The sequence below is a fragment of the Nyctibius grandis genome, chromosome 17, assembly GCF_013368605.1.
Source record: "Nyctibius grandis isolate bNycGra1 chromosome 17, bNycGra1.pri, whole genome shotgun sequence".
Classification (NCBI taxonomy): Eukaryota; Metazoa; Chordata; class Aves; order Nyctibiiformes; family Nyctibiidae; genus Nyctibius; species Nyctibius grandis.
Window position 1 is genome coordinate 478,689 of NC_090674.1, and position 70,741 is coordinate 549,429.

The 70,741-nt window shown below is 53.1% G+C and overlaps 1 protein-coding gene across 1 annotated transcript; it reads right to left on the reverse strand.

The window, feature by feature from the left end:
- Positions 1-3,941: 3,941 nt before the first annotated feature.
- On the reverse strand, positions 3,942-55,783 carry EPHA8 (EPH receptor A8). Its single transcript, XM_068415072.1, has 17 exons — positions 55,699-55,783; positions 43,227-43,291; positions 33,074-33,737; positions 19,117-19,272; positions 17,706-18,041; positions 15,113-15,237; positions 14,767-14,929; positions 13,485-13,581; positions 12,786-12,853; positions 12,138-12,263; positions 11,277-11,462; positions 10,593-10,654; positions 9,989-10,198; positions 7,456-7,605; positions 6,070-6,260; positions 5,513-5,668; positions 3,942-4,056 (listed from the first exon to the last, which is right to left on the reverse strand). Exons 1-17 carry the CDS (start codon positions 55,781-55,783, stop codon positions 3,942-3,944), a joined length of 2,955 nt encoding a protein of 984 aa, XP_068271173.1.
- Between the last annotated feature and the right edge of the window lie 14,958 nt (positions 55,784-70,741).

The window sequence follows — 70,741 nt, forward strand, 5'->3', positions numbered from 1 at the left end:
CCCTAAGCCCTGTCCACAAGAGGTTTGCTGCTGACCCTGGTCCTCTCTCAGTCATCAGAATCCCTGGATGCCGGCCCTGTCCCCAGCCTGGCCAGACTGGACACCCACTGCCTGCAGTGGGGCTCAGCTCTGGGAACACAGAGCAGTGCACGAGGTCTGGAAATGCAGCTCTGTGTCCTGGTGAGGAGCCCCCGATGACTGGCCCTTGCCAGGACTTTAATTTCATGGTGATTTCTTCCAGAAGGGGAAGAAATATTGTGTTAAAAATGACACAAGCTTGCTTCTTCTTCCTGGGGGTTTTGAGCAGGGTGATGCCCTGGGCATGGTCCTCAGAGTCTTTCACAAAGTGATGCTGTAGTAGCTGTGGAGCAGCTCTGAATATGGGCCCCTACCTAAGCAGAGCAATGCATGCCAGCCTACCTGAGTGCGACTGCCTGGGGGAAAGAGAGAGGCACCAGCATCATCCCACCTTTCATGCATCAAGTGTTTGCTTTAGAACTGAGAAATGTAAGAAAACTTTGTACCTTTTGCACACTGTGGATACTGGCTTTTTTCTGAACTGAAATAAATCAGTGAAATGTGGGTCCTCGGTGAACATGGACTTGTCCCAGCATTCCCAGGCTGTCCCACTGTGCCCAGTGTCAGCAGCGTACATGAGCAAGGTGCGACACAGTTGCTGTGTCCCTATCTGCATGACGGGGCGAGGGTCTGAGCAGAACCTGCACAGCTGTGTGCACTGGACACGCATGCAGAAGGAGCAGGGTGAAGTGACCGTCAGAGGTCCCTTCCAACTATATTTCTTGAAGTCCCTGGCAGATAAAGGCTCCAGCAAACTAGAAAGGTGGAACATGATGCCTAAGGATGTGTTTGGGAGGTGGTGGGGAAAGAGGAAGGTCCGAGACAGGACAGAAGGAGCAACAGGCATCCTGCAGCCCTGATGTGGGAGGTGGTGATGGGAGAGGCAAGCACCAAAACGGGGTGCATAAGGGGGAACATAGAGCGCAGGGCTCGTAGGCTCAACCCTGAGCATGGGGGAGACTGCCCAGGAGCAGCTTTCCCAGCTTGGGGGACAGTGTTTTGGGAAAGGGGGCACCTGAGAGAATGGTGAAAGGGATCTGGGAGGAAGGATGCTCCAGACGGGGCTGGCAGGATAGCTTGACAGAACAGAGACAGCTGGTGCAAGGAGGGCTGGGGTGCCTGGGAGGACAGGGCTGCATGGCACCACGGGGGAGCCCAGCTGGCCTTTCCCCGCAGTGGGGACGTGGAGCAGGACTGCACTGCCTGGGGACGACCACCTCCATCCCTGAAGGGCTGCAAAGGCTGGGGGCATGCAAGCAGGCAGTGACATGGATAGAGCCAATCCCACCCTGTGCTGTGGTGCCATTTTGGTTTTATAAGGCAAGAAAAAATATGCTTCTTTCCTGCAAATGCTGGTGTTTTCTTTGTCCCTGCAACTCGTATGTTGGTAAATCCTTCACTGGAGGGCAGCTGGAACCACAGCTAAATGCCTACAAGATGGGCTTTGCAAGCCCACCTATGAGATACTTCAGCTCAGACTTTGGAGGACAAGGGTTGAGGTTTTACTGGGTTTTCTTTTGCTTTTTTTAACAATTCCTGAATTTCCAGCTTGCAACACAGGGACAATAACAGGCAAGGAGACGGACTGTGGGAAGAAGGTGTTTTATATTCAAGGAGGAGGTGCACACTCTGAACATAAAAGGCAAACCCTGCTCCACCATCCCCACAGCTGGAAGCAGCCCAACGACCACCCACTGCAGGATCTGACCCATGAACCACCTGGAAAGGAGACATCTGGCAGCTCCCAACCTCAGATCCTGCAGCCCGCATTATCAGGGTTGCCCAGCAAACCCCAAGGACACAGGTCTGTGGCACTGGCCTGATCTCTGCTCTCCCCAGTTTGTCCATGAGGGACTCACCCTTCAGGGAGTCCCAAATGTTGGGAAGAGAGGACACAGCCAGCACCCACCATCCTGTGCTGCAGGGCTTGGGCTGACCTCCATCATGACACTGACTGCAGGGTGAGCGTGTGACAGGTCTTAGTGCAGGACGCAGGGTGCAATACAAATTAAACAACACATTGCATCTGTCCCCTATTACAAAGAGCTTCCATAGGAAGAAGTAAAGTGCCCGCCACAGTCAGAGAATCCATCAGGACATAAGCGCCCTGGATGGAAAGCTAAACCAACCCCAGAAAGGCAAGTTTAGCCAGGATTATTGCAGCCAAGAAATGGCTTTAACCCTCCCCCCACCCCCCTTGTGCCCAAACAGCACTGGAGGAACAGACCTCAGGCCACATCCTACCAGTACCTGCATTTGAGTGATGCTGGATTTACTGTGCCAGTGCTTAACAGGATGCTGTGGGCCAGGTTGGTCCCTGGCAGTCAGCGTGGCTCCCCTCCAGCACTTCTCCCTCTCCATCAGCCCCCCCTCCCCAGCCACGCTCCCAGCAGATTTTTTTGCAGTGAGTTCAGCCCCGCAACTGAGGCTTCTGTGCTTTGAGACCATTTTTGTGTACTTAACATCATATTTCAGTAAAACAGTTCCCAAACCCATAGAAAATTGTATTTACACCCAAGAGAAACCTTCCCAGCCCACAGCCTGCCCCCCCTCCCTGGCACATCTGCATCTCTGCAGCCAGCTCAGCCTCTCAGTCCAGCTCCACAAGTCTTTGCAGGCCACTGCTCCACACCAGGCAAGCTCACCGAAAGAGATGCTCCTGTGGAGGAGAGAGGAGAGCTGTGGAGGAGAGGCCAAGCTCCCAGTCACCAGGCTCATCAGCTGGGTAGTGCTGAAGATGCTCTTTGTCCAGAGCCCCTGTCCCCAGCCATAGGACTGTGTGACTGCAGCTGGAAATGCTGCTCAGGACCCCTCCTCTGCAGATGACATGGCAGCCCTGTGCATAGGCAGGTAGTGTGGTAATGGGGCACACTGGATTTCACTAGGGTAATATAAGAACAAAGAAGAGTTTGGCAGAAGTCTCTCTGTCCCTCTGTCATGTGAGATGGAAGCAACCTCTCCCACTCCTCTCTGCTCTGGTACAGCTTTGGGGGAGGCCAGAGGACAGGAGATGCCTGTTCTGCTGGGGGAGAAACCTGAGTTTTTGGCCCTAGAAAATGTGCCTGGGCTGCCCTGGAATGCCTGTTCTGGATCCGGAGAGGAGCAGTGCTGGTGGGTTCAAGAGGTGGAGAGTCTCGTGCAGCACCCTGGGGCTTCTTGAGGCTCCAGATAGCAAACCCTGGCCACCTCTCCTCCATGCTGGGGAAGTCTCCTCTGCATGCAGTCAGCTGTTCCTGGCACTGCCAGCTTGTATTCTGTCCCCTGCCCTCCTAGGCTTGGTAGAAGTGGACCATGAAGTCACCTGCAGGCTGGTGCAGTTCAGGAGATCCAGGCTGGAGTATACAGGAAGGGGGAGATACTGGGACCAGGGTTGTCTCTGCTGTGTGGCAGCCTGTGGGGCCCTCCTCAGTTCAGAGATCCAACAAACTCCCCAGCTGTCAGATTCAAAGGAGCTATCTGCCATGGCAAGCCCAGTCCCACTGCTCCTGGTATTGCTGTTGCATCTGATACCCCTCCATCTGCAAGTGCAGCTGGGGCCATCCCGCTGTGTGAAGGGGTTACTACCTGTCCTGCATAGTTGTGTGGGGCCTCCCGAGTCCCACTGGGACACAGTAGAGGACGGAGAGAGGCATGACATGTCCCTCGCCCACTTGGAAGGCTGCTCCCCCCTTCACATGGGGGAAGGAGGCAGCAGGACCATCAAGGTATCTGGAAAGCCAAGTTTCCACTGACAACAAAATCAAAGAGATACTGGTGGGGCTCCAGCTCCTGGTCTGGTGCCCCTTTTCCTGCTCACCACCCTGCTGCCCCTTTGCCAGGGTAAGTGTTAAGGAATGCCCGATGCGAGTCTGCAAAGCTGGTGATCAGAGATGCCTCCTGGGGCCATTTGTGTTCAGCAGCTGGGAGCGCATGGCCTGGATGCTGCTCAAGATCTTCTTCTGGTGGCCCATCATGGTGATGCCCAGACTCCGAACATCCCTGGAGAACAAAGACACTGTCAGACAACCCATGGGCTGGACCTGTGCCCGGCCCCAGAGAGACACTGCTTCTCCCCGTGTGCTCACCCCATGGACCAGCCCAGGACCCCACGCCTGGCTCCTCTCCGCTGGCCCATCAGCACAAGGCTGCTGCTGCTGAGGGTCCATGGGCACCCTCCCAGGCACAGAGGCTGCCATTCACTTGAGCACATCCTTGTGACAGGGCTGCTGTGACAGCCCAAGGGGGGAGCAGGAGCAGGAGGGGGATCACTCCTGACAGGCTGGTAGGTGACAAGATCGATGCTCTGAAATTGGATTCAGTTTTAGCGAGATGCCCTCAGATAACCCAGTCAGAAGGATGGATGGATGATGAGCCTTCCCCATTCAAAATCTTCCCCAATGTGCATGAGAAACATGGATCAGTATCAGCTCAATCCCACAGCAAAGGCCCCAAGTACAGCCTCTGATCAATGCACATGACAGTGCTCTGCCTGCGTCTCTCCATCTTCCCTTTCACTGGCTCCTGCTTTACCTGCCCCACCTTGACCAATGCATGTCCTGTCACATCTTTCCCAAGTCACGGGAACTACCACCTGGCAGCCTCATGCCTTTGACAGAGAACAAGTCTCCTCAGAGGCAGGAGAGGTTGTTGTCAGCCCTAGTACTACAAGGGATGGGGAATGTAAGTCCAGGGTAGGAGCAGGTATAGTTGTCATACTTTCTGGTACTGCTTGGAGCATCATCCACCTTGGAGAACCCCTGGACAGGTGGCAGAGCAAGCTCCTTACAACAGGAGGAAGAGGATGGGTGGTGGGACACATCTTCCCCAGCTCTCCTTACTTAACCCAGCCTTGGTCATTTGGCTATGACCTTCCACTCACTCCAAGGCCCTGTATGGTGCTTCCTTGCCTAGCTGCACTGAGCAGGGAGCCAGTCCAGTGCACTGGGGTCTGAAGAAGCTCTGAAGTGGCCCCTAGCTCTGTTAATTTCCCAATGATCCCAGAGAAGCTGCGCAGTATGGCCCAGCCACACTGTGATCCAGACATGCCTTTTGCAGGGGAAACAAAAGTCAGAACTACAAGGAGACAGCAACCTCATATGTGACCCTGCTTTGAGTGGGAGGTTGGATTAGGTGACCTCCTCAAGTGCCTTACAACCCACATTATCTGTGACCCTATGGTGACATTGAAGAGCCACTACAGAGCACCAAAGGTGACTTGGTAATCACAGCCGTTCAGTATGACTCCCACATCTCCTCTCAAAGGTCAGCACAGCCTTGGGCATCATCCCAGGTCTCAACGTGAACCTGGTATGGGCCAAGCACAGTTTCCTTAGGGGTATGTCTCTGGCTCGGGGACCAACTAGGTTGAGCAAGCCGAGGCAAGATGGCCACTGCCTGGGGCTAGTGGGGTGGTGCAGGGCAACCTCACCAGTGCTTTTTGTTCTCTGGTACTCACTCGATATTCATGCGCATCACCATTCCCAGGGAGGAGTACCCTGCCATGGCAAAATTGTCTCGGTAGTGTCCCAGTCGGATGGAGTCCAGCCAGTCCTCCACTGTCAGACAGCTGGCCAGGTCAAGGAGACCCTTGTCGAAGGGTGTTTGGGTGAACCTGGGAGCAGGACAGAACGGGTTAGACCAGGAGGTGTTGGTCCTAGGTGGCCAGGCTGTGAGGTTCACCTCAAAGAGCCTGTGACCCTGCAGGTAAGGGCATGACAGAGAGAGCCCTTGCAGGCTGGTAAAGGCAGGCACGCCACTGTGTGGGCACTGCTGTACATACTTGACCAGACCCTGGTGTGGGGATGCCACAGTGGGAGCAAGGCAGCCAAGTGCAGGATGCTTCACACTGCCCACCACAACCTGTGCCCATGGGCCCTATGCATGTCCGTGGTCACAGGGGAAGCCACTGCTGCTAGAGCTGGACAGAAATATCCCTTATTTGCTGCCAGCCACACGTTCTGCCCAGCGTCATCTTCAACCCCTGCTCATCATGGCAGCTCAGGGAGCCCTTACCGGTTCACGGTGGCTGTGCACTTCAAGTTGTCAGGGTTGCGGATGAGCTTGTCCAGGATGCCGACAATCTGTGAGAAGCGTGGCCTCTCGCTGCGGTCCTTCTGCCAGCAATCCAGCATGAGCTGGTGCAGGGCTGTGGGGCAGCCCATGGGGGCAGGCAGGCGGTAGCCTTCCTCCACCGAGTTAATGACCTGGAAGGGAACCACATGTCGAAGTGGAGCTCCACTCCTGCCCCACTCCAAGCACCCCAGACGGTAGCACACAGGGAAGATCCCTGGTGCGTGAGCTGCTGGGGCCATCAGATGGGGAAGCAGGGTGGGTGTACACAAGATTCATGCTAAATGACGTGTGCATTGCCAGCGAGCTGTGTGCGGTCTCTGTGGAGAGCTGGAAGCAGGCTGGATACCATACACGTACAAGAAGTCACTGCTGTGACAGTGGATTTATTAAGTGGTCCAACAGGCCTAAAATGTTGCAGCTTCCCTCCAGCAGACAAGCCATGAGAGCTGCACTCACATTCAGTTGTTCTACAACCAGGGCTTGCCACCGCTCAGCAAGGCTGGAGGAAACCCTGCTCGAAGGAACTGTGCAGAGAAGGTAGTGTAAGCCCCTGCATCCAAGCCCTGTTGTCACCAAAGCCACTTTCTAAAATAACAAAAGCACCAGGGAGGGAGGGGACTCTCAGGACTCCCAGTGCAGGGAGAAGGCAGATAGTTTTATAGTCCCCATAGGTAAAAAAAAAAGGGGTCCTGTGGTTCAGCAGAGTCAAAATATCCATTTTATTGCCTCCTTTTGGAAATTTTGCTCCCAGGTTGTAGTCAGAAATACAACCTACATTTTCCTACAGTTTTTATGCTACTCTTGAGGTAAGAGAGGCTACCCATAACTCTGACAAGTCCAAAGCCTGCTGCCAGGTGGTGCAAGCCTGAGGCTCTCAGCAGCCTCACGTGGGCAGTAGAAGGGATGGACCCCCACCACTGGGTGCAGGAGGGACTGGCAGGTTAATGCAGTGGGGCTGCAGTGATCCTAGGGAAGCCTTGACCTCTTCCAGGGAATGGGAAAGGTGGCACAGCACGTCCTGAAGCTCTGCAGCCAGCAGAAAGCCTTGTACAGAGCAGCAGGGATGAGGAGACCCACAGTGTGCACAATCAGGCACCGACAGGAGTCATGGTGCTGCAAGGGGAAAGGCTGTGTGGTACAATGATGGGCAACACACTGATGTTCCCACTGAGGGGACAAGCACATTGTGCAGACCCTTGTGAGAATGTGAAGAGAGGCAACGGCTGTTCTTTGGGTCCCTTTTCCCCAGCTCCCCCTGCTAGGCTGGCTTGGGTGAGGGCAGGATGAAAGGCAGGCTTGCCACCGTGCTGCCCCACATCCACTCACGTCCCGGTTGGTCATGTTCCAGTATGGGCGCTCGCCGTAGGCCAGCACCTCCCACATGACGATGCCGTAGCTCCACACATCGCTGGCCGAGGAGAACTTGCGGTATGCGATGGCCTCCGGAGCTGTCCAACGAATGGGGATCTTCCCCCCCTGAAAAAGGGAAGAACGGTAGAGGCTCAGAGCATGCAGGGCTCAGGCATCCCTACCTCTCTGGAGCTGAGACAGAGGATTACACAAGCAATATGCTGGGATGGCATCTTCTGGAAAGGACTGAGGAGGCAATCTGCACAAGATAAGTCTAGAGGTGTACCTGAAGGATGACTTCAAGGTATTTCCAGTAGAGCAAGGAGAAACCTGTGCTGTTTTACAAGGTCTTCTTCATCCACAATTCTGGACCTCAGTGTTCAAGAGAGAGGAATTAAAAGTGATGAGGTGGATCCAAGGGCTACCAGAGCACAAAAGCATGGAGCTGACCCTGGGCGCAGGCAGAGAGCTTGACTTGAGCAGACAAGGAGAGCAATGGCATGTGCTCCCTGTCCATTACTGTTTTGGCAGGCAAGCACTGAAGAGGAGGACTTGTTGAATTAAAGGACCATGCTGACAATAATCAGCAATAAATGGGCTAAGAATACTTTTAACCTGGAAGTGTGGTTGCCAGCCATTTGAAGAGGAAAGTTGTGGCACAGAGCAGCTGGGGCAGGCGTGATGTGCTTGGGAACACCTTTCAGGTATCTCAGTCTAGGGAAGTTGCTTCCACACAACTGAGTCTTGCCTACTCTGGTGCACTCCTTGATGGGGACCGAAGATGAATGATGTGTCCTTTGGGAGAGTCCCTTTTGGGAAGGCATCTCCTGAGCAGGTCAAGGTCAATAGAGGAGGAACACAGGATACGATCTTACCGCAAGTTTCTGAACAAGAAAGCATCTTCATTTTCAGGATACCCTGACTGAGACCTCACCAGAGATCTCGTGCTCCTGATCCTGTCACTGCATCCTTGTGGTTCAACTCTATCCAGACTATGCACCTAGTCTTCCTCCAGAGCAACCAGCTCTGGTGGGTTTCACTGTGCCAAGACACTTCATAGCCTCTGCCTGTGACATGCCTGGTGGCTGCTCCATACTCCAGTGACCTCCCTGCTTGCATTCACACTGAGGACATGAGACAGTGTCTCTAGAAACTGGGCAGGATTGGAAAAGGTCAGCAGGTAGGTCAATACACGAGCTCTGGTCACTCAGGTCACCTTCCTGATCCAGTGTGTCACTGACATTCTGCCTCTGGAAATTTTTTTGCAAAGATTAAAAGCACTGGGGGAAAGCTCAGAGACTGGCTTGGTGGGAGGACGGGCAGGCTATATGTGTGTTTGTAGGTCATGAACAAGGAGATGGGCTGCCTAGCTGATCTTGGGACCTTCTTACCCTTCCTCTGAGAGTCCCAAAGCCAAGAGGCAGAAGATGCTGTACTTGAACCAAGTAGCAGGAACCTTGCCCAAAATTAAAGGATCTGAAATATCAAGTTATTCCTTGAGAAACCAAAAGGAACAGCTGAACACAAAGACATGCACAGGACACATTGTGACTCACTTCACCATTTGGCTGAAGCCAAGCCAAGAGCATAAAGACCATGTTCTCCAGGCTGAGCCACTGTGCACTCAGCCCTCAGAGCTGCAACCACGTTGGGCCCTGCTCTGCAGTGCCATGAGCTATCTCAAACTAGCCTGAAGCACTTCCTGCTTCTCTAGTCCCGGTCCTTCTGAAAAGTGATGCTCAAACTCCTCAGCGGCAGCTCTAAACTGGCCTCCATTGAGAAATGTTTATCCACCACATTTGCCAAGCCAGAGGTGTGCCTGGGGAGCACACTAATTCCTTTCATTGCCCGAGAAGTGCAAAAAGAGCACATTCCCTCAATATATTTAATTACCCCCCTGATGACCTCCAGTGGAGGAGCACATCAAGCTCCAGAGCTGTTAGGTTGGCCAGAAAATCTTAAAATGATTTCAGATAAAAGCCTCCTACCTTAAAACAAAATCATCTAGGTTGCAAAGCCAATTCCCACCTTTTCCACCCCCCTGAAAGAGGCAGAGTCACATGGAAAAGCCAGTGTGTGGCCACGCTGCTGAAGAGTGTACCATAACACTGACCGATGGCTCTAGGACAAGTGAAGGAGTGGATGGAGCTACGTGGTCTAGGGAAGGACTCCAATGGGAACATGGGACCGTCCCTGTGCAGTGGGCCATGTATGACCACAAGAGCTGTTGGCTGGGGAGGCTTGATCAGATCCCTGCTCTCCCACCCTGTTTCTCTTTGTTCACTGCACACTTCGGTTCTGGGATGTCCTTGTATGAAGGACAATGCATTAAGGCTCAGAAGCTCTTTGAGTTCATGCTCTTGGTCCAGACATCAGCAGTGAAGTGACTATCTCCACTCCTGCCCTCCCTGCCTTCACTTGAGAGTGTCTAACTTCTCCATCTGTCAGTGGCCTGGGACAATCACCATCAGTAAGGATCACCAAGACTGCAATGCTAGGAGCCACGCACCGTGGTGGTGTATGCAGCATCGGGGTCATCCTCCAGGATGCGGGAGAGGCCAAAGTCAGACACTTTGCAGACCAGGTTGCTGTTCACCAGGATGTTGCGGGCAGCCAGGTCCCGGTGCACATAGCCCAGGTCAGACAGATACCTCATGCCTGCTCCGATGCCACGCAACATGCCCACCAGTTGGATGATGGTGAACTGGCCATCACGTTTCTGGAGAGGAAATAACACAGAGTTCATTCACAATTTTCACCAGCATCCTATTGATTCTGCTCGCATTAAACTAACCCCGTAGTACCTCTGTTCTTTGGTTTAGTACCTCCTCTAACCCCAATGCCTCTCTCTTGTCCCCTCAGCCCACCTCCTGTCCTTCCAGCACCTCTGACACACCACTCAGGCAGGTGCCCCTGCCTTTGCAGTCCTGCTCTGGGGAGCTGGCCGCGATGCCCTGGAACTGGTGTCTGCTGGGGAGGTGAGAGCCCAGAGCACACCACTGTCGTGACGGGGTCGCAGTGGCCACGATGCTGAGGAGCAGAAACCAGCCTCTCCTGCAGTCACTCGGCCCAGGGGGATGTGCAGTGAATAAAAATACAAAAGAGCTCCTTACCCTGAGGAAGGTGTCTAGCGAGCCATTCTCCATGTATTCAGTAACAATCATTACCAATTTGCCTGCAGAAGACAAGGGAGGTCAAGTTAGCAGAGAAGTCACCTTCCTCCGGGATGACCAGTGCCAGGCTTTTACTGGGAGAGACATGAATCCAGGCCCGTGGATCTCCTGCAGCCCCGCAGAGCTATCTGACCCCTGCACCATGCAGGACAGGCACGACGGTGGGGATGTGGCAATAACCTCAACACTTACTCCTCCCTCCAGGTGCTATTGATGTGGCTAGGTCAGCTTTGTTATCCCACTGAAATTTGCATTCCATTAGCATAACGTTTTGCATTAGAATGTGCTTTTTTGAAGGAAGAATTCAAATTATGATTCAATACAAGCAGCCTTTAAAATAAATGCTAATGGGTAGGACATCTCCTAAACCAATAACCCTGACCTGGGCACACTGTGGAGCAAGGTAGGGAACTGCCGCATGGAAAGTTTGTCCTGTAAGAGAAGGCAAGTGGGTGGGATGGAGGAGACCCCAGCTAAATGGACATCTGACAAGTGAGCACCTGGGGCAGTTGAAGGATGGAGTGCACCCAAAGTCATCCCTGATCCCCATCTCCCAGGGTGACCACAGGGAGATACATCCCAGCTCTGTCCCACCATAGGGTCTCAACCCCACCAGCCACATACTCCTGGTCACCACCCCCTCCAGATGGATGACGTTGGGGTGGTCGAACTGTGCCATGATGCTGGCTTCGCTCAGGAAGTCCCGTCTCTGCTTCTCTGTGTAGCCTGCTTTCAGAGCCTTGATGGCCACAGGAATCTCCCTCTTCCCTGGTAGCTTCAGGCGGCCGTAGCACACCTCTCCGGACTCCCCTGCAAGGCAAGGGAAAGTGAGGGCATGGGGAGCTGAGGAGCATCATGGATCATCCAGTCTGTGGCATGCTCGAAGCATACTCCAGCCCCTCAGGACTCCTGGGCTCTTTGTGCATTGCTGCCTCTGAGTACAGGAAGGATTGCCCACCATCGGCTTCCAGTGCCACCTCTGCTCTGGGCTAAGCCCTTGGGGTGCTGCTGGTGAAGTTCCAGCTCCGTCTCTGCCCCGTGCTTCCCCGCAAGCCCCTGTTCCTATGCAAAAAACCCTTTTGTTCTGAAAATTTACCATTTTGCTTGCCATTTCATTTGCATCTTGTCACCCCAGACGCTTGCTCCGAGGTTTGAAAGCAGGGTGGCCGTGTTGGAGCACCCACGCGGGACAGGCTGAGCCATCTGCCGTGTCAGCCTGAGCTGTAGGTGCCACGCTGGCTGAGCAGCAACCCTCTGCACCAGGCTGCCTCCAAAGAGCTTATTTCATGCACTAAAAAAAAACCCCACTCTATCCATGTTTTCGATCTCAAAAGGATAAGGAGCAGATGAAGCCCTGGCTGAGCACTGTGTCAGTGCTGCGCAGCCTGCTGTGGTCCCAGCGGGCCATGGGGACAGCACAACCTTAGACCGTGAATTTCCCTGAGCAGATGTGATACAAAGAGGCAGCCTGGCCTGGGAACTCACCAGACCCAATGACCTTCTCGATCTTGATCCGGGAGGCCTCGATTTCACGGGTGAACTCATGCACGGCTCGGCAGGGGTCCTCATATGTGTGAGGATCCACGTAGAACTTGGACTCGGGGAACTTCACTGCCAAGTTTCAAAGGGGAGAGAGGAGATAAGCTCTTTCAGGCAGCCCTGTCGAGAAGCAGGGGCACCCAGCTGCCGGACAAAGGATGGGCAGGGGCAGGACTTCTTGGGTTGACATGATGAGGAGTCACAGAGGTTGCAGCCCCAAGGAAACCCAAGGCACTCTTTGGCATTCCAGTGTCCTCAGAGCAGTGCAGGACCTGGTGGCCCAGATCTCCTCCATGTGATTGTCCCCCTCCATCAACCCCCCACCCCTCGCCTGTGATGAATTTTGCACTATTCTGGCTTGCTGCTGTCTGGGATGAACGTACTGCAGTCCCATCTCACACTGTGCAGCCCTTCAACCCCGTTACCAGGATGCTCCTGAGATCAGAGCCCTGGCTCAGCTCTCCCAGACACATTCCCAGAAGCAGGCAGTGGTTGAAATCCTTCCCCCTGGAAACCACAGCACTGCCAGGGGGCAATGGTCCAGGTCCCTGCCCATACACAGGGTTGAGGTCCTCCATACCCCAGAAGCCCTACCTTGCCCATTCTGATAATGCATCTTCTCCTCGTCGGAGTCCTGGAAAGCCTTGCTGTACCCACAGTGCCTGCCATAGAGACACAAGAGACAGAAGAGGTGCTCTTATCCCTAGCTCCCACAAGCAGCCCAAAAGGCAGGGTGGAAGGCAGTGCGTGCCAGGGCTGTAGGCGGCCCAGGAGGATCTGGAGTTAACACTTGGCCCTCCACCAGCTGCATTCCTGCGTCTTGCTGGACTGACAATTTGGCCTGGAGCAAGGTACTTTCCAGGTGCTCTCCAAGGCTTGTCAGTGCTAAAAGCTGCAACCCCTTTGTCTCCTCTGGGCATCAGCATGTGTGTTCCACATGACTGTCTCAGCAGCACATAGTCCTCTTGGACTTTTCTGATGGAGAAGAGACCTCTCTACTCCTGACCAACCTCCTAGCCCATCCAGTCAGGCCTTGTACTGGTAGTGGTACTGGTACTATGTCTATCACTATTGCTATGGCTATTGCTGTTCAGCCTTCTGGCACAAGGGGAAGGTCTGGAGACTGGATCTACCTCAGGGAAGATGGAGGCATGCTGACTTCTAAATGAACTTCCTTGGTTGCTTATGAACCCCTAACCTATGGATGCTCTGAACAAACTGAGGAGAAAAGTTGCACCCAAGTTCTCCTGCCCTGCTGGTGACAAGCCACACCGATCTCCAGAAAACACTTACCTCTTCTTGCAGATTAGGACCACCAGCAATGCAACGAGGCCAGTGATGAGTGTCAGGCAGATCCAGACAATCGTCATCGTGTCGTACTGGAGAGAGACTGAAAGAAGCAGGGTAGGAATGAGGCGAACTGGAGTGAGAAGCACTCTGCTCTGCTCAGAAACTCACCTACCCCACTGGGGTCATGTTCTTCAAAGATCACGGAATCAAACAGAATCACAGAATCAATCAGGTTGGAAGAGACCTCTGGGATCATCGAGTCCAACCATTGCCCTGGCACCACCATGGCAACTAGACCATGGCACTAAGTGCCATGTCCAGTCTTTTCTTAAACACATCCAGAGATGGTGACTCCACCACCTCCCTGGGCAGCCCCTTCCAATGGCTAATGACCCTTGCTGAGAAGAAATGCTTCCTAATGTCCAACTTGAACCTCCCCTGGCGAAGCTTGAGGCTATGGCCTCTTGTCCTATTGCTAGTTGCCTGGGAGAAGAGGCCAACTCCCACTGTGCTACAACCTCCCTTCAGGTAGTTGTAGACTGCAATAAGGTCACCTCTGAGCCTCCTCTTCTCCAGGCTAAACACCCCCAGCTCCCTCAGCTGCTCCTCATAGGTCAGACCCTCCAGACCCTTCACTGGCTTAGTTGCCCTCCTCTGGACTCGCTCCAACACCTCAACATCTTTCTTGAAGTGCGGGGCCCAGAACTGGACACAGGATTCAAGGTGCGGCCTCACCAGTGCCGAGTACAGAGGGATGATCACTTCCCTAGAGCAGCTGGCTACACTATTCTTAATAGAGGCCAGGATGCCATTGGCTTTCTTGGCCACCTGGGCACACTGCTGGCTCATGTTTAGCCGGTGTCGATCAGCACCCCCAGGTCTCTTTCTGCCGGGCCGCTTTCTAACCACTCTTCCCCCAGATAAAGAACCATTCCCCATCCAGTCCCATTTTTGAGGCTCTCCCAGTGTACAGGGACCATTTACACACAGGGAAACCAAGTACAGCTCTGGAAAAACCACAGGGATACATCAAACCAGAGTCTGGAGCCTCAGGACCTCACCAGGTCTTCCCTGCATTAACTGCTATGTCCTTCCTCCTTCTTCTTTCTAACATATAAGCACATCTCAGGAGGGCAACCTCGAGCAAGCCCTGCAAGCTGAAACTCCAGGAGATGTGCCTCCAGCCTCTCTCCCTGCGTGGCAGAGGCACAATCGCCATGGACAAGGGCATCACCGTCCCCCATTCTCCCCACACTTCCCACATCCCACAATTACACACACTCACCTGGCTTCCCCGTTTCCACCTCCACAATCTGACTGAACCTCCCACAGCCAGCAGAGGTGCGAGCCCGAACCTGGAAAATGTAGCGGGTTGCAGGCCTGAGCCCAGAGATGGTGGCAGTGGTGCCCTTGGATTTCAGAGTTGAATAGCTCTGCATTTCCTTGTCCTGGGGAAAAGCAACACCAAAAACCTTGCTTCATCAGCACAGCAACCACAAAGTCTTCCAAAATAGTCCTTTGTGCAAGGCTGGCTGATAGCAGCAATTGCACCAGCAGGATTTAAACCGAGCCATGCCCCTGTCTAAATCCACCACCCTGGGACAGGTTTACCGCAGCAAACTCAGCGTTACCTTCTCGTAGTACTTGATCTCGTACTCCAGGATGATGCCGTTGGGCTGGTCTGGCTCTTGCCACAGCAAGGTGACGCTGTTCTGGCCTGTGCTCTCCTGGTGGACCACCACCACCTGGGATGGGGCTGGGGATGCAGACAGCAGGGTGTTAGGTGCCTGCTGATGGGGGTCCTGCATGGGTGGGGGCAGCAGGGAAGGGTGGAACTGGAGCCCCGTGCAGGACCCCTGGTTTAAACCATATTTCTGTTTTAATTAAAGCCATGTGGAGGTGAGCGCTGTGAAGGGGCTTGCAAACGGGCTTTTGTTTGCTTCATTTGACTCGATCCCTTTCCTGTAGAGTGAGCAGGCTCCGAGGAGATGAAAGAGGAGAGCACTGTCCCAGCATAGGCAGGAGGGGACACTGGTGCTTTGTTGTGATCTGGGGCCCAAAAGGAGAAGGGGTTGCAGGGATGGAGGTTGTGGACATCCCTGGCAGGACCCTGACCCCTTCTGCCCCACCTGGGGAAGGGTGAGAGGGAAAGGGGAAGCAGGAAAGGGGAGATGATGAAGGCCCAGAGGGGTGATCAGGGACTGAGCATCAGTCTAAAGGTGCCCTGGGGTGCTCTCCTGCCCTGAGATACTTGTCACCTGCCTGGGTCTGGGTTGGGAGCCTGTGAATCAGTCTTTGTACCTGCTATGTCCAAATTGGAGCTGCCACAGCTGGAGGAGCCAAATCACCAGCCTATTTTCCTGCTGGGAAAATCCCCGCTGGAAGGACCCCACAGAGTGCCAGCCATTGGGTCCCACTCATGGGAAGGGGTCAGGCACCCCTCATGACCCTAACTGCCAGGTGAAAAATGGGATGTGGCAGCTCTGAGGAAGATAGAGCTGCCATCTGCCCTGGCTGCAGCTCAGGGGCATCGCTGGAGCAGCACAGAGACCAAAAGAGGATGAAGAGGCTGCAGTAGCAGTGGGGCACCCAGGGACTGAAAGGCAGCACTTATAGCTCAGTTTGTCTTCAGGCTAGCTCCTCTGAGAAGCAGAAATCAGTCAGGACACAGGGCCCCGGGGAGCTGGGACTGGGTGGGATGGAGGAAATCAGCTAAACCCTGCAGGCACGTGCAGCATCATCTCTCCAAACAGCCCCAGGGCACCTCTGCTGCACCGGCTCCTGCCCTGCTCAGTCTCCCAGGGCTTGGGGGGACAGAAGTGACCAGCACCCAGCATGAGCAAGCCACCCTGTGCAGTGCGGCAGGGTTCCCTCAGCCCCCCAGGGTGGACAGGGATGCTCTGTGATGTGCAGCATCTGGTGCACCGTGCAGGCACAGCAGCTAAACTTCAATCACTACCAAATTCCCAACCCCCTGGTTTCGCAGCACGTGCTCAGCATCCACTTTCCAGCAGAGAGTTTGAAATGGGAATATTCAGCACTTCCCGAGAGCATCTGCCTCTGAGGCATCACGCTGACGCTGCTCATCAACACTTGGAGGGATCATGAAGGAGTGACACAGCAAGACTGAGCCACTTCATAGAATCACAGATTCATTTTGGTTGGAAAGGACCTTTAAGATCATCGAGTCCAACCATTAACCTAACACTACCAAGTCCACCACTAAACCAAATCCCTAAACACCACATCTACACGGCTTTTAAATGCCTCCAGTGTTTCGTGACACAACCACTTCCCTGGGCAAAAGCCCCGTTTCCACATGGGCTTGGCAGAGGGCTGAAGAAGTGCTATGGATAGGCAGCAGTAACAAAAGGGCCTTGTTCTTGTGCCAGCCATGAGCTCACCCAGCAAGGCTCCCTGTGTTTCTCCTGCTGGCACCACCGCCATGAGAGCAGAAGGGGCTCAGCATCAGGGGAAGTTCCCGTGGGCTTGTCTCCAACCAGGAGGATTAACGAGAAGGGTCAGTCCCTGCCCGGTCCCCTCTGCCTACAGCAGGCTCCATGGAAAGGGACTTAGTTGGGCTCTGCTCTGAGGAGATGCCCAGGTGACCCTGGAGCAAGGTCCTGGCCCACCTGGGCTGGAGCATTGCTCAGAAGTATTTCCTGGGGAAAGAGCATTTCACAGCAAGGTATTTGCAAAAATGAGACATGCCTGAGAGAGACTTTTCCCAGCGAACATTGCTGTCACCTGCCAGGGACTGGCATTGGTGTGAACTAAGAGCAGAGCATGAACTGCTGCTTGGCCCTTTGGGAAGGGACAGAAGGCTGCAGGAACAGCCTGAAAGATTCGTGCTCCACTTAGCATTCCTGTCAATAAATACATGTTCTCCGTGCCCCCTGTCTCCTGCAGAAAAGGAGCCTCCACCAGTGGCTGCAGGCTGAAGTGGAGGGAAAGGAGCATGAAAAAGGATACCATGAACTAGAGAAGGGTAAGAGTTGCCTTGGGCAGCAGCTTGTCTCCAGCCCATCCTGGCTCCCTGAACACACCTCCAGCAGCAAAGAGGAGAGGGGTGACATCTCCTGGGGGTCCCATGCTCATCACCAAACCAGCCCTTGGCTCCTGGTGCAGGTTCTGGCTCCTGCAGACACTGGCTGGAGCAACGTCAGAGCAACATCATCATCACCCACATGCGCAAAGCCTGTGGGGGGTGTCTGCTCCTCCTACCTGCCTGGTTTGTAGTGATGTTGGCAACTGCGGCTCTCCTGGATTCCAGGCTGAGGTCAGACACACCATTGACAGCCTCCACCCAAAAGGAGTAGTTGGTGTGGGCCAGGAGGTTGGTCACTGTCAGCGCTCCCTGCACCAGGCTCATCTGCTGCGGCACGAAGCGGATCCCACTGCCGCACGCTTCGCACTGGCCAGTGTTCCCCGCACAGCGCCGGCAGACCACGTTGTACACGATGTCAGCACGTCCCCCCTTGTCCAGGGGCGGGCCCCACTCCAGTGTCACCGAGGTGCCATTTACACTGGAGATCAGGTTCACAGGAGCAGAGGGGGGCCCTGGAAAAGAAGCAGAGGTTCAGGCAGAGTGGGTGCTGCTGATGTGTGGTGGGACTGGCAGAGCATGGGACCAACGGGGAGGTGCACCTTGGGCAGCGTGTACCTGCATGTACAAAAGATGCTACAGGGAATACAGAGCTGCCCAGAGTAGGAAAGGCTCCAAACAGAAGACAGCAAAGACACAGACAGGTCTCGGGGTGAAATGCCATGGGGGTAAGATGCTCTGGATCAGGATGCCAAATGCCAGGCAGGCAAGAGCTGATGTTTGTTCTGGAGGAGGCAGGGAGCAATGGGGATGCATGAAGCTTTTGGGGGAAGAGCCAAGGTGTTGATGGACTGGACAGTGGAGCACAGGATCTGCTCCTCTAAAGGAAAAGGTAAACTTACATTTCCTGGGGACATTACCAGTCTTGGGTAGATATCCCCTAAGGAAACACAAGTTAGATGTTGCTGACCTGTCTTTCACCCTGGCTCCAGCTAGCAGCCCCACACCTTTCTGCCCTCCTGGACCAACTACAGAGAGGAGGACTCCTCCTGGGATGTTCTTGTCCACTTTTAATAGCACCGGGCCCCTCAAAGCAGCCTATTCAGAGCTGAGCTGAAACTGTATGACAAGCCCTAGTGCCACCGTTCACCCGCAGCAAAGTAGAGCACAGCAACACTTGTGCTGCCCCGTGGTCTCCCAGGGGTCTGACCACCCTGGGCATTTCTGCAAAGGAAAGCAGCCAGCAAGTGGCTGGCATGCTGGCTGGTGTGTGAGCAGGTGAGCTTGCCAGCAGAGTCATGGTCTCACCCTGCTCCATTGCAAGAGAGAGCCCTGGAGGAGCAGACCCTGGCCAGGGATGTTTGGAGAGCAGCAGGATGAGGATGAGACAGAAGACGGTGAGCGAGTGCAGCTAAGGGGGTCTCAGCTCGTGCGCCGAAGGGAGACCTGGGGTTGAAATGCTGCTACAGCGCCTTGGGCAGCATGCACAGAGGCGAGCGTGCATGCTGGGCTCAGCCTGGGAGCATCTGCTGTGTCTGAAGCGTGCCCCACGGCAGAGCAGCCGGGCGCCTGGGCAGCCGGGGTACTCACGCGTGCAGGCGGCCGAGGGGGGGTCCTGCACCGCCCTGTAGAAGCTGCTGTCGCAGCGGCACACATGGGCTGCCCGGTTCTCCGAATGGCTGTGCAAGGGGCACTTTGCACATAACTGGTCCCCGGGGGCCGACTTGTAAAATCCCAGCTGGCAGGCTGCAGAGGAGGGAACGGGCAGAGGTCAGAGGGATGCGCCTGGACAAGGAGCATCCCATAGAATCATAGAATCCTTTTGGTTGGAAAGGACCTTTAAGATCATCGAGTCCAACCATTAACCTAGCACTGCCAAGGCCACTACTAAACCATGTCCCTCAGCACAACATCTCATGGCTTTTAAATACCTCCAGGGATGGGGACTCCACCACTGCCCTGGGCAGCCTGTTCCAGTGCTTGACAACCCTTTTGGGGAAGAAATTGTCCCTGATCTCCAATCTAAACCTCCCCTGGTGCAACTTGAGGCTGTTTCCTCTTGTCCTATCACTTGTTACCTGGGAGAAGAAACTAACATCTTCCTTGCTAAACCCTCCTTTCAGGTAGTTGTAGAGAGTGAGAAGGTCTCCCCTCAGCCTCCTTTTCTCCAGACTAAACACCTCCAGGTCCCTCAGCCGCTCCTCATCACACTTGTGCTCCAGACCCTTCACCAGCTTTGTTACCCTTCTCTGGACTCTCTCCAGCACCTCAAAGTCTTTCTTGTAGTGAGGGGCCCAAAACTGAACACAGGATTCGAGGTGTGGCCTCACCACTGATGACTCAGTGGATCCCACCAACACAAAGCTGGACCCTGCTCTCACCCCCACCCCAGTGCGTGGGAAACCAGTCTTTCTCCCCAGTGCCTGTGTGAGTCCCCCCTCCAGCTGTCCATCTGGAAACCAGGCTCTGTGAAAACTGCTTTTGTCTCTCGCCCAGGCTGTACTTACTGCCATCCTGGTACCCATTCCCCACTGTTTCACAAGCAGACTAGAGTGCCTCTGCTTTTTGTGAGCTGTCTGCAAAGCTCGAGGTGCTCTCCTTGCACCCGTGCCTGCTTTCCAGACCTCTCCCCACTGCAGCCACCCCTCCGGGCCACCACCTGGCCCCAGGGCAAGATTAAACCAGGTAGCACTCAAAATCACCTTGTTAACTATTCCAAGAACCATCATTTATGGGGCAAATTTATGGCACAGTCCTCACTTCACAGTGGTTGCTATACTACCCATGCTGGGTTTGCCCAGGTGCCCAAGAGCATCCATGTGGACAGTTTCAAGAACTAAAAGCTCCACACCTGGACACGGTGCATGTCCCTCTGCAATCCCCCGGCGAGCTACTGTACAAAGCAACAAGTTTCCTTGCACAAAACAAAGGGAAAACACCCTCTCCTCTTTCATGTTGCAGCAAACCGGCAGCGCAGGCATGCTGCCTGCTTTCTGCGGAGGGACAGCAAAGCCAAATGAGCCAGCCTGAGCTTTTTCTGACAGCACAACCCACCTTCAGTTGCTCTGCCTCCTCCTGGTGCTGGGGGCTTTGCGGCAGGAGCAGACACTCATCCCACGCCAGGGCTGGCATCGGTCTGCTCCATCATACCCCCACCTCTCCCAGCAGTCCCGCGGGTGAATCATTTGTCACACAAACAAACAACTCATCTCTTGTTAGGAAAATCAATTAGCTCAAGAATGACATGTGGCATGTCAGGTATCTGTCTGAGGGTGGAAGGATTTGTCCTCTCTTGCAGATTTTGATTCCAAATAAGGAAAAACAGGCTCTGTCTGGGTCCCCATATTCATCAAGTACTTCTAGGACCAGTTCCAGTGATTTGAGCCTTAATCCTGTCTCTGACTCATTTCTGTTTTTCCCTACTGAGGCAGTAATACCTTCATTTTCCCATCTTTACCCCCAGTGGCCACCTCTGCATACTGCCTCAATTTTTGCTTCCAAGCATGTAGAAGGGTTTTGTTTGCAATCCAGCATCCCCGGTGGTCTGGGTCCCTCTGTGCTGGCCGTTTGTTCTGCTTCTGTGCCGATTTGTTTTCTTATTAAAAACACTCTTTTCCTTGCCACAGATCTGCCTGGACTGATTGCAACCAACTTCTTTCACATATCACACACTGCAGAGTAATACTATGGCCTCTTTATAACGGAGCTACTTCCAGCAATGGCAGCTGAAGGCTGTGCTCCAGCCACACATGTCCCTGGTGGCTTGCTGGTCCCTCTTCAGACTCTGTCACCAGCTTCCGTGACAGTTGTGCACTGAATGTTGCTTTAGAGACAGGGGAGAAATACCACCAGCAGGATGTACACGTGCTGCACGTGCCAGAGATGTTGGTATCGCAGGTTGTTATCACAGCTTGGGATAGCAGGCTGGAAAAAACAAAGGCCAGAAGCTCCAGAGTTTGTTCATAAATTCCTGCTCCTCTACTCCCTAAAGGGCATCAGAGCAAGGAGAAGAAATGCCCAAACTTGGGGATGCAAGGGAAGGCAGATGTGACTGATGAGGAAATTGCAGCAGCTCGGGGTTGGCTTTGCTCCCCAGCTCTCCTGACACCTTTCACCTTCTCAAGGGCATCAGAAGGGGAGAGAAAACAGGGGTGGAAGAACTGGGAGAGAAGGTTTGCTGTCCCCACCCAGCCACACCAAGGACAGTCCGCGACATCTGCCAAGCTCTGGTGCTGACTAGTCCTCGTGATGCCATGCACCAAGAGAGCCAGGGAGTCTCTGCCTTTACTGAATGCCCTCTGCCTGATGCGGCAACACCTTTTGGTCTGCAATCCCTTGGTTTGGGTGTAAGACTGAGACGAGTGCTGTCACAACCTGTTCTCAGGTGAGGACGAATCTGGGAGGTAGACAGCTGGGGGAAAAAAACCCCAACAAACCTGTAAGAAAAGTTAGTAGTTTTTCCATGTGGAAAGGATGAAGACACAGCGTGAGCACAGCCTACCAGATGGGAAACTGAGCAACGAGACAGCTCCACAGTCCGTGCTGGGCAGTGTGCATGCCAGGATTTGCCATCTTCAACTTGTTGTATGAACCCCACCTTGTACCTGCAAACCACATTCACCTCTACCCATGCAGGAACCAGCAACCAGGGGACTCTTGATTCAAGAGGCAGTGAGGTGGTTCCACCCACCAATATTTAATTAAGGGCAGAGAAATCAGTGCTATATCAGGTATGGAGAGACAGGCAAGCAGGAAGGATGGGAACACGAAGCACAGCAGATTTGCACCAAGCAATTGTAATCACTTAGCATTTAATGCTGTAAAAAAAAAAATGTTAATTACCTGCAGCAATGATTCACAATTATTTTAGATGCACTCAGGGGGAAAATTATCCTAAATGACAAATTATAGGTGAATCTGTGCACCAGGACAGAGCCATTGGGAGCCACCTCCCACCTGGACTGCATCAGCACGCAAGGTGTCCTGGAGAGCAACCAGGGCTGGGCCAGACACTGCTCTGGATGGGGTCGTGCACCTCTGTGTGTCTCTGTGCTTGTTTTAGGCGGAAGCAGGACACGTGCAAAGCCTTTTGCAGGCACGGGAGACAAGGCACCAGCTTGGAACGTGTATAAGATATGAAATCCCTACAATACAGGATGACAGGCATGTCCTGCTCTGGATTGAGCTCTCTCATGCCAGGCCAGTGACACGTGGATGACCAGGACCTCCTGGGTTAGCTCTGGTCAGAGCAAACCCAACAGAGAAGTGGCCAGCGAGAAAAATGCAATCAAAAGCACGAGGTCAAAAATCTACAGGACTCCACAGCCGTGGTTATAGCACACATTGAAGCCACTGAAATCTGAAGCCACCCACAGGGAGGTGCAGACCCTTTTTCCTGCTGTGTTCACTGCAACCAGGTACTGCCACCTGCCAGAAGTGCCCTCCCAGAAATCCCATGCAGAAGGTGGGGATTTCTTTGTTTTTATTATTTTATGCAATTGATACCCTTGCTCTGTGTCTGAGGATCTCAGGTCCTGCCTCTTTGTGGACCACCAGAAGTTCTGCTGCTGGTGTCCTCCTCCTGTCCCTAGTGCCATTCCCCCTGCAAAACACAGCCAAGGCTGCCTGTCCTTGCAGCTTCATCTCATGGTGTGGTTTTGCAGTGCACATGGGACAGCAGCAGACCTTCGCCCACAGTCCAGCTCAAGACTTGCACGTCTACATTGGGCTTGCAGCCCAGACACCTGGCTGGTCCCAGTGTCACAAGCACAGCCTACAAAAAACAACAGTCAACCTGTGCCTGGCAAAGCACATCTCCAGCCTCTGTCACATAGGTGGGTCCCCAGTTATCACCGCAGCCTGCTGGGGTCATTACCATGGGGCTGCCACTGATCCCTCCTGCTGCACAGCACATCTTGCCTGTTTTTCCCAGCCCACCAGCCTCACTCTCTCACACATCACCTGCCCAAGGGGCCCCGGAGCAGCAGGCTTGTCTCAGAAATAGTGAGTGTGGGGAGGGCTCTGACAGCCATCTGTAGTTCGGTCCATTTTTTCCCCTCCCTCCCCATCCTCTGGGGACAGGACAACATCTGCTAATAAGCTGGCAGTGCTCGGGAGATGATAGATGAACCTGTCGAGGATACGCTAGCCGGGAATGAGCTGCTCTTCTCAGTCCAAAGTTGCCATCTGGGACTAGTGCTCTGCAGGTGGCCCCAGAGGGACCACCAAGGGCTTCTTTGGTGGGGCTGAAAATACGAGCATCGACCCCATGTCACTCCTTCTCAGCTCCATCCCCAACCCAGGAGGTTTGGGCAGAGAGAAGGCACGGCTGGGAATGTGCCATGGAGCAGCTCCGTGGCACCAGTGCCATCAATTGCCCCCTTCCTTGACCCTACAACAAAGCTGGGCATCAGCAAGCACAGAAGAGCAGCTGTGTACCTCCCTTTGGCGGTGCAGAGAAGAGATAGAGATGAAAATAAGGGTGTCATAGCCACTGTGACAGGCAGATACAGGAGCCGGTCCCAGAGCCCTCCAGGCTGCAGGATAAGCTAACGCACAAAATCCCAGCTCCTTTCAATCCAGCTTCAGCATGATGCCTCCACTCTCAGCTCCAACATGACACAGACACTGAAACAGAAGCATGTTATTCACAGTCATGTCTTAAAAAGAGGCATCCACCTCATTTCCCCAAACCTTGTGTTTTTGCAAGGCTGTGCTCCCTTTTTCCTGAAATCCCAGGACAGCCTAGGCTCTGTCCCCAAGTTGGTCCATGGTCTGGAGGGGGTTTTGGCGGCTGGCTGGGCTGGGTCTCTCAGGCAAGCTCTTGGTTGCCAGATCATGCATCACCCCATGGCCCTGCTGATGCTCTGCATATCCTTTGCGTGCTGCTTGCCCCTGCACTGTCTCACACCCCTGATCACCGCCTAACCTCCTGCCCCTGAGCACCACCTTACATCCCTTCACACAGCCCAGTTCCCACCTTGCACCCCCTTTGCACAGCTCACAACCCTTCCCACCCCCAATACTACCTTACAACCCATCACACCACTCCACACGCCTAAAGTCATCTCATAACATCCCGGACTCCACCTCACACCACCTCCCCACTGCTTCGCCTTTCTTCCCACAACTCACACGACCTCCCACTCCTTCACACCTGTGAATGTTGCAGAGAGGGGGACATGGGGAGTTTTCACCCATGAAGATTTTGCAAAGCCAGCAAAACGCATCAGGCTGCAAGCAAATGGCACATGCAGCAAAGGGTACCCTGTACAGCTTCCTGCTCAACACCCGGATCTCACAGCTGCCAGGACAAGTTGTATAAAGAGTAATCCTACATGTAGAGCTGGGCAAACTGGAACCATGATGGTCTAGAGTGGCTGCATCCAGCCTGGACATCTGCATGGCGCTGCCGTAGAAAAATCAGCAGGTCTTGCCTCTTGCCTGGAAATCAGTGCTGTTGAAAGCACTCCTGACTCTGCCCAGCTCTTCTTCCCTACATCTTTTTTTTAAAAAATCCAAATCCCAGTTTACTGTGAGTGCTGCTCTGCTGCCCAGTGCAAACATCCTTCTGTGGGAGAGAAGTTGAGGTGATGCCATGCAGCCTTATGTAGGTGAGACAGCCTGGCACACTCTGAGAGAGAAGGCTTTTTTATAAAGCTTATCTACGGAAACGCTACATCTTGCAGGACTCAGATGGAAGCAGGTGGCCTAATGCTAGAATAAGAAAAAAAGCTGTTTCCAAAACTCAGTCTTCTTGGAGGGTTTTAGACAGAACAATCCAAGGCTCCTGAAAAGAAACCATATTTTTCACCAGACCAAAAACAAAACATGGGAGCCACCTCTGCAGGTGACAGTGCTGGAGGTAACCCTGCATCCCTGCTGCAAGGCTGCAGGAAGCAAAGACGCATAAATGAAGAAAGGACATACAAAACACTGGGAACTTGATCCCAGCCCTTGCGGGAACCAGCAAACAGCTTTGGAGGGTTTGTGAGCTCTCTCACCACATGCTTATAGCTATGGATATATACAGGGGCTGAGCTTTAACATGAGGGTGTCCAGCACTCCAGCAGAAGCAAGTGAAGAGCATCACAGCGGACAGCACAGCCCTCGTCCCTGCACAGCTGAGAACCACCAGCTTTTGGATCCCTTTCTCCTTCACAGGGAAGTGTCAGCAGCAACATCTTGTTTTCAGGAAGGGGAAGAAGTCATCACACAAGTGGTGACATAGGTGGGATCTGGATCTCATGCCAAGTACAGAACAAATTTTTTGTATGATCCTACTGCTCTGTGGGAACGAGGTGCATCTTCCCCGTGCAAGGCAGTCACACCAAGGCTCTAAGCACGTTGGTAGTGAATTTAAGCTCCCCAGCCTCCCATTGCATTGCACCATCTCCAGTGTAAGTACTGGTGCAAAATGTCAGGTCTTCCCTGCAGACTTTTCCTAAACTCCCCAACAACAGCTTCCCAGGCACCTGCACACTGATAATCCAGAGCAACAACCTCCATTCATGACTTGAACCTGGCCACATTCTCTGGAAAAGAGGAGTTCAAACCCAAAAAAACACATTCCAAAACTGGTGAAAGGTCTTTGAAAGTTGCCAGATCCATCTGTTACAGTCCAGCTGCTCTTTGGCACTTCTTGTAGGGACTACAGAGACCTACCAAATACAAATGAAATTTGTTTCACCCCCATCAATACCCTGAATTCCAGCCTAGCATCATTCTCACCCTTCATCTGTGTCAGCAGCTAAACACAGCAAACTCAGAGGGAAGTGTCAAAAAATAAAATATTCAGCCAGGGACAAACAACATCTTGTTCTGTTTGTGGGGAAAGGGCAGCTCTGCAGTCATCTGTCCTTTTCATTTGTTCTAACCAGAAAAAAATAAATGGTTTTAGGTGTTGGGGGGAGCTGCTTTGTTTTGCTTTCCTAGTAAATGCAATCGGCCACTTGCTTGAGTTTTAGAGGGAATGAAGGTGATGGAGAAACTGAGATCACCTTGCCCTGCAGCCTGCCTTCTCCAGCACGCTCACTGAGCTAAATTATCCATGCACACACAGCCCAGCCAGATCTGAGATGCAAACAGACTAATTAGCAGCCAGGTCTGGGACTATAAGCTGGAAGCCCTGGTACAAGACAAGTGTGAATCCAAGGATCATAGCAGCACTCATGGAAGGGGCCTCTTGTGCTTGGACCAGTCTCCTGATGGTGCTGGGATTATCCCCAACACCACATCAGGGTGGTCATGACTGCATTTAGATTAGTCTTAGAAATCCCCACGGAAGGAGATCCTGCTTCTTCCCCAGCTGACCCATCCCAGGGATGGTTAATCCTCTGGGGGAAGAAGCTTTTCCTAATATCCAGCCCAAAGCTCACAAGCAATTTGTGTCTCTGACACATCTCTGCAGTCTGTTCCCATCTGAAGTCTAATACCTGGATCCTAAACAATTTTAGCTTATGTGGTTTGGCAAAGAAACTGTTTTCTTTTCTATTTTTTTTTTCAGGGTGCGGGGCTTTGCGTGGGATAAACAGAAGGCGATATAATTTTACCAGCTGGTATTGCCTGTGTTTTCCAAAGCGGCTGACTGGCTTGCAAACCAACAATGCTAATCTTGTGACTCACTAAGTTTCTTTGATTTTCTTGCCTGGCATCACTGGAAGGACATTTGCATAACTCCCATAGCGCAATCTCGAAACTATCACTGCTCCTGCCCTTTAAAAGTTTATTTTGGTACACTCACAGCAGAAGCCCTCTGTGGTGGGCACCCAGGGCACTGGTGCAGTCTAGCTCTGGGTACAACAGCCTGGGACCCCGCCAGCAGACACGGGAGGCTCTGAGAAGGTATCACTGAGGTGCAACACAACCACCAAGCCCACAGCCCGGAGCTGGCATGTGTGCGATGGGACTTGCACAGAAAGTCTCCTTGAAATCCACACCAGTGTGCAAAGGGATGCAAAACGTGTTTCCAACATGTTTGTTTGGAGTTGCAACGACAGGGTATTTTGACACACATCTATCCGTCACCTTGATATACGGTACATATGCTTCCAGGCAGGGCCTAAGGGAGATGGAGCCCAGCCTGGTAGCAGGTGCACTGAAATCCCAGGTTTGCTTGTTGACAGAGGCATGTGTGACCCCCAGGCACATTTTTGGGGGCCCCATGTAGCTCAGAGCCAGGAAAAACGGATTTCGCTTGGAGTCAGCCCAGCAAGACCAGTGTCCTGTTCCCAACGGAGCAGCCAGTATTGCCCGTTTCATGGGAAGACACAACACAAGGAGCTCATAGTTGTTCTGCGATGTTCTTACACAGGTGGGAAAATAATGACTGCTAGCAGAAAAAGAGGAGAGAAGCCTGAGGCTTCTCAGAGCATCGCTGACTTAGGAAGGGATAAGGAGTTTGGGGAGAGAAGGGAACGGAGCAAGGCTCTGGTGGGCTCCCTTAACCCACCAGTGTATCTTTCCTCCTCCCTGCATGCTTCTCCACCCCTTCTGCATCGAAGGAAGGGAGCACAGGCTGTGGTCTCCCTGAGTAGGCATCCAGGGGCAAGCAGCATCCCCATCTGCAGTGCACTGGGCAAAGGTCCCCTCGCACCCAAGCCCAAGGAGAGCATGTCGCTTGACTCTGCCTTTCCTCCCCTTCCAACATCAGCATCTGGACCACATCTGTTCACACAGCTGCAAAGGTTTGCTGCTGTGGCCGCAAGTCATTGCCCACCCAGCTGGAGTCCATGTCTCTGACCTGGCTTCCCCTGCCGATGGCTTCACCTGGTGTTTCTAAGGCTTGCGCTGACCCTGTGTGGCTAGGGTTGTGCCCACCAGCACAGTACATGGGTGATGGGGTAAAGCTGGATGGGGTTTCCCCTCCTCTCACACTGCTCTCCACTTGCCCCACCAGCTGGAAAGTCAGTCTCCACTGACTTTCTTCATAAAGGTCCATGGATGCAAAACTATTCACAAGCACATAATCACCAAGCTGGGTATATTCTCCCCTTAATTAGCAATGCCGTGGTGCTTTAATTGCTCAATTATAGTTGTCCACAAGGAAGATTTAAGGTACATTAGATTTGCTGATCGGTTCATCTGCATGAATCCCACCAACCGGAAAAAATTAACTGGCTTCTAGATTGCTAACCGTACTCCCCAGATCTGTTTCCACCAGCTGTGTGCCACAGTAGAGAGAGCCCAGCAGCAGAGGTGTTTGTCCATGTGGGACCAGCAGTCCTTCTCCTATTGCCCTGTCTCCTTCAGTTTGGGACCTGGAGAGGAAAGGGTCCCAGCAGTGACAGCCTCCCTCTCTTCTCATTGTCCAGAGGACACAGGCCATTTTTTTGGCTTAAGCAGAGCTGGATAAAGTCTACCCCAGGGCCAGATCCTCGTTCAGCCACACACATCAGACCCCTGTAGCTGTTCTCGCTCAGCCCTCGCAGGCTACAAACACCCATCCTCGTGTGCAAATGGGTTGAGGGAGCAGCAATTGCTTAATTCTTGCTCCCTCATCATTCTTCTCCAGCCAAAGGCAACAGCCAAGCACGGCAGGGGGAAGCAGCCAGAGCAATCAGGTGAAGATGCCTGGTCCCAGACTTTTGACAAAATATCTGAACAGCAAGTCCGACTCCTGAAACCCGTGGATACGTCACAAGGATGCTCTTTGGGAACTGCATTTCTGACAAAGGCTCATCCACCCGCTCTGACAGCAGGGAAGGGGGTCTGTCCCTTCTATTTTACCCTTTTTCATTTGTTCATTGAAGAAAAAGCTTCCTGGAAGATCCTGTGCTCCAGGAGGTCTCTTTGGCTGGCAGCTGGATGGATGGATGGGTTTGTGTCAGCTCTCAGAGAGCAGCACTGTGATCCGTAGCCATGGCACTGCTACTGATGGTCCAAAATATGCGTATACAACTTGCCATCAGCTAAACGGATTTTAGCCCAACTTTCCAGTTTTGCTCACTGATAGCTGTTGACAGGCACAGCCCAAGGAATAATTCTGATCCACCCCAAAAGGCTGACCCCGATGCAAGGGCCCATGGGCCCAAAGCCTTGGTGGCTCAGGAGCCCAGCAGCCTTCCCCAAAGAGGGTCTGGCCAGGGCTGGTAGGAGGGGTGGGTGAAAAGCCACTGTCCTCAGCTGCCTGAGACTCCCCGTCCTCCTCTCCATCCATCCACAGGACATGGCACGCATGTCCTGGCTCTCAGCCTCACGGCTGTTTGAGGAGGTGGCTTGTGGGTTTCTTCCCTTCCCACAGAAGCATACCCAGGGTTAAAGTGCTCCCCTTTCTCATTTCTGTAATTGCACTGACCTTATTGAAATGGGTCTCTATTTGTCCTGTACAGCAGCTGCATATAAATAAGGTGAATTATGCTGATTGTATTCTTATCTGATAAACTGCTGGGACAGATCCTTTTCACTTATGCTGTTACTTATTCTGCTATTTAGGCAGAGCAGCTGCTATTTGCTGTGTGTAAGAGACACTAACGTGTCTTGCTGTGGACTGATATGTTTCAAGGAGGAAAGAGCAGCACATCTGAGGCTGGCTGTGGGTGACAGGGGATGAGGGAAGCAGAGTCCTTCAGAGCCTGGAAACCGGAGGGGGAAAGCGAGTGGGGCAGCAGGGCTGTGCTGCCCTGGGAGAGAGACCCCGAGGGGTTTCATCCTTGGGGTGGCTGTGGTAGAAGATGCCATGGGACTAGAAGCTGGGAATTTTAGGAGCCGGGAGACCCCAGAACCCCATCAGCAGCTGTGGCAATTCATGTTCAAACCCGGTTTCTGCCCAGTAAGGCACTGCAGCACCCGTGCCACGCCACAGCTGGAAAAGGGCGTCCTGTGCCTCTGAAGATAAATCAGGCAGGTGTACGAGGCACAGATGCAAGGGACAAATGTCTTGTGTGATGCAGGGCTGTGACATGTTTGGTGCCAGGCTGGATGGCATCCTAAACGTGGTCCTGACCCCCGTGCCCCTGGGCTGAGATCTGCCCCCCGCCGATCCCATGGAAAGTGCCTCTCACATCCTTATGGCAAAAACCAGGACATCACAACAAGATGAAACGTGTGGATCCTGCCTGGGTAAGTGCAAGGGGTCAGAGATCCCAGGCATCACCCTCCTGCCCAAACAAAGGGGCATCCAAGGTGATGGTTGAGAGCAAAGGGGATGAGAGGCAGAGAATGTCCCACCTCACCCCTTCCTTCCCAGCTCTGTGGCACAGCCTTCCTTCTCCTCCGAAGGGCTGGGAACAGCTCTGGTCATGATCTGGTTTCCTGAGCTGTCTTCCATCACTCTGGCAGGTCCTTAGAAAAATGAATGTTAAAAGAGGAGGGGGAGAAACCTCCACTGTTCAAACATCTTTAGCTTTGACAAATAAAGTGTCCGGCTGTGAAAGGCAAAAGGAAATTAATTTGGAATCACATTTTAAACACTGCCATAGAGGCAAAGTATCTTCTCTCTAATTTTTTTCCCCCCGAGCAAAAAATGAATTTCCCTGATATTTATAGAAAGATTATTAGGGCCACAAGGAGTGATTTATATCATCTCATCCCTGTGATGGAGAATGAAAAATTGCTGGGGCGACAGCCGCTGGAATCCTGCTTTTGTCCGCCTGACAATTAAAAAGGCTAATTTCCAACACCGACAGATCCGCTGGGGTTATAAATCATTCCGGAAAGGCACTTTTCACTGTGAAAAATGAACTCTGCCCCAATCAAGCACGAGAAGCTTAGATCAGAGATTTGCATCTGTTTGCTTTCGTGTGTAAATATATGTACTCCAGCTCCACACCCACCCACCAAAGGAGATGCCAGGAAGGAGGTGCTGCCCCTGCTCGCTTGATGCTGGGCTATCAGACTCCCCGTGCTAGGAGCTGCTGAGGATAAACGGGACAGGGAAGGCAGGAAGGCGAGACGACACTGATGTCGGAGAAAGTCCAGTGACATTTCTGTCCTGTTTCTGATGCCATAAGCCCTGGAGTGCTTCACCCGAGAGCATTGCTGTTTGAGCAGCATGGGTTTGAGTCCATCTGCACACAGAAGGGCCAGCTTCTGCCTGTTTCCACCCCATCCAGGGAGGCGGGTTGGACCATGCTCCCTGCTGTGCCACACCTATGGAAGGGGCAATTCCACCAGGAAAGGGCAGGAGGGCAGAGAAAGAGCTCTCCCACAGCTTTGCTCCCAGGAGAGAGACAAACTTGTCCAAGGAAACACAGGAAAATGAGGCGGGCTGAGCGCAACACGGAACACGGGGCTTCCCTCTGCCTCCAGGCTTTGGGGTGGTGAAATCCTGGGGCAGAGTCTGCTGTACGGGACGCAGGAGGGGAATACAGGGAAGGGGTGTTTGGCCCTTCTGAACCAAACCTCCAACTCACAACTCCTTGCAGTCGTGGGGCTGGGACCTAGCTGTCCAGACAGCCCATGCCAGTGCCCCCTCCCACGGTAGCACGTGCCTGGCCCCATGCACACTTTACACCCACTCTTTAACGTGGGAGAAGACGACCCTTTCTGAATTATCAGATCTATCCCAGGGTAACTTTCAAATCAACGGTCGCAGACAGGAGGAGTTTCGGATAGAAGCATTTATTCTGCCCGTCCTTCCCACTCTGTGTAGCTGGGGACTGCCGGGCCCAGCGCAGGTCCCAGCAGCACTGGATCCATTCCAGTCTGGCGTCGGACGTCCTAACCTTGTGTCAAGTCTCCCTAAGACAAATGCTCCACTTGATGTTTCCATGAAACTCAAACAAAGGCCCTTCACTCTTATTTGTGCTGCTCCCCTAAACACGTCCCATAAAGAAACCGAGAGCAAACAAATCCGTGTGGAGGGCTCTCACGGGGAGCCCTGAGTGCTGTGCTCTGTACACACACATCCCCGTGCCTGGTGCATGGCTGCTGCTGGTCACCTCGCTTCCTTATCACAGTTTGTACAGTTGGCAGCTTGAAGCCTGCCCAGCGGCACAGAGGGCCCCCAGGAAGGCTGTCCACAGCCCCAGACGGCAGGGCTCTGCAGCAGCCCCAGGGAGAGGTGATGGATGGATGCAATAACCTTGCTTCCTAAAAACTCGGTGGTGTGGTTTTTTTTTTTTTTGCTTTCCTCACTTTCAAACCTCCTGCCAAAGGGAAGCAAGCAGTGGGGCATTTCGGAGAGGCCAAGTTGTCCTTTGCTAGAGTGCACCAGCGGAGATCTCAGCACCAACCAGAGCTGCTGGGGGCAGCAGGCTGGGTTCTCTGGGACACATGCTCCACAGCAGGTAAAGATGGAGCCAGGGCAGCCCCTGTCCTGATACCAGCCCCCATTGCAAAGCCAGTCCCCATCCCAAAGCCATGCCCTGTGCACCAGGACCTGTCATGGTCAGGCTCACAGGAGCTTCCCAAGAACTTGCCGGTGGTACCAGCAACATATTTTGGAAGCATGAAACTGGCCAGCAAAGGCTTGGGCGGCCCTCGGCCTCCACAGAAGCTGGCTGTCCAAGTTTTTGTGAGCAGACTTCTGTCCTCAGCCCTTCCCCAAAGAGGCAAGAGTCCCTTGCAGCCATCCCTCCCCTTGCAGGCACCACAAGCAGGGACTCACCCATGCAGGAATCCCGCTGCTCTTCATAGCCAGCACTGCACACGCACTTCCCGATGGGCACCAACCATTCTCCCTCAGCACTGCAGTACATTTTGGGGGTGTCCCTCTCCTCCGAATGGCCCACGCACTCTCCCCGCACTTCCACCAAGGAGGATGAGTCTGCCCCAGTCACAGCCTCGGAGAAGGATGCCAAGTTCCTCACCATTGCCGGGCACTTCTTGTAGTACACTCGCACCGAAACGATGGCGATGCAAGCACCTATGTCCTGAAAGGCCAAGTAGAAACCCCTCTTGCTCAGTGGCCCCACGCCCCGCACCTCTGTGTTCAGCTTCAGGCGCCTCACCCCCAGGTCCACGTTGGTGAAGCTCTCATCAGCTGCAATGGTGTCGATCTTCATGAACTGGCTCTCCCGGGTGCTGGTGCCCAGGTCGCGGTCAGACTCCAGGTAGTAGAGGTTGAAAGTCTCCTTGCAAGTGCCCAGCACGCCCGGCATGCTGTTACAGTCCCGCAGTGTGAATTTAATCTCTGCATAGACCCGCCGTGCACCATCCCGTTGAACCCAGTTGGTCCGTAGCCAGTTGTTCTGGTTGGGGGTCATGACATTACAGACCTGGTAGGTGTGGATGGGGCTGAAAAACTCATCCATTTCATTGATCGAATCCCACTGTGGGACAGAGAGAGAACAGATCATTCCAGATGTCCCTGAACACCAGGCGAGCATGGGGCATGCAGGAGTCTGTGCCATCTTCCACCCCAGGATCAACTCCCTCTGCTCCTGCAGCTGTGTCTGGATGAGAGATCACTGCTGCCACAGGCCAAAGGAAAATAAGGATGAGCAGACTTTACCCAGCGCTAATTTGGGCAGTAACTCTCACAGTCCACTCCGATGCAGCACTGGGTGAAGTGCACCCCTGTTTGCAGGCAGGAATGCTTGCACGATTCTGACCTGATGGCAGAAACTGATGGCAGTGTGTGTTTGGGAGGGCTCCAAACCCTCCAGGCCATGTCTGCAAGTCCCTTTTCTTGGTACTCAACCTGCCATTCGCAGCAGCGGCAGGAAGGCACCTGCGTGGTGCTCACCTGAGTCTGTTCTGGCACATGCAATATCCATGCACAAACTAAGCAGGCTGCTTTCCAGCTGGAGAACGATTTTTGGGGTGCATACCGCGGGGTGAAGGGGAAGCATGCAGTGAACACAGGACTTCCAGCAAGAAACAGGGGTCCGTGGGGCTCAGAGCCTCCTTCTTCCCAGGCAAGGTGAGGTCAGCGTGGTTCCTTGGTGTGAGACCACAGTGCTCAGCCCAGCAGAGAGGCTGGACTGGAGGTTGGCTCTGGGAACCCAGGGGCTTAGAACTTGACAACTCTGGGGTTAAAATTCAGTGTAGCAGTGGCAGCAGGGTGAGCTTGGGCAGGACATGCTGGGCAAAACAGGTTGCAGCAAGCAAGATTGAAATGGAGGGGTGGCCTGGGTGAGTTTAGGGAGACAGGGACATTTGTGTCATCCAAGGGAGAGATGCTAAGTGGTTTTGACTGATGAGAAGTGAGAAGTAGTGAGATTTTGAATACAAATGAGCTTCATAGCTGAGGGATAAGTTGAACTTAGTAGCTGGGGGCTACAGGACACTTCTGGGGGCTTGCTCTTGCCTCACATGTCTCCCTCTCCACCCTCTCCAACCCCACCAACCCCTCACCAGGACCCACAGCCCTTCTCTGGGGGCTTCCCACCACCTCTTCATCTCACATCCCTATCCAAACCAGGCACCCCAATCACATCCCCCATGGATGGATCTGGGATCCCAGAATTCTTCTTATGGGAGAAGGAGGAGGAGGAAGAGGAGCAGAGGAGGACTTCAGACCTTCTGACTTTTCCCTGGACTTAGCAACAGGCTTTGAAGATGCCTGAGTTCCACCACCATGCCCAAGTCCAGCTGTGAAGGGCAGCCCCAGACACAGACTTGCAGAAGCTGAGGAAGGTACTAGCACCCCGGTAGCACTTGCTGCTCTGCCTACCAAACCATCGCCCCCAACAGCCTCAGCACCCCCCTGCCTGCACTTTCCTTGGGCTGCCGGCTCTGCCTGCACCACCGAAGGCAGCCAATGGGGAGCATCCTGCCACTTCGGCAGTGCGTGTGCCTGCCTGACCATGTGCTGTTTTGGGGGGCAGCTAGGAGAGCCAAACAAAGCTCCAGCAGTGGTGCATGGAGCAGGAAAAACAAATCATTTCAGCAGCATTGCAAGTACATTAAAATAAACCTCTGAGCTTGCTCTGGCAGGGCAAAAATGATGTTTTCTTATGCAAGTGGTGACCCGTGGTTCCTTACAGACGCAAAACCAACAGCAGCCCAGAGAGAAGGAGCCTGATGCTCAACTTAGAGCGGGTGAGCCTGAAGACTTCACCCCAGTGACTGTGGGAGCAGGCAAGGTTGCAGATCTGCCAGGACAGGCACCCAACAGCCTCGCTCTGTGTCTGCCAGCACTGCAGGGACAGGACACAGCTGGGGCAGGGCATCACACCTCCACAGTGTAAGAGATATTGGAAAGAAGCTATCAGTGATACCTGTAAAACAGCCTGCTCCCTTCTCCCCTCTCAGATGGGAAAGTCTTTCCTCATTTAACCTCCTCGACCTGCAGCTTCTGGGGAGGAGGTGTTGCTGTGCCTTTTGCTAGAGCTAGGGTGATCAGAGCAGTCATTTCGGTGATGTACATCTTCAAAACTTCCCCAGCACCTTGCCTTTAGAAAACTCTGCTTCTCACTCCTAAAGAGCTCAAAGCAACCTGGAAAATGCAGCAGCTCTGGGTGCAGACTTCAATAAAAGCTTGTTCAGAGGGGAATATGCTGGCAAAGGGTGTGGAAATCAAGCTCTGCCAGGATATAAAAATATTTCTGCTTCTTTTTTAGAATTCCAGAAATGCCTGAGTTCATCCTAGGTCCTAGGATCACCAAGGACCTGCTCTGCACCCCGGCACTCAGGTAGATCACATGGAAAGGGGCCAGGCTACCTGTGTGCTTTGCTGGAGGGGTGAGCTGTGCCTGTGACCAGCAGCATCCCTCTTATTATGCCCCAACTTCCCCAACTGCAGAGATGAGCCTGTAGAAAGTGCTGTGACACCCAGCATACACTCCTGCATCTAGGCCAAGGGGTACAGGGGTGCCCTGAAGTGTGTGCAGCAGCAGGCACAGCACAGCTCCCTGAACACCCCTGCACCGAGGCTGGCAGGAGCCAGCCAGTTCCCCGCTCCCGCACCAACATGTGCATGCACCGCAGTGCTGTGGAGAGCGTGGAAGGCATTGTTGCAATTAATCGAGCACAAATTAACACAACATCTGTTTCCTGTCTTTTCCCTGCTGAGTTCCTTGGGGAAAGTGAGGCAGAGCTGCGCATGGGATCAGACACACAGGGCAAAGGCAGGGGGTGACGACCAGGGATGCTCCCCGCAATGCACAGCCAGCTCCCCTCCGCAACGTCGGTGGGGCTTGGGGCTCTCCAGGAGTGCCTGGCAAGGGAAATATGAGGTTATTGTGTGCACCAAAATGCCTTGGCCTCCAGCTAGTGTGGTCGCTTTGGGTCTCCAGACATTCATTTCTCTCCCAAATCTGGCAGAGGAGACGGTGCTTATGACCACAATGTCCCCACACCCTGTGGCACTGCCAGAGCTGGCAGTGTCCTCACCAATGGCAGTGAGCAGAGAGCTAAATGTCCATCTCAAAGCACCGGTGATGATCAGCATCAACCACAGGGGAGAACTTGGAGGGTTTGCATTTACAGCATCGCTCTTTCAAAACTGGTGCTTTTTTGTGAAGCAGTTGAACTGTCAGTTCTTTCCCTGGGTCACATGCAGCACCATGGGATGGTCCAAAACACCACGCCTGTACCACTGACCTACAGGGCAATTGCTCTGCCATCGGTGGAAACGTGTGGAGGGAAGCTGGGCCACATGAATCCGTGGCTCAGATGCCACAGGTGCATCTCCCCAACATGCTACAAGGCAACACAGATCCCACGAGCTCTTCCCGGTCCCAGGACCTGCTGGGCGTTTGGAATGGAGGGGACCCACTTCAAGAATCCCCATGACTTGAAGGGTTTTTCTGTTTCAACTTAATTACAAGCTCTTATGACCAGGGAGAGGAGTCCCTGACCATCTGCGGCTTCGATGCTGGGTACCATTGGTTCAAGAGCACAGGCACGGTGCACGCACCCAGCCTCATGGCATCGCCTGCTCTTGGCTGACAGTTTGAAGTGGCTTTTACTAAACCAAGCTCAGCCCGGCCCCCAGCATTGTGATAAGAATCCCCTAGCAAGACAGAAATGCGGACATCATAATTAACGTGGTGAGTGCACATGGAGGGGGGGGCATGACTGCATCTGTATTCAGGGGCTTGCCTAATATTTTAAATTAAAGTCAACACCACTTATAAAAAAAATTGCCAGATTATGAAAGGCGAAAGATGCAAACATCAGATATCTGGGCGGCTGAGCAAGGTCTTAGAAGTCTACCAGGGCCTGTGCAGCACAGCAGAGTGGGAAGAAGGAGGAGGAGGAGGAGAAGGAGGAGGAGGAGGAGGAGGAGCAGAGGGGGCAAACACTCAAGGAGAGACCACGTTCCCCTGGAGTAGCAGCTCAGCCTCCCACTACCCTTGCGGTGCCCGTGGGTGGAGCCAAGGATGAGCTCTCCCTAGCTCTGGGACAGCTTTCATGAGGGATGCTGGGTCTGCCTGGCATTACAAAGCTTTTGCTGCTGCTGGGACATCCAGAACTTTCCTTCCTCCTGACAGCAAGCACTGAGCTACAGCTCCTGCCCCAGAGCTGTTGGGTCCCTTGCACCACTGTTACTGAGAGAATAAAAAAAAGAGAAAGACGTTATTGCAGCTATAAATCATTAGATGGGAGGCATAATGGAGATAATCCCCATGAAATCAGTCACTGCTGTGGCTAAGGAGGGATTTGTCAGGCAGTTAACTACCCCGAGCTTCACTGCAGGTGATTAACTCCTGGTAGTGACCAGCATCTGGGGAATTAGCAATAACCCAGCATTTACTGAACAAGCACTGGGAGATGAGCTTTTATCTCAATTACTAGCCTAAAACTTTATTTCCCAATGTTCCATTGCTACCCATCTTTTTTTTTTCAAAGAAAATTAGTTTTGCCGCAGCTTGCCCTGTAACTCGTTAATCCTGGATCCAGGCAGAGGCTCCAGATTGGAAGAGAAACCCAAGAAATGGCACAAGGACATCAAAGCAACGGAGGGCAGAAGACATAGGCTGGGTAGATAGGAGAGCCCCAATATGTTTTGCTGCTCTGAGGAGAAAGACATGACCCTGAAGGGGGTTGAAATGGCAAGTACACAGCACAGCTCGGACTGGGGACAGAATTTTTGCAGGGTGGGCTTGGGGCAAAGGGAGACTCTGCTCTGTAACAGAGCTCATGTGTCAGACAGGGTTCACCCAAGCCATGAACTGGTTGTTGGCTGCAGGACCAGAGCCAGGCAAAAAAAAGTCCCCTGCTGTGTAGACTTTGCTCCATGAACAGTTCAGTCCTGGGCCGTTTGCAGCAGCACTGCATGAAATCCCCGTCCCTGATGCGCAAACACTGCTGAGAGACCGTCCTATGGGCAGAAGTGTGTGTCCGTCCTCGCAGCTGGTTGTTTAAGCAAATCTGGTGCCTTTGTGCCTGTTTTGTCTCTGAGCTACTGCCGAATGAGGGAAGAGCACTCTTGGCTAATTGTGCCCGGGGCCTCAGGATACGTCCCTTTACCAGAAGCAGAGGAGCAGAGATGGGGAGGTGGAAACCACTTCTGAAGGTCTTACCTGGTGCTCCCACCAGCAAAGCCAACACGGAGCGTGCCAGGCGCTAGGGCAGCTGCCTGGATGGCAGATCTGCCATCCAGGCAGCTGCCCACCAGCTCTCTGGGCTGACCCCAGCTCGTGCAGCGAGGGCGATGCTGTGGGGCCAGACCACGGAGGTGCTTGGGGGGGCAGACAGGGAGGTTGTCAACAGTATGGGGGGGGCCTGTCTCCAGCATTCAAGGTGCTGTCGTTATAATTAGCTTTTGCAAGGCATCGTTCAAGCTCCTTAGATACTCTGTGTCTGAGCAAAATCATTTGCTGTTTGACTTTGTAAATCAAAGTAGACGATACAATAATTATTAATAATATGTTGACTTATCTCATCAGCGTTTTAATTAGTCAGTAGAAAAGCAATTTGCAAAGGGGCCGATCAGGCTCCCTCTGATCCAGGAGGTCACATGCCAAGCTAGGAGAGGGGGGAGAGGGGCACTGGGGCACTAGGTCGTTCTGCTGGGGAGAGCTGGGAAAACGGAGACACAGAAGGGGAAGGGGCAGCATCTTTGACAGCACTGATAAGAGTTTAATTTTCAATGCAAAGGGAATTGTTCTGGGGATGGATTGAGCTGCAGAGCTCCTGGGAGCCCTTTGAAGTTATAATTGAGAGGAGCTGCAGCCTGCGGGACAGGGATGCTCCCGGTGACCCTTCTGCATCCTGCACGTGTCTGCGGGGTGGAGGTGAGGGGGGGACACAATTAAACCCCTGAGCAGCAATTACAGCCAATTACCCCTCAGTTAATTGTCTGGCAAGAGGAAATGTCAAAACAGGCCACGCATGCCTCCCTGATGGCTTGACACTCCCCAGGTGCCGCTGGTGCTGCTGACCCCCACTGTGCCTATTCCTCCCAGCCCCCTGCTCATCTGCTCTTGCTGGCCACAGCAAACCCAGAGAGGGAAAAAAACCTTCCCGTGAGGCAAGTACACCTTGCCAACAGGTGTGATGAAAACATCAGGAATTTGCAAGTGGTACCCTTCCAGTTTTGCACTGCTGGTGCTTTGGACTGTTGCCCCGGCTGTTCAGGCAGCTCTTCGACCGCCCAGTCCAGAAGAGGAAACCTCTGAGACTGCCACCTTTCCTTTTGCATCCCCAGGAGCGCCAGAGAGGTGGGACAGGACCCGTAGGTGGTGGAAAAGCAAGTCGTAGGGCACTAAGGACTGAGCTAGCGGACACAAGTCCCCTTCTTACGCTCCTCAGGCCAGGGACAGGGGCTCTGTGCTGTTCAGGGCCATGCAAAGACCCAGCCAGAGCTACCCACCTCCCCACTGTCACCCTTGCGGTGACACCATAGTGGGGGGCACCATAGTGGGGAGGGGCACTGCCACCTTTTTTCCAGCCGGATTATCCGAATTAAGGAACTGGCAGCAAAAATAAGGGACCTCCAATAAAATCTGGCTTCACAGTACAACACCTCCATACTACAGAAACAATGGGGCTCTACCCAGCTGAGGGCTGCCAGATTCACAGCATGCTGCAGCGGGCAGGGACAGTCCCAGGGACACCAGGAGTACTCTTTGAGATGGTGACCAGCAAACTGAGTCCCTTTCCCGGAGCAGAGATCACACCAAGCTGGGAGCCACGTGGACCCAAGCTACCAAGCTTGAGAGTCACCCAGCATCTCTCCCACCTGAATCTGAAACCTGCTGTAGGGGCTGCTCAGGAGGCATCTGCTCAGTGCCAAATCATTGGCACTGAGAGCGATTATCCTACAGCAGCTTCTCTGAAACACCAGCACCCTATCCCACCTCCTTTCTGGTGATGGCAACTGGATCCAAGTGCAAATTTACTATTCAAAAAGCACCTGGAGCTGAAAGATGAGCAGGAGGGTAAAGGAATGAGATGCTCTTTCAGGATGATGTGATGCAATGGCCCATGGGGGAAGAACCACAGTCCAGGCAAGTGTTCAGAGGAGCCATTAAAACATCCAGCTGGAAAAAGATACGCAAAGTTGCTTGTGCAAGAGCGTCACATAGAAACCCAGGCACCTTTCTTGAAGGTGTTCCAGACAGTTTTCACACAGCTATATGGTTGTCCTTTCGCTAATAAGGCCACGAGTTGCACCAAAGCACAGGGTAAGCAAAGAGTGATGTTACCCTATGACTTCCCTAAGACTTGTAGGAGGACACAGCAGCATGTCCAAGAGGTGGCTTTGGCTTTAGGTGTTATACAAGTCTTTCTGGTTTTCTTTTTCTTTTTTGGCAACCAGCTTTAACTAGTCTTAATAAACATCACTAATAAGGTGGAGACTTCAGACATGTATCAGGGTTCAGGGGTTTCTGGGCTGCTGGTGAGGGGCTGCTGTACAAGAGAGCAGCACAGCAGTGACTGCCCTGTGAGCCAGCCCCAGCACCCTATGGTCATGTAAGACATTACACCTGACAGCCCTGATGGTTCAGGACCCAGAATTCATCCCCTGGACTTGCAGATGTGCAAAGAAGGATGCTGCACCTTAACCAGTCGTGGAAGTCCCTGATGTGGTGAGAAAGAGGCACCTGTAGGCTTAGTCCCTTGCCTGCTTTGGGAGTACAAGGTCCTGCCTAGTCATGTCCATGTGTACCCAGGACAGCCAGCTCAGGTGGATTCATCTTCATCCAAGTCACCTAGGTGATGTGATGAATCCCATCTGCATGTCTGACAGCTAGAAATGGGCCTGGGCATGTGGTCACACAGGCATCTGGAGAGCTGGACTCATGGTGGAGGATCTAGAAGAAGGAGGGTCTTGGGCCATCTGCGAGCAACGGAGGGTCTGACTACGGGGAGAAATTGCTTAGGATGCAGTGAAGGACAGAGCAGTGGAAGTGGACAAAGGTAAACAGCCCTCACTCAGAAACATCCCAGAAACATACTCCCTCCCAGGGGAGAAGGGGAAGCCCTGGTTCCTCATCCCCTCATCGTGCATGGGGCCCCTCCAGGATGCCAGGATTTGGCAGCAGGGCTGGGATGAGATGGCAGCAGCAGGGTAACAGGACAGGAATCCACATGACGGAAGGCAGCCTGTGCATGACCATGAAGAGGACATCTCCCTCAGCAGATGTTTTTAACAGCGACCTGTTAACAACATCGCTACAGGACCTGGAAGATTTACCACCACTGGCAATTTTGTAGTCCAGGATGTTTTTTTCTAAAAGCTGGGCTTTGAGAGTGAATTGACAGGTCTGAAGGCCTGTATTTATGCAGGAGATCACATCACATTAGCTCTGCGGTCCCCTCTGACCTTGTACCTCTGAATCTATTACATTTCCAGGATAGTCATCATTGCAACAGCTAACTGCTAAAATTAGAGCTGAGTTACTGATTTAATATATTTACATATATAATAATGTCTGATATAAATCTGATCATTGTTATTATTATGAATTCACAGTTCTGATCACTCCTGCTCAAACAGCGTGGGGACTGAAAGTCTCAAGCAACAGATCAATGAAAATGATTAGAGACCTGGGAAGATTCCTGTAGGAGGCGGAATTGAAAAGATTAGGGCCGCTTAGTTCAGAGAGGGGATGAAAAAGAGTGGACATGAAAAATCAACACAGCAACAAAAGCCAGGCAGGCACCCCAATTCTGCACATTTTGTGCATGCAGTAAGCCCCACTGTGCCTTGCAGTTGGTCCTGTGTGTATTTATGGGATTGTTTCTGTTCAATAAATGAATCCTTACAGCCAGCTCACCACTGCCATCTGAAACTCACTATTTCCAGAAAGCTGCTGCTGCAGGAAAACCTGGACATGGAAATGCAAGTGAAGGCAGTGTGTGAAAAGGATCCAGCCAGTGGGGACGGCAAGCTCACATGGGGGTCACCATGCCTACATCCCTCCTGGCCACACCACAGGGCTGTGCATTTACATCCCCATTCCTCATATGAAACCATCCTCAGGGGATGCTCCCCTGTCCCTCTTGCCCACAGCAGACTCCTCTGATTACAGGAGGTTGAGAGCTTCCCAGTCATTTTGGGCTGTTCCTCCTGATGCTCCCCTGGTGCAGCAAGGAATGAGATGCTTCTCCACATGAGTGCCCATGGGGTGACCCAGCTCTTGAGTTCCCTCAAAGCTCAGGACCTGGTGACAACCTGGTCCCTACCAGGGGACGTGGGGAATTAAATGGCATTTCCAAGCGGGCCACATCCCACTGCTAGTCTTTCAGGCTAGCAGTGTCCCAACAGAGTCATTGTCCCAACAGACATGGTCTCTTTGCCCCATCAGCATTGACCAAGGCACTAGCCTGGGGCTGAGATGTCCATCCACCCTGCCCACAGGGACTTATGTTGACCCATCCCACTGAGGTCCCCCACATGCCAACAGCCCCTTCGTACTTACCCCGTGAGAGGGATAAGTCATCCAGCCCCAGTCCCCCAGCATTGTTGACGTGTCTAGCAAGTTCACTGGAAAACACAGGAGTAAAACACTGCATTAGAAACCTTTCTCCATGACCCCGAGGGGCAAAGAACCGAGCCACCACAAACAACCCCTCCTCACACCCCACTTGTTTGATTGCCCCTGCACCCATCAGTCCATGGGGCTGCTGCCAGGGACCTGTCTGGCTGCAGCTGAGGCAGATATGGAGCAAGAGGAGGGCAACAAATTATGCTCCCCAGAGCTGTTGGTTTGGAGTAGATTTGGGGTGGGCTGTATCAGTCCTGGCCATGGGACTGAGAGAAACATGTCCTTTTGGAGGAGAGGGGGCTGCAAGCAGCAGATCAGAGGGGATGCAAAGCAAGGAGGAGCTAGGGAAACAAACTCCAAGCACCAGGTTGTCCCCCAGTCCCACCCTGGGCCAACACCGATGAAACCAGAGCATCCTTCCTTGCCTGGAAACTTCTCCTCCAGAGGCTCTGCCGAGCCCTCTAGGCTCACATCCCTCCCAGCATCGCCGGTTTGAAGTCTGCACTCCAGCAGCCACTGTAATTACGCACTGTGGTGCCTGGCTCCAGCACAAAGTGACCCCCCATGGTCCTGGCTGACACCCCACTGAAGAGGCCAGACCGTAGGGGACAGGCTGCATGAGCAAGTCCATCAAAGCCAATCCTTCAAAAGCCCTGCCACCACCAGGAGCCTGGCTTAATGAGGAGACACGGGAAAATCTGCAAGGAGAGGGGAGTAGCTTCTGTGGGGGGGGAGGCAAGGACACCTCAGTGCTCAGGAGCTTCCCCTGTAAGCCCATGAAGTGTCAGCAGCAGGGGGGAAAGCGGGATGCCACGGCATTACTGCATGCACAGGGTGAGCTGCCCCCGAGTGCCATCTGCTGCCCATGAGCCCCACACCCAGATCCCGCAGCATCAGGCAGAGGAGAGCCTTGCCGCTGCCCGATAACCCCCCGACTTGCTCAGTACCTGGGGAAGAAGCCCAAGCCTCAGCTCCAGGGTACAGATCCAGACCAATGGAGGCTTAGGAGAGGGTGCCAGCAAGGTGTCCTGACCCTTGGGAGTGAGTGCAGCAGGCACTGGCTCCAGTTCGCCCATGCCTCATCACCCCTCATCAGCACCAAGCTCCCTCCCTCCAGCTTTCCCCAGCGCTCTGTGCCCTGCAGCCACTCAGTCAGGTCAAGCCCCCACTGGATGCTGCGTCCATGCTGACTGCTGGTCCTCACCCTCGAGCAGCATCAAACTGGACCTCGAGGCAACCTGGCGCAGCATCCCCGCTGCAGCGCCGGGTCTCAGCTGGTCCCCGGGCTCTGGAGGGATGGTGGTCTCGGTGCAAGGCACCAGCTTGTCACGGAAGGGATGGGGCACGTCAGGACAGCGGCTCCAGCCCCAGCAGAGGCTGGGCTCAGCATGATGCTGCTCCCACCAGCCAGAGGAACGGGTACCACTTTCATTTGCTATTACCAGGCAGGGAAGGAGAGTGGGGGAAGAGGAGCAGAGACGTGAGCTGGCTGTGAAACACCCGGACGTCATGCTCCTGACAGAGCAGATTAGGAGCTTTTGAGGCATTTATTAATGTTAGCAGAACAATTTGAAAGAATTTCCAGCGTTTCTTGTGTGACTCCATTGGCCCAACAGCGGGCCGAGCCCCTCCACTCCCCACACCGCACTGCTCCCACTGCTAAAGAGGCCCCTTGCCCTCAGCGCGGAGTAATTACCTCAGAGATCTCAAATCCATTTTTATTTGTTATTGTTAATCTGAAGATTTTCTGCCTATTTTCCCTGGGTAATTCGCCCAGCAGGAGCCCGGGCTCGGGAGTTTCCCGCCTCACAGTGCAGGAGCACGGTCCCGGTGACCCTCAGCAGGCAGGCTGCAGGGAGGGGACTGCTTTCGCAGACCCTCTCTCCCCCCCTGCTGCGGTCTCCACACCCTCTTTCCCACGCTGAGATGCTGGACACGGCTGTCTCTCGCTGCTCTCCACGCGGCACGAGGAGCCTGCATGGACTGGGGTCCAGCTGGAGCACTGCGCTGTGCTGAGATCGGAGCAGGCATGGTGGGACATACCCCAGGCTTGTCTGCACAGTGGTGTGCAGGACCTGGAGCCAGCTTGCTACACCCCATCCCATCATGTGGCCCATATGGTTGTCACCCAACCTCATACAAATGAAGGAGCCATCTCCTTGCAGGTGCTTTGGTGCACAAATAACTACACAAGCTTGCATTCCCTGCAACATGCCCGTGGAGCAGATATTGCTCTTGCCTCTTTGCAGGAAGAGGACTAAGTTATTTCTTTTATTCCTTAGCAAGCATTCCAGCCAAGTGCATGGGAGTCCTACTTGTTAAGCCCACCGTAGTGGGCAGTGCACAAATACAAAGGCATCGCGCGTCCAAGAGCTCTTCGTTAGCTCATGGTATAGCACACATGGCTGCGGCTACGAGCATTCATTTAGCAGCACTATTACATGCTGTGCTCGGATATGGAGAGATCAATATTCCCCCGAAACCCAACCGTCCATTTCAGGGAAAGGCTACAGAGCAACACCGAAGGGAACCCGCCGCATTGCATGCGACAAGTGCCTCGTCCAGCCCCTTGCAGGTGATCTCTGGGGGTGATGCACAGAAAGAGCCCGCCCTTGATGCCGGAGGGCAAGTGAGATCACCACAAAGGACCCCTTTCAGCTGAAACGTTTCTCAGAAAACGCGCTGGTTTGGGAGACCTCTCTCCTACAGCTGGGCAATTCTGTTTGATGTTATGGACTGTCTGTGCGTATCAGTCTCAAACTGCGAGCTCCATTTTGTTTTCCTGAGCACCATTTTGTATTTTCCCTATTCTGTGCCTTGGCTTTGACTCAGCGTATTGAGCCAAAACACCAGGAGGTGTCAGGGGAAATTCTCGCACTGGTGGAAATGCTGTCAAGCCTGATTGTCCGTTCAAATGGAAGCACCTAGGAGCAAGCAGGTCGCTTTCCCAGCGCCAACTGGGGTCTTGAGATGGACTCTCACACAAGGCAGGCCTCCTTGCTCCTTTATAAAGTTGCATCATGAAATGTTGCATGAGTGTGCACACTGCAATCTCATAGGTGTAGATTATGCAGGAGTTGGAGACGAGGAGTATGTATATGTATATGATGTGTATGTATAATTTATTTATACCTACATCTTTATTTTTATATTTATATCTGTATCCATATCTGTATCTGTATCCAAATTCTAAACACTGCTTGGGATGAGTGAGGGAGCTGAGGCAGGGACTAGCATTCAGAGGATGTGCATTTTGCCTGGGTCCATATATCTCTTGCCATATACGTATATATATATATTTATAAAGAGACAGCGCTCAGAAACCCTTCCCAACACTTGCACTGGTGGCCACAGCTGCCGCAGGGATGTATTGCATCCCTACAAACAGAGGCACAGGGACCTTAGGGTCCCACATCCAAGCATCCCGGGCTCAGGAATGGTGCAGTGGAAGCCATGGCTGCCCAGACCAGGGGAGCCTGTGGACCCTCAGCCCACCCGGGGGTGTATGGTGGGGTGGTGGGACAAGCAGGGGGGCAACATGAGCTGAGCCCCAGCTTCTAGAAGAGCAGTGGGGGACCAAAGAGGGCTCTGAGCTCCCTCGTTAATTGTTAACCCACTGCGGTCCTCACTCTAATTACTCCACTGTCTCCCTCCCAGGCAGGGGCTTTGTAGCGCAGGCGTGGGGAGGAAGGGTCAGTGGGAGCAGCCCTGTTCCCTTGGGCTTCAGTTCCTCTCCATCACAACTTCAAAGGCCTCCCAAGATTCACAGCAAGGCTCCCCCCATGCAACAACGCCTTTTGCATCGATAATTAAACTCTTATCAGCACAGTTAGGCGCTCCTGCTCCCTGCTACCTAAAGACCAGTGGGCTCAGTCCCCGCAGCCCCATGCGGGTCTGCACACCCCACGCCGGCCCCACAGACGCAGCCCCACTCGGTGGGGGAACGACACGGGGAGTGTTATCCACAGCGGGAATTGAGAGTCGGGGTATGGGAAAGGGGCAGGGAGAGGCTCCCTGAGAGAAGGGGAACAAGAGCCAGCAGCATTCATTTCCCATAAGCTCAGGCAGGACTTTGAAGGGGCAGGTGGGGCCGGGGTGGGTCAGCTATTTGTGTCCCACCGTTTAATCCACGGGCTTGCTGAATAGCCAGCCGCGACCTTTCCAACTTGAGAGTCAAAGCCAAGCAACAAAGCTGTGTCTTACTGGTCTCAGAGCATTGCAGGGGACAGGACGGGATGCTCCGCTTTCAGCTTCCCCCTCCCCGGGACAATATTTATCTTTAAAGAAAGAAAAATAGTCATTTATTCACCAACACATGAGGCCAACCGCTGAGGCTTCAAGGCAAAAGCAGCAAGCATGGAGGGTAGGTCAGCTCTTCCCATTTGGGAGCTGTGTGCAGGGGATGTGCCCCACAGACCCCGGTCGGCACCGCGGCAGTGGGGTGCTGCACACCAGTGCTCTGCCGCACAAGCAGCCAGATCCAGGCAGGCTTTGTCGGGCAGCTGCTTGTCCACGAGGCTGCTCATACTAAGGACACAGCGGGGATGGTGCTCGCATCGGTACCCGCTGGCCTCGGCTGCCCAGAGAGGAAATTTAGGAAAGCGTTGTGTGTAGATATAAAAGATGTCACCAAATCCTGCAGGAACGTGGGATTTCCACATTTCTGGACATGCCAGAATCAGGCTGAAAAAAAAAAATATTAAAAAGAAACATTTTCAAACAATTACCGTCAAAAAGCAGCGCTGCTTTTTGGATGTGCCCTAATTCCCATTTCAGGGTTTCTTCTCAGACCTCTGGATTGTTGCTGTGAACTTTCTGTATTTAATTTTGTATCATTTTGTAATGCATCAGGAGCGGTAATGCCCATAAGGACTGCCCAGAGGGTCACCCCTTTTCAGTATACCAGGAGCAGAAGATACTTTGATGTAGGAAGAAAGCTTGTTTGTTCAATCAGTGCTAACAAAAAGCCACAGCTCAGGTTTTAAAAATAAAATGATCAACCTGATCCTTCCAGACCCTGCATGATATCATGTAAGATAATGTGCAGCGCAAGAGCATAACCTGTGGTAGGACTGAGGTGTCCATGAAATAATGTAAAAAAATGAAACAAAACAAAACAAAACACCCTGAATAAGGTATCTTCAAGGCTAAAAACCTTGAAATTACAGGGCAGCATTTTTTTTCCCCAGGAAAAAAAAAACACATCAAAAGCCAAACAACAAAAAAATATTCCCTCTCAGAAATATTAGTGAGAAAATATAGATGTAAAATGCTCGTGCTTCCTACTCTGTTTGAGGCTCCTGATGCTCGTGTGTGGTGGGACAGCCAGGGCGAATTGGGCACGCTGGCTTAGGTGACCCAAATTAAAGCACACACATTACCCACCACCATGCAGGGGGTTGTACTACCAGTGTGCATCCCTCCACGGTGGCACACGCAGGTTTCAGTGCAAATGGTGCACGGCCATCTGGACGTAAATAACTGGAAATGTTAAAAACCACAGACTGTCCCAGGGCTCAAGAATTGGGTGTACAGGTCCAGACTTGAGGCTGGGAGCAAGGGGCAAGCATGGTTCCAGGTCCCTGGTCCAGGAGCTTGTGACAGTGGGGAAGGAGCTATTTCAGGCTCAAGGTGCAGCTGGGCTTGTTGTAATTCAGGGCAGAACCCATAGAAAGAGGCAGGAAGGCTCTGGGGATGGGGAGGTGTGAGAAAGGTCAGGAAGGCAAGAAATTCCATGGAAACATCTGATGTGAGCAGGGGAAGGAGCAGGACCGCTGGGGGAGGCAGCAGGCACCGGGGAGCACCGAGGGCAGATGAAGGGTGCCTGCACCCCCGGAGGAGGTCTCTGCAGACCTGGTGTCCCCGGGTTCAGATTTGGCCATCTGGGAGTCATGCGAGTCCTATCCATCACAATGTCCCCAACCTAAGGGACAGCAAGATGACACTGACCTGTCGATCAGCAGAGAGGAGCCTGTGCCTTGCACAGCCATCCCTTGGCATCTCTTTTGGCTAAAGCCCTGCAAGAGCTAATCCGTTCAACCCACACACTATCAAAGGACAGCTGCTGGCATCCCTGACCGGTGTTCCCAAACCCAGAAGCTCAAAGAACAGGTAATGGACCTGCACTCGGACCAGGACTTCCCACTTTCCACCAAGCTGCAGTCCTAGGTTCAGGGACAGGCTGAATATCTCACGCCACCAGTAACGCAATATTGTGACAGTCTTTAAAAATTATGCAGGAGAGTTTTCTAACACAAAATACACCTCTTCTGCTTGCTGTAAGCAAAACCTATGTGGCACAGACTCGGGGAAATGGGAGCCCTCTCCAGAGGGGTTTGTGCCAGTGTCCACTCACCAGTCCTGAATCCCTCTTCTCTTTTCTCATGTTTGTTGGGTATAGCAAAAGAGGCACGAATGCATTTTCAGCTTTAGCTGCTGAAGTTTCTGACTTCTGTGGTGTTTTTTGGGAGTCAAAGCTCACGCCAGGAAGCCCCTAACGCCATCCCAGGTTTTTATCCCAGATCATCTCAATACTTCCACTCCTCACCTGCACACTGCATGCCTGCTCAGTTATCTGCTGCCTGTCTGGGTTTTTTGCAGATTTCTTACCCAAAATTGGGACTCCCTGATGTTGCTCCCAGCTGCTTCCCATGCCACCCACAGCAACTCAGGTCGAGCTGGCACTGGAGACCTGTGCCTATAGCAGAGCCCCAGAGTCCATCATCAGGATAAATCCTGCAGCACCCCAAAAAAGACACCCTGCTCTTCCCACTGAATCCTGCATCCCAGTAGTCCTGGCAAAGATTTGAGTTTTGTTCTCTCTGGAGGATTCAATAGAGAAATGTGGATTTTTGCAAATGTGCTCACTTATCTGGATTATCTGAAGGGACTTTGGATGGCAGCTTTTCAGTCTGTCAGATGCTTTTTCCCTAATTTCTCTGAGGACGTATTTTGCTCTCATACCAGTTGGCCACCCTAAACCATGCTTAGCTGTTTGAACCCCAGTGACATTTTTAAAGCAAGAGCATTTCTTTTCAAGGCAATTATTTTTCTCTCTTAGAAACAGCTTTCTAAAACAGAACATTTTCACGGACAAAAATACCAATACTAAAAATATTTGAGGGGACAGGCTGAATATCTCATGCCAAATTTCACCAGAGTCCTTAAAATTTGTATGGGAGAATTTCCTAACACAAAAGGTATTGCATCCAAGGAAGGATCTGGTGACTTGTGCACACCCTTGATGCTGGGATGGAGCTGGTCTATCCAGCTGCAGCCAGCGCTGTTGCCACTCACTTATGTGGTTAAGGCATTTAAAATATCAGAAACTGGAGACACAGCAGAAGATACCGCAGGTACAACCACGATACCAGGGCTGGAGGAAAAAAAACAGAGAGAGGGGAACCTGCAGAGCCTGATCTGCTTGTGCCCACGACGGGTGCGAGGCACCCGGTTACACTCAGCGTACTTTCACGGGAGAAAAATACGGGCTTTTTAATCTAGCAAGAAAAGCCTAACAAGAACAAATGACTGGAAGGTGAAGCCAGGCAAATTTGTATTAGGGAAAAGAGGGGGTCCAATTTTTTAAAGGCTGAGGCTGATGAGCCATTGGAATGAATTATTAAAGGCAATGATGGGTCTTTCTTTGCTGATGTCTTTAGATAAATGTTGAATAGCTTTCTGGACAGCATCCCTGGCCCAAACACAATTCATCAGGCTTTATTGGTGTGGCTGGACCTGATCCATAAAGGAGTTACATCCTTTATGTGGTTATTTATGACCTCATGTACCACACAACTACACAGGCAGGACATGGGGGTTTTTTTTGTTTCTTTTTGAAGGAAATACGACTGCATGATCCTGCCGCTCACTTTTGAACTACCAGGGCCGAAGGGGTTAATCGTTTCTCTGTGACAGAGGAATAATTTTGAGTGTTGGTCATGCAAACACACTGGGGTTAGGAGAATGAACTATCAAAAACTGTCAGGGTATGAATAGAGTTATCATATGAATGGATTTGCCCCTGGAGATAAAGGCAGCACCGAAGGCTGCCAGTGAGGCGAGCAGGGACTTAGGCGAACACAGGACCCGACCGAAACAAAGAGCAGAGGTGTCAGGATGTCTTGATGAAACCGACGCTCCCGGGAGTCCTGCCCGCCGGGACCCGCCGCCCGATCCCAGCAGGATGTGTGGGACAAGCCGCTCTCCCTCCCTTCCTGGCTGAGCATCTTTTGGGACCAGGGTTCGTTGTTTTTGGTTTTTTTTTTTTCTTTTGGATAAAATATTTTTCTAATCATTTCTCAGCAATCGAAAAAATAGGGAAATCCTTCGTCCCTGTAGTAATTCATTGGGTTTTCAGTTGTACTTAAATTTGGTTTCATCAGATCTAATTCCACTGTCACCAAAACGGGTGCCCATTTATTTTCACCATAAATAAACCCCTCATGATTTCAGAAAACAAGAATTCAAAGAGAATTAAAAAAAGCCCAGAGTAGGAGCATTTTCTGCACTGTTGTGATATTTTTCTGCAAATTTTGGGGTTTGATTTTCCAGAAGTTTGATAAGCTATTAATACAAGCAGGATGGAAATGAAGACGAGACCAGAAACATGTCCCCAGGAGCCTACATAAAATCATGCAAGTATTTGCTTTATATCATTTTGGGAGCAATCAAAAAATTACACACCCCAAAAATGTTGTGGGTTTTTTTTTTGCAAACGTAACCCAAACCAATTCCCTGTTTTAAACTAATGCTTCTCTAACCCCCCATCACCAAAAGTCTGCATACTTAAAAACCTCGTTTCCTATTCTTACAGAGGAACACGGTATCCTCACAGCCTTTTTACAACTGAAAAAGCTATTTCCTCTCCCTTTCAGAGATTTGGATCTCCCGCAGCCCTGACTTCGGCATTGCTGCAGAAGGGGTAGAAAAGTAGCATTGAATAAACGGGGAGATGAGTTTTTACCTCTTTTTCTGTTTGAACAGAGGGGCAATTAATGAGATTACAACTGAGAGATTAGTGGGGGAGGTTGCTACAAACCCTTCCGTTTCGGCAACGCAGCAAGCTGCTGGGTTTTCCCAAGGACCCTAGTTCTCTCCAGTGCCCCATCCCTGTTTCAGGGAGGAACAAAACATCTCCATCACTGACCCCGTGGTGCGGGTAAAAGGCGAGCATCCCTATATCATCAGCTCTGCAGTCCTGCACTACGCTCCCTGTGTATCACCCTATCCCCAACACCCATTTGCCTCGGCCATCCCTATGTGCCCTGAAACGCTGATGGAGATGTCCCTGGGTCCCGCTTTCCTGCTGCACCATGTTCCCCACCCAGGTACCACCTCACTCGTGGGCCATGGTGTCCATGCTGTGATGGGGAGGAAGGTCGCCCACCTCACGGACGCAGGGCAGAGCTGAGCCAGAGGCACCACCTGGAAGGGAGCAGACCCCAGCAGCAGCATTTGAATTGCCATTTTTGGGCAGAAATTACTATTTTGTCACTCCCTGTCCAAGCTCCAAATGTGGTAATTTCTGCTTATCTGATTTTCCTTCAATACAATAAAGATACTTCATATTTTATTATTTAACTTCGATTCGTTGTGTCATATAAAATATCTGCTTTAATATTTTTGCCTATGCAACTCACCGTGTAATAGTGCAAACATTTTAGTCTATCTCATTATCTTCATATTATTGAAAATATTTTTCTACTTCCCTGCTCTAAAGCAATTTAACAATTTCAGACAAAATTTTTTCAGTGCTCCAAATGAAAATATTTCACATCCTGCAAATTTTCATCCACCTACAAAAAAAAATCTGAGTTTTGGCTTTCAATGCGTTTTGCAATGGCTGCCGCGCTGAAATGTGGGGATTTCCCACAGAATGGTGATTCCCTTTTTTCCTCCCGTTTCCAGGGCACCCACTGCATGCAAGACTGAAAGGAACAAAAAATATAAGCTCAAAACTTCTTGGAACAAATCTTTCAGGAAGGAGAAAGGTACTGAGAGCTCTTGGAAGGGGAAGAAAATCAGAGTGAAGCCATTTCTTCAGGTTAATATACATCTTTATATACCAATTGCCTCCCAATACGCACATGCAGAGTGCAGCACGCACTGGCCTTAAATTTGCTTTCCAGCTGTAATTTTCTACCCTGCAGCTCTCAAACGAGCATTGGGTTTGCTGGGTAGCGTGGCCAGAGATGCATGGCAAGAAGCAGACTGTGGCTGTGGCAGCAGGCAGAGATCACGGTCAGCAGCAGCAGGGCACCTTTGTGCACCACGGCTACGCCCTCACACCGTGTCTGCACGTGCCATATGCTGTAGAAATGGGGTAGCAAAGCCCAGCACAACCAGAGTGCAGGAGACACCAGGGCTGTGCTGCGCTTTGCAGCATCTCTCCACATTTCTAGTCCCATCCCAATGGCAGGGCACTCAACGACCAGCACCACAACCGCCCCGGCACAGACGCTGCCACCAGCCCATCCCAGCACCCTGAGGTACCAGGCACTGGTAGGAGCCTGCAGCCACATCCCCAGCTCCACTGCCCATATCACAGGGCTGGGCTGGCACTGGGCTGCCCCGTGCCACCACAGAGTAGTGCCCCAGTACCCGTAGAGCATCCTTGTGGCAGCGGACGGAGCACCACCAGCTTTCTGCAGGGTCCCACACACTGTCCTGATGCCACCCAGCACCTTCTGCCCGGTCTAACTCAGATCCAGCCTGTTTGGTCTTCCCTGGAGCCTGGTGCATTCCCAGCCCCACGCATCCCCCTGACCAAGGCTGTTATTGACACTAGCTTTCCTTTCCAAAAAGTCTTGCGGGAAGCCCAGGTCTTTCCCAGCCGGTGACAAGCAAGCAGCAGTCCAGGGCCTGGCTGTCCATACAGATGCCATAAAACCCACTCCAATAGCCAGCGATCTCCTCCACAGAGGAAAGCAAAGAGGCCCCAGCCTCGCTTGTCCATGCCCAGAGTTAGCCGAGTTCAGGCAGGGCTGCTTGGCTTTGCAGGGCTGCAGCACCAAAAGCAGCACGAGCAGCATCCTGCACTGAACTCTGTCCAGGGCTCGGGGCACGGGGCAGCTGCTGCACCACGGCACCACGGAGAAGAGGACGAGCAAGGGCTGGGGATGTCAGAGTGCTGGGGTCCCATCCTGCACCCACACAGACCATCCCCAGCAGTGAGAGACCCATGTATCACCCTGCAAGGGCAGAAAAGCTGGTGAGAAAAGGAGTAAGAGTGCCAGGAAGTGGGCAGCTGGCAGAAAACAGGGTTACGACCAGCAAATAGATGGAAACGGGTAACACGGGTGAGAAAGACAGGCTGGGTGGAGGGGAGGTGAGGGTGGGTGTTGGAAGATGGCTGTAGGCACAAGGACCCTGCCCGGCAGGGTGCTGCAAAGTGCATGAGGCATCGCGGTGCCGGCTGGTGGGCCTCGGCATGCTGGAGGGATGGCAGGGATGCAGGGGCAGGAGAAGGGAGGGATGCCACTGCCGCCACCAGGCAGGGACACCGGCACCGGAGCTCGCTGCAGAGGGCTGCACCATGCTGGCCACGGCTCTCAGGCATAGCAGAAGGGAGGAAGGATGCTGCTGCCGGTGCCAAGGACACGCTCGGGAGCGGGAACGGCAGATCTCTGGGTGATGAAGATCAGCAGAGCTGAGAAGCAGCCGTGCTGCCGCTGCCAGTGCGGAAGGAGGCTGGTGAGCGGGTGGGTGGCAGGCAGTGGGAGCAGCGCTGCCAAAGCCGAGAGGGGCCGAGATGCCGGAGCAAGGTTGCTCTGCCGACAAGGGCTGGAGATGAGTGCAGCCGGCAGCGGGGCAGAGTGGCTGGGCGGACAGAGCAGGCCTGGCGTGGCTGACACCAAGAGGTCGGGAGAGGGTCCCTGGCTGCATCCCTGCTTTCCACTTCAGAAGTTTCCAGCCCTTTCCCTTGCGACAAGTTTCCCACCCAAGTGCCCTTCCAGCTCCCTGCACCCTCTGCACGCCTTCCCGTGCCCACTCGCTCGCTCCATCACAGCCCATGCCGCCCGGCCAGCAAGCATGGCCTCGTGCTGCCGCCAGCTCTGGTGATGGGGATCGCCATGGCCGAGCTGGTGCTCGTGTCCCTGTCCCCCCTGCAGCCACCCCCGCACGCTGCAGCAGAGCCCTTGGAGGGGAGACCAGGCAGAGCTGGCAGGCACTGCTGCAGAAATGAAGTCCTCCTGCCCAGCTCCGAAGTTCAGCCTCTGGTGCAAAATCTCCAGGATCAGCAAACTCAGGCAGGCAGGAACCTGGAGCTGCGTTCCCGTGGGAGCAGGGAGACGCTAAGCCCGGCACAGCGAGCAAGCCCATGCGGATGAATCCGAACAGCTGCACCGATCCTGCGGGTCCCCCCAACACTGCCCTGTCGCTCCAGGGCCACCCCGGTTCCTACCTTCGCTGGTAGTGGCGGAGAGGCAGGCAGCCAAAGCGATGACGATGGAGAGTGAGGATGTCAGATGCCCCTCTGCCCATGCCATGGTCCGGCGGGGCCACCAGGCACAGGACAGGGCCACCTCGGTCGTCCCAGCACCTCTGTGAGCGAGCGCCCGGAGCTACGGCACACGCCGGCTAATGCAAAGGCACTTTGCGCACATTGCTCGCATCCACACAGGCGAGTGGCTCGGCAGGGAGGGAGCAGCCTGCCTGTCACCGCTCACAAGCCAATGGGGTGGGTGGGCTCTGCAGCGAGCCCCCCTTCCCGCACCACACGCGCATGCTGTACCCAGCCCAAGCATCCGGACGGCGGGCTCTCGCTCCCCCCTGCCACCTGTCCTCCCTCCCTCGTGATGCTCGAGCAGCCCCCACCGCTTCTCGTGCTCCCTGTCCCTCTTCGCTACTCTTGTCCGGCTGCTGCGAGAGCCAAACTTGCAGCGCAGGCTGTCGTCCGGTGGGAGCTCTGTGTTTGGTCAGGGTCAGGTGTGAAGGGAACAGAGTTGCCCTTCAGGTGTGGAAAGAGAGGAAAACCTCTTGCACATGCTCCGCTTGTGTGTCTGGGGCCGGAAAAGACAGGCAGAATCCCCCCTCTTGATGCTTTTCATGACATGTCATCCTGGGATAGACACCCTCCACTCGCCCTTGAGCTGGGGCCGTAGGAGCAGGGGACGACAAGGCCAGGTCTCACAACACCCAGCCTGTTTACAGCCACACTGGCCACCTGATACAGGGCCAGCCCCTTCAAAAGCAGAGTTTGGTAGGACACAACAGTCGTCCCAGGGTGGGCAAGGCTGGGCAAGGGGGCCCTGTGACAGGTCTGGGCTGCCTCGGGAGCACCGAGCATCCTCCCCACAGCTCTACTGAGGAAGCCTCTGCACCCTCTTGCTTGAAGCCGCCAGCACTGCCGAGCTGGGTGAGTACCTTGCTCAGCATCAAACACTCGGCATCTGTCAACAGACCCCCTACAGTGGCCACGACTGTTTTCCCATTTAAATGCTGAACAATCACTAATACACAGATTCACAGAATGGTTAGGGTTGGAAGGGACCTTTGGAGATCAGGGTTGGAAGGGACCTCTGGAGATCAGGTTTGGAAGGGACCTCTGGACATCAGGGTTGGAAAGGACCTCTGGACATCAGGGTTGGAAGGGACCTCTGGAGATCAGGGTTGGAAGGGACCTCTGGAGATCATCTAATCCAACCCTGGCCAATACCTCTAGTCCAATACCTGCCCATGGTAACAACAGATGCTGACTCCCACCTATGCCGCATGTGATAGGGTTTTTCGCTCTTCCATGTGCTCATGGCCAGGGGACCAAGGTGTGACTGCAGCCGTCCCCTGGCCCCAGCCACTCACCCCAGGGAAAGGCACTTGAGGGAGAACGGACATCTCTGTTGACTGTCAGGCCATCCCTTGAAAAAAGCTCACCCCAGACCTGTTCAGTGGGCTCAGGGGCAGGGAATGTTGCACATCCTCCATCCCACTCTGGATCCCAGCGTGTTCCCTGGAGATGCTGGACCCCACACTGGGGCACCCCATAGCACTGCCAGCAGCTTCGTATGTCCTGGGGTGAGAGGTGCTCCCTGCCCATCTCACAGCGCCTGGTATCAACAATTCCCCATTCAGAGAGGATGAGGATTGTGCCTGCAGGGACACGCCTGCACCACTCATCACCAGGACCTGGGAACAGCCCGGGGCATGAGATCCCTTCAGGTTTTTTGCTCTGCCTGCCTGGGAAGAGAATTCCATCTGGAGACAGTGCTGGAGAGATCCTGTCATCAGCAGTATCATGGGATGGGCTCGCAGAGCAGCTCAGGCAGGGATATGGCTGTGGCTCGGGGAGGACTCCAGCAGTTCTCACTGCAGCTGGCGGAGACAGAGCGTTGCTGTCAGGTCAGGGGTGCAGCTAAGCAGCAGTCCTTGCAATGGGTCTTGGAGCAAAGGGGTAAGGGCTGATGCTTTCCCGAACAGCACCAGAAAGTGACCAGCAAGCCCCAGAGCAGCACTGATCCATAATGGTCGCACCCCTGCAGCTGGTGGGAGAGCTGATTTTCTGCCAGCTATCGCATTGCTACTCCAGCACAACAATCTCCTTGTGCTGAAAGGGCTTGTCACAGCTCAGTGCTGGATCCCTCAGATCTTTGTCACCCCAGTGCCCAAGCAGAGCCAGGCATGCCAGAGGGACACCATCCACACTGCCATCATCTCAGTCCCAAGCTCTGGAAATGAACCTCTGGGGCAGAAGCAGCCAGCTTTGGCCTTGCAGTACTGAGTGATGCTCTAACACAAGGGGTTAACCCTGCAGACCTCCAACACAACTCAGGCACCCACATGGGCTCTCCAGTCCCCTGGTGCCATTCTAGTCCCACATGTCCCAGGAATGTGGGTCCTCCAGGTCTTGCAGAGGTGCCCAGGGGTACCAGATATTGCACCTCCCCACAGCTTTTGGCTTTGCCGTGACCCAGGATCCTAGAGAAGCTGCAGTGGCTGGGCACAGAGTGTAAAGTGGCTTTCCAGGAGCCAGGACACAGTGATTCCAGAATAGTGTGCCCCAAATACCTCAGAGGGAATGGGAAGCCTCTCAGATACTCTGTCAGCTTTGGGGAGAGAGGGTGATGTGTACTGGGGTGCCTGCATGCAGCAGTGTGTGCAGCAGGGTGCTGAGCCTTGGTGGAGGACTGTGCCAACTCACTGTGAACTGTGTACCATAACGCAGTACATGCATGCTACACCAAAAGAGTGTGGGGGTAGGGGCAGGCATCTTGGTTTCACTGGACACTTGGTTTTGCAGTCAGGATGTGCCCCGTGTGCATAATTGGTGCGTGCCTGGAGGCTGGGTGCTGTCAGGAGTGTGTGAGCTGGTACAGGATGCAAACACATGTGCCAAGAGGCTGGGATGCTCCTGTTTGGAAATGTGGACCCTTTCCATGCCATGATCCACGTACAGCCATGGACAAAATCACAAGACATCCCAGGAACCCCAAACAGCCCAGGAACCAGACACATGGAAGGCATCACGCCAGGGTCCCTGGCCCTTCTCCCCACCTGCATCCCTCCACAGGCTCCCGATCACCTCTCCCTGGCCTGAGCTGGATGGGGCATGACGCCCGCCCACCGGCTGCCTCCCTCATCTCACTGCATGCTGCTGCCTCCGCTCCTTGGTGAGTCTCTTGCCATTGCCACGTTCCTCAGACGTGGTCCCGCACCTGGCTGTCACAGAGATGGGGAAGATATTTATAGATGCTGCAGAGAGAGGAAAGCACAGCTCAACAGGGAGGATCAGTGAAGGAGGGGAGCCAAGCCTGGCTATAGCCCCTTTCAGCATGAGCCAGGTTATTGTGCATTTACCAGGGAGACCACAGCCTCCTCGCTAATTCAGCAGCTCAGACTTGTGTGGCTGTTGCCCTTTCATCCAGCTTTGCACCCAGAGATTGCCCATCATAGCCCTGCAAGAGCGAATCTGTGTCTGAGCTAGCAGGGAGGGCAGCCCTTCCTTTCTCCCATGTCCTTGCTCCTCCTGGATCGGGAAAGCAACGTCCAGGCACTTCTGCTCTCCTGTAGCATTCGCAGAGCCAGGTGCCTCCGGCTCGGGTCTGGTGTGGGCAGCGTGGGTGGCAGAGTAATTAAGGCACCACCTCCAGGAGCAGTGCCACTCTGTGTTGGGCCACCAGCAGACCCAGGAGCCCCCCCTACCATCCCCAAAGAGAAGAGGATGCTCAGGGTAGGGAGCAGAGCCATGCTGCAGGTCTCAGTAACCCCCTGACACCTGTCCTTCCGTCTGTCCCCTACAGTACATCGCTTTCCAGGAGGAGGAATGCCGAGAGATGGTGGGGCATGGGTGCCCCCCCCAAGCACAATGTGCATCCCTGTCCCGCTCACAAGGTGCCTGCAGGAGGAGGAGAAGGATGAGCTGAGCAGGTCCCCAAGCACTGGCAACGCTGTGCAGAGATCTGGGAGCCTCCTGGAAAAGTTGTATGCCACTGTGGGTAGGGGGACAGGCGTCCTGGGCAGCTTTCCCCACACAAATGGCCATGCACAATGCCCCCTCCATTTCTTGCACAGGCAACAACCCCGAATCTGAGGACCTTTTAAAACTGGGATTGATTAAACAAGTTGGGGTCCTACCTTCTTCCCCCTGCCCTGACCCCTCTGCCCTGGCCTCCCCAGCAAAGCCCTGGGGGTAGCAGGACAGGAGGAGGGTGTTGGATCCATGCAGGTGGTACATCCCCCCTCTACACTCTCACATAGCTGTGGCATCCACCAGTAAAACTTGCATTTGGTGCCCCAGCCGGAGCTATTAGCAGTGATCCTGAGTGAACTTCAGTGTACCCCATGTAACAGTGCATGTGGGAGACCTTTAAAACTGGCATCAATGATATAAACATGCTGACATGTTATCTACATCGATATAATAGTTAATCTGGAGCAATACCCATGCTACATCATTGTTACTGTCAGTCCTCGTGCTGTATCAGGGCTGGGACAGATTGCTCGGCAGCAGGGTCGAGCATCACAGGGACCGCATCTCACCTCCCTGCCTCCTGGGGCAGCCTGCACTGGGCTCTCTTCCCTCTCCAGTGCCCTGGAGTTTTCCCTTTCCTAATGTGTTGGGCCTCTTTTTCAGCAAGGTGCCTGCCCTGAGGAGCAGGTGGAGTGCTGCCTTCCCTGTTTGCCCCAACACTCCCTGGGGCTCATCCCCATCACCGCCTGGCCGTCAAGCCAGCGTCCTTCACGAGATGCCACAGCCGAGCATCCCATCCGGCCCCTCACCACAGCCAGGCAGAGGCTGCTGCTTCCCTCCCCGTTACAGCAGGCAGGTGCCCAGTTTCTTCCATCAACGTCAGCGGAGAGGGTCAGCCCTTGGCATCAGTTGTGATGAGGTACGACTGTTGGGAGGCCCTTGGCCAGCTGAGCAATCATCGCCCGATTAATTCAGGTCAAGGCTGGGGAGGCCTGCAATGCCTTTCTTCCTTGTCATTATCAGAAATGCTGTGTATTAATATCCTTCATATTAAAAAGAATAATCTTATCATAATTTTTCCTCATTGAAGGAGATGGTTTGGAATTGGAACTGAGACAAACACAAGCCAGGAGCACTGGCTGCAGAAGGGGAGAGTTTAAGAAAGGCCCTTTGGTAATATCCATCGTTCCCTTATCTGTGAGGATATTAAACGTATTGAAATGCTAAGCAGCTCTTTAATGGCTGTCTCTGATTTTCATTAAACAAGCAGGGGATGAGCAGGAGGGAAGGGGATGCAGCACTGTTCTCTCTCTAAGAAATTCTGATTGCTGGATATTAGCGGCATTAATGTTCTTTTATCCAAGAGCACCAGGGTTGTTCTTGCCTTCTTGCTTATTTTCTGTCTTGCTGAAGTGGAACTAAGTCCCTGCTCCCTAAGGTGGGCGCAGGGTTGCTACAAAGCTCTTAGGGACCAGGGTTGTATAGAGATGCAAAGCAGGGGCCTCCCAGGGAACATTGTTTTGGTACCGGCATCTCCAAGCCCCACCACGTCCATGCTGCCCAATAAGGAGACACATGGTCATGCCTTGACGGGGCAACCTGGTCCTGAGAAGAAGAGGGGATGGACAGTCAGAAGAAGTTTAGCCCAAGTGAAATCACCGCAATACCCCCAGGCCCAGGCTGGAAGCATCACTTGCAAACCCGACAATAGCGCAGCCCTTATCCTGAGGGATGGGGAGGGATGGGCTGCCCCATTGAAATGGGTATGGCAGTAAGTCCTGGCTATTCCCAGGCATCTCCAAGCACAGACAAAAATGTATCTGTGTCCTGTCTGAAGAGAGGTCTGGGGAACATCTCTGTCCTGCTCTGCATCCAGTGCTGTAATGACCTCAGGGACCATGCTTCAGCTTCCCAAATGGGGACATTGCTATGGGGAGCATTGGAGAAAAGCCATCATAGCAGGTAGTGCCACAGCATGAGCACTCAGCAGGGCTGGTGCCACACAAGGTCCATGGCAGGGGCTTTGGGGTGCTCTGCAGAGGGTCTCAAGCCTGGCCACAGTGCTGGCATGGCCAGCTGAACACTTGTGGGAGCTCCAACCCACACTCTGACACCAGACAAGGCTGTGATAGCCTTGAGATTTCTCTGCAGACAGCCCAAGCAAAGATGCTTTGCTGGCTGAAGAAGCAGAGATGCAACACAGTCAAGTCCAAGCACTTCAAAGACACATCAGGAAACAAAACCCATGAATCAGGTGCTAAAATGGCACGAGAGCCACAAATACACCTCGCTGCTCTTAACATCTCTCCTTTGCCTTCCAATTTCTAACCCTGGCATGCGTGCGGCTCCATTCTGCACAGTCAGAGGCCAAAGGCTTTGCTGTTATAATCATATGCCTCCAGGAGCCGGGGCTTGAAAGCATCCGAAAATAACACAAGGCTGCCCATGGTATTGTGAGAGTCAGCAACTGTGGAGGAAGGCAGTGGACCGGTCAGCTGAAGTCCCCTCTCCCCATCCAGTGCACATGAATTTGGAAAAGAAAAGGACACGGGGACAGTCCTAGTGCTCTCTCTCGGGAAAGGCTGGTACAAACAAACAGAAATTAGCTGGAGCTAATAAAACAGGGGCCGCCACTAGCCCAGGCAGCACTGCGTGTATTTAATCCCAGTCTCCAGAGCACAGCAGCTCTGATATTGCCGGAGGGAATGGCTTTGTGGGATAAGCAGGTGGTTTGAAATGCTTAGACTTCAGGAAAGCACAGGGTCCCTGCAGGACAGCTGAGCCTGCAACCCATTTCACTGACCCCCGCCGCATGGGACCCTGGCATTATCCTGCTCTGGGGCATCCCTTGCATTTCTTGAACCCAGCTTGTGCCTCTTTCCTCCCAATTTATTCCACACCTTTTTCTTTGCTCCCCTCTGTCATTGCTCTTTTCTTTCTTGTGCGTGGCTTGTTCTCTCCTGTCTCCGGGGCTTTATCCCACATGGACAGATGAACTGCTTTGTGTCTGCCAGATGGTGGTGGCACCTCAGTCCCCATCTCCTGCCACCCACTACCGCCTGCGCTGTTTGCACAGCCGGTCACTGCTTTGCTCCCCGATACTGGCTTCATCTTTACCGTGCCTGCATGAGCAGGCTTCTCAAGTAGCAATGAGTCAAGTGCTGTCCAAGGCACCCAAAAACCCCATCAGTTGTGCTATGGGATACAAATCCTCCACAGGATCAAAGGGGGCACTTCCATTGTTGTTTCTTCTTGGGGTTCCTGGACCAAAAGTCAAAACTGTGTCTGGATGCTACCAATGAGATGGAAATCAAAGCAGAACAACTCACACCAGTCACCTCCAGGTCCTGCAGCCTCCCTTGGAAGCACATTACAGCAAATCTTACCCTCCAGCATCCCCAGGCTCTGCCACCTGAAGCAAAAGATCTCTGCTTGGCCCCAAACCCTGGTGCTGTCTGCATACCCACAGGATGGGCAGAGAAGACCCCCAGCTCCATCTCAGTCATCCTCCGCACTGTCAATAAAATGCACTGATAGCTGCCTGAACTGCCGGCTTTATTTCAAGAGCTTTGTTTCTGCTGGAAGTGGAAATCTCAAAGAGACTTAATTATAGAGCTGGGCAGACACAAGCGTAATCCTTTTGAAAGCTTACAATGAGACACTCTCCAAAATTAATTTTGACACTGCAAAAATAACCAAACAAAGCTCCATTTAAATGGGGTGAGTGATCAAGGAACAATACTGAAACAAACGGGAGCACCCACAGCCACTTCAGAGCTCAGCCAGGGTTGCCCCTTTGCAGAGGGGGGCACCGGTCAGGCACAAGGTGCCAGCATATCGGCTCCGTGCCAGCAGTACCTGGGTCCCGCTTGCCTGGGCTATGCTTTCACAGAGCTGGGCTCTGCCTTTGTCTTTTATCACCTTAGGAAATTTGGGAACAGGTCACCAGCGTGCAAAGGCGGGGCTGGCAATGGCAAAGGGTGATCCCAAGCCAAGATCTTCTCCTCCAGTTTGGGTTGCACATCCCAGGATCCCCAGCTGCAGTTTCAGGTTTAATGTTTACTCTTTCTGATGATGAAGCCCAGCTGTGCCAGGGACCTTGCCACCAGCTGGGACTATTTATTACCCAGCATAGGTGTCTGTGTACACAGTTTAGAGCCTGCCTCCTACCCAGGAGCCATGTTCCTTCATGTGGGATGTTGGATGTAGGACTATTTAGGAAGAACTGGAGCTACCCACCCATCGCTAGTTATTATACAAAGTTATAAATAACTTGGTTACCTTTGGTAACCTTGTAGAATTGCAGCCTAATTTCTTCAAGCATCCACCTCTCCACCTTATTTCACTGAGATTTAACTCCCTGTGGGGTGCAAGGGGTCAGTGAAAAGCCCTTAATTAGTTCAAGGGTCAGCAAAAGATGAACAAACAAATGGAAGTTTTGTAAAGAATGTGTATTTAATTAATACTGTCTCAGGAAGTAATTAACAGATTCACTTGGAAATTGTCAGGAATATAATCTATGTTTCAAGGGTAGGCGGTGAAGGGTCAGGGAGGACATGCTATGTGTTTCACATGGAGAGAAGGACTCAGATCTGGGAATCAGACGTAGACAAAACCGAGCCTTTGGCTGGTAGCTGAGGCATCACTGTAGGAAGGACCACACATGACCATGCTGTTGCTGCAGCCGGAGGCAGTGAAGAAGCCACCTCTCTCTTCCAGAGCCTTGCTTGCTCAGTGTCAGCAGGAGGCTGTTTGCTGCTCCCAAAGCTCAGTGCAAGCAAGTCCAAGCTGCACAGAGGAGCAAGGAGCCTTTTAACGCAGTCGCTGTGCTTTAGAGAAGCCAAGGCTGGCAGCACACAGCATCACTGGGCGGCGCTGGCTGCCAACCCACCGCCTCGTTACAGCTAAACCAGCCACGACACTGCTGTGTCATCCCACAGCTCCGGGTTTAGACCTCAACTTTGCCCCTGGATAGAATTCAAGGGCTTGACCAAAATGTGTTGTGCTGCTGCCTGCTCATCTGAAGACAGTGGCATCAGCAGGCAGGTCAGCAGCAAGAGGTCCATCCTGAGGACATTGCAGTAAAGCTCCTGGCCCATTGCTGGCAGCTTCTGCATGGGCCCTGCAGTGGTGTCTGAGGTCCCATGGGGCACCAGGCCCTGGCAAGAGACCATCCACGGCAAGGCAAGACACTGACTCCTGCTTGGGCATTTCAAGTCCAAAGAAGGACAATGAAGCTGGTGAAGGGTCTGGAGAACAAGTCTTACGAGGAGCAGCTGAGGGAACTGGGGTTGTTTAGTCTAGAGAAAAGGAGGCTGCGGGGGACCTTCTCACTCTCTACAGCTACCTGAAAGGAGTTTGTAGAGAGGCAGGTGTTGGTCTCTTCTCCCAGGTAACAAGCGATAGGATGAGAGGAAATGGCCTCAAGTTGCACCAGGGGAGGTTTAGATTGGATATCAGGAAAAATTTCTTCACTGAAAGGGTTATCAAACATTGTAACAGGCTGCCAAGGGAAGTGGTGGGGTCACCATCCCTGGAGGGATTTAAAAGAAGAGTAGATGTGGTGCTTAGGGATGTTGTTTAGTGGTGGACTTGGTAGTGTTAGGTTAATGGTTGGACTCAATGATCTTAAAGGTCCTTTCCAACCAAAACAATTCTATGATTCTATGATCTCAGCCCACCAAGGCACCACCCCTAAGACCACATCTTCTTTCCAAGTTGTCTTTAGAAATACTTCTCAACAAGCTAGTCATTCTCCTTCATAACAGTATGGCTAGGATCTCGAGATGCTCTAAGGGAGTATGTAGGCAGTAGGCTCCCTTTGAAGGCAGCTCTGCTGCCAGTTGCACTTGACCTGATTGAGTCATGCCCTGAGGGTCTCATCCCAATCTAGCCACTGAAAGCTTTGCAGTAGACTCCATGCTCCTTGTTCCTCTCATCTGGCCATGCAGGAGGACATCCCCTAACATCTTCCACTCCTTTGGTCCTCCAGTTACAGCACTCGAGTCTTGGGACACTTGACTAGGTGATGATGCTAGCAGGAATAGGTCCTTATCTGGTCAGTGGCCCACTCAGGTGACATGCACATGTAGCAGAGAGAAGTCTCTTCACCACTGTCAGAGGCGGCTCCTTTTGTGGAGATACTTTCTGGCTTGCTCTGAAATGTATGTGTTCAAAGTAAAGCCAGTTGCATTGGCCTGAAGATTTAGAGTCTATCTGCCTTCTGCTGCAGCACTGTCCTTCACTCCTTTGAAGAAATCATCTGCGCTAATAGCATGGTCACCTTCTTCTTTATCCTTCCCGTGCATCTGCTGGTGCTTGCAGACTCCTGCATTTGCTGCCTCTCCCCAGTACGCAGAGCGTTCTGCTTTCACCGCTTATCACAGTACATGCAGCATCCAGGTGCTGTGCTGGCTTCATTCCTGCTTTCAGATCCGCTCTCATCTCTGCCACGGGTCACTCTGGTGGTGTCAAGTGTTTTCAACTGTGTCTGTGAAGGCTACCTGCTACTCACCCTTCAAAGTTGTCACTCTGGACAGGGTGACTTCTGCTGCCTGGCAAATTCTAATTGCACTGCCTGGAGTTAGCTCTGCAACCAGACCTCCCTCGCTGTCTCTGTCTCTCTCATTTGCCTGTTCTCCAGCCGCAGATCAGTCACTAGCTCTTCTGAGATTTCTCTTTCTTTCAATCCTCTCTGATTAAACCATGTCTTTTATACGTTCCATTTTTTCCCATGGTGCTCCCGTGTGCCTCAGATTTCTGTGCCACGCTTCTGTAATTAGCTTCCTCGGCCTGAGTCAACTGAAAGCTACCAGAGAAATCAAACGCTTCAAAACCAGCCGTGTCAAAAATAAGGCTACTGCCTTGACACCTTCCTTTTTACTGCAACCTATTGCTTACAGTGGCTATGAGAAAAGCTGCTTGAAGCTTCTTCACCATGCCAGGGAAGACCAGCTCCAGAGGAGCTCTAGCATCCTCCTGTGGACCAGTCTGTACTAAAGCAGCTGGAGGAGAAGGGTGAGAGGAGAAACACTCATACAGCAGCACAAGTGACCAGCAAACTCACCCATGGTATGGGACAGACGCACCACACCTCTCTCTTCCCAAGAGGATTAAAACTGCATCTTTTGCCTCTCCAGATTATGCCCCAGCCTTTGGCAGGAGATTTTTTCTCCCAGGGTGCATGGCTGGACACACCTTGGTCAGTGCTTGCATGTAGAGATGTGGGCCCTGAATACAGAGCTTCTTGCAGCAGATCAGCCTCCTGCAGGGCTTGGACAGACAGATTTGTCCCAGTAAGGTCCCTGAGAGGTCAGGCATGAAGACCAAACTCAGAAGATGGCTCTGGAGTTTGGATCATGCCTGAGAGTTGCACCCCAACCCTGTAGAGAGTCAAAATTTTGACGCTTCAGCTTTTCCCAAGCTTCAGAAGACTGCAGTCTGTCTCAGAATTATGTCAGGTGCCTTGGACTGGGGAGGTGGATTGCACCAACCAGACTGGTTTTGTGGTGCCAAAATCCTACTAAAGATGTTGCCTACATGGCTGAGGTGCTTTGAAGTGAAGTGTAATAGGCTCTAACCAGCCAAGTAAAAATTATATCTCCCTGTTTATTTGGGAAGCTCAGTCTTTCACAGCAGAGGGTCCATAACACGACCAAGGCTGAGGGTTTCCAGATCATTTTTCTCCTCTACCCAGAAGAAAATGTTGCTGCTCCAGAGGCTAATAAATAAAGTGATTGAAGATCTCAGTGCACCAAAGAGGAGGGAACTGGACTGAGACGACAAGACTGCCTTTGCACAGCAGATGGAGACCTGGGTCTTGTTCTATCCTTTGCTTGCAGGTTTACACCCCAAGTCTTGCCTTGCCTTAAAGCCCAGGCAGGAAGATGTTCTGGCTGGGCTACCATCTCTCAAGTACTTCCACATGCACATTAAATGAAATGCCCTTGTCCTGCCCTTTGGGAGAGGTGTGACCCATGGGGTTGGAAAATCATCTTATGTGCTCCCAAAGACTTTGCAAGTATTTTACATGCAGCAGAAGAGAGGAGATGAAGACAACCCACATCCAGGATTGGCAGATGTCCTGAAGCCTGGGCTACAGCCTGGCACAGGGGGAATTGCACCCGGGTATCCATGCATGGGGCAACTTCCTGAATGGCCATGCTTGAGGAGATAAGTCCTAAACCTACGCAGGAACATTACTCCTGTCTAAATAATTTAGAGAATGTGGATTAGATGTACACATCATCAAGGCTCAGAAATCAATGAGCGAAGTCAAGGACTGGGCCAGGAACGATCTGCATGGGCCTGATGGATCCACTGTTCACATTGCCTTCCCTCCAGCAGAGCTGATGCCAGCATCCCCACCCCGTTGTCATCCCAGGGCAGCATGAAGGCACGGCAGTGCCTGTTACTGTGCATGGGAACAGCAACAGAGAGCAAACAGCTTTAGACTGAAGACAGAATTGCGATTTGGGATCAGTATGAATATCCCTGTAGCTCTGGGATTATCCTCAGCCTGTCCTACTTTGGCACAAATCCGTTGACCTTCCCACAGAGGCATTCCCCACTCCAATAGGTGGAGGGGAGCAACGACAGGGGTTGCTGGGGCTCTTTGGAGACACCCCACCAGCTTTTCTTAGACCCTGGGAAAGCAGAGAGGCACCCCCACAGCTCAGAGCACAGTGCTTCCAGAAACTCGAGGTCCCTGGTGAGTGGAGGAGGTGATGTTGGTAGGCAAAAGCAGCGCACCAGGAAGGGGCCACTGAGTCGTGCCATGGGTGCTGATCTCAGCTCACAGCATCCCCACACACACAGCAAGGTGGGAGGTTGAGGACCCAAGCGGGATGCGGACAAGCGTTTGAAGCACTGCAGTGAAATGCCGTGGCCCCCCCGTGCCCCCTTCCCCTGAAACAGACTGTCAGACCTCCACTGGAGACACTTGTCAAAGGCAGCGGGCTCCGGCGTCAGGTCAGGGTGGTGAAGACCCCGGGGATGGCCTGACAGACAAGTGCTAGTGTGCATGTGGAGTGCAGACGCCCGGGGTGTGTGCTGGGTCTGCGAGCATGCCCTTGCTGGCCCCATGGTCAGGGAGCACCCACCTGGGGCTGTCAGCAGCCCGTCAAGCTGGAGCGTGGGCTGGGGGCGATGCCAGCAGCCCCATCCAGACATGTCTGCACTCACTGCAAAGCAAACTCCATTGGGTCCCACAGAGGGGACCGGGTGCCCTGCACGGGGTGCCTGGGCACCTGGGATGCTCCCAACCCCATCTGTGGTGCAATGCCAGCTGCACCCGCTTGCCCTCTCGCTGTCCTTCCCCTCCTCACACACAGAGGTTGAAGGTCCAGCTCAGCAATCAGCCCGCGGATGGGTTTGCCCTGGGGCATTGCTGGATGCCCACCCTGGGGCAGCCCAGGAGCCAGGAGCTGGGAGGTCTTCGTGGGATGCACCCTCGAAGATGACAGCTCTCCAGCTCAGATTAGGGGGTTATCCCTTGTGCTCTTTGCTGCTCCAGCCAGGAATGAAGAAGATAATTATGAGCGATAATTTATTCATTAACGTTAACCCGTTAAGTCCGTCTAAGCCTGTTTCTAATTAGAAAACAAGGCCCAGGCTGCCTCTCCTTGGTGGTCTCTTTCCCTAAAGAGTCTTTTCCATTAGCAATGCCCACTGCTAAGCAGAAAGGGAGCCGGTAGGACCACTGCCCTCCCGCAGCCCAGCAGTGCTGGTGAGCTGGGGAGGTGGGGGCCAGCCTGGCTGATTCGGGGAACCCGTCAGCAGGGCTGTGCACTGCATCGGAGAGGTGCACAGGAGGCACCGAATTTCATTGCAGAGGGATGTACAGCTGCTTTGGGGTTTGCAAACAGGGGAGGCTGAGACAGGCCCATCATGGTCAGTAGCTGGTGAGAGCATGCCAGGATGATCCTGAGCCCCCGTGCCAGAGCAGCGAAGCTGGCATCGCTGCAGCTGGGTGCTGCAACCAGAGCAGAGCCCAGCATCCCGTCCAAAACAGCACCTACCTCCCTCTCCAGCGACAAGGAGCTGCGCTGCAGTGGTGATGCCCAGGGGCAACACCAGACCCACTTCTCCTCACCCCTTGTCCGCCCGCCCGCAGGACCACGCTGCAGGGAGAGATGGCTGGATATGGCAGAGCGGTGAGGGGCAGGGGATGAGGGTGAGCTGCCCGAGAGCCTGCCCGTGTGCAGGCTTGAGGCCACTGCAGTGCAGCCTGGCCTGGAGCAAGCTGCACACAGCTGCTCCACACTGCCGGGCCTCCCGCTGGGCACCAATCTTCATCTCTTTGAAATAAACATTAAAATACATGAGCCACACTCTCTGGCCAGGGCTCCCAGCACTGGATAATTGCTTCTTAAGTGCTTTCTAAACGCAAACTGCATGTCATTCTTACCACCACTGCCACCTCCCCTGCACCCTGCCTTTGATCTCCTACATGTCATGACAATATTGCAATTACCCCGTCAGTGTCGGGATGTGGAGGCGCTCCCGGCTGGAAAGCACAGGGATGTGCCCGACTGCAGAGTCCTGCCCTCCCGATCAATACATGCGAGGGGCTGGCAAGGGAGCAAGAGTCCTCCGAGCAACGTGCTGGCCAAGCCCCAGCCTGCTGGTGGATCCAGAAGAGCACTTGGGAGTCACGAGACAGGAGCACAGGTACAGATCTCCTTGGTTAAAGAGATGATGTGGAGCAGGCTGTGGCTGGCAAGCAAATGCAATGCATCCCCTCGCATCGCCTGCTGCATGAAACTTTGTGTGTGTGTGTGTGTTCTCCTTCCCCCTTGGCAAGGCATCTGCAAAGTCCACAGCCTTTAAAACTCAACCCCAGCTCCCTGCTCATGTATCCTTTTTTCCTGTGGCCCCCAAGCCTTAAACAACGCTGAAGCCCAAAAATCAATCACTTCACTCCAAAACCAATTTCTTTCTGACTTTTTGATTTGTGGGAAATGTTGGGGAGGAAAAAGAAAAAAAAAAAAAAAAGAAGGAAAAAAAAAGCCAGTATTATTCTGGATTGGTCCCAGGTGCT

What these genes read in the sequence shown, in the direction of transcription:
- EPHA8 (XM_068415072.1), bottom strand. Translation starts at nt 55,783, where the DNA reads ATGGCATGGGCAGAGGGGCATCTGACATCCTCACTCTCCATCGTCATC. An exon ending in AGATCAAGTACTACGAGAAG is followed by an intron (nt 14,930 to 15,112) that starts GTAACGCTGAGT and finishes GCTTTTCCCCAG; the next exon opens with GACAAGGAAATGCAGAGCTA. An exon ending in GTCCTAATCTGCAAGAAGAG is followed by an intron (nt 12,854 to 13,484) that starts GTAAGTGTTTTC and finishes TCTCTATGGCAG; the next exon opens with GCACTGTGGGTACAGCAAGG.